Raw genomic sequence first — 71,333 nt, 5'->3', positions numbered from 1 at the left:
ATTAGAACATAAAAGTATCCCAGCAGAAAAATAAAATGCAGTGTCTTCACTTTTCTGTACCCTCTATTTCCAGCAATAGAGATTCCTTGATTCCATGCAGTTCCTTAATGATCTCTCCAGTTGATAATCTACTCGATGGCATTTCCTGGAGCAAGAAAGTCCTAATCTAAGTAATGAAATCAGGCAATCGATCTTTTGCTTGCTTGAAAAATCATAGGTTGTCTCAGGATCATGCTGATCAATGCCCAGACACAGCTTGTTGTCAACAATGTCCATCATTTTACCATCTAAACCCAGCCTTATAGACTCAACGCCGACAATGGGGCTGTCTAAGAAGACAGTGAGTGCCAGCATCACTTTGCTTTTTAGCCCTAAGAAGCCCGAGGAATCAAAGATTCCAATTCCAAAGGAAGTGATCGATCATTTCATAAAGTGTGCACAACCTTAGCCACCCAAGAAACCTATATCGGACTTCCGAAGAACTATTACAAAAACAAGGATCTGCAGACTCAGTCTAAGGAGTTGTAACTTGCAGAGAAAGCGGACGAGACAGCTGCATTCTGTAAGTCAACCAGTCTAAACAGCCTTGACGATCTGGATAATCTTGAGGAGGCCGAATTGGTTGATGGAATCCACTCAACCTCATCTGTGGGCAGGTGCGACAAGATCAACATCAAACAACGGCAGAGGCGCGCCGGGCCAAGAGCTCTTCCGGCGTTGTTGCAGTGCATCACCCACAGATATGACACTGGGTTGGCGGGTAGATCGAGTGCTTTCTCTAGGATTTTTCCCTTCCTTTTTTACATTTTTCTTCTCACACTGATTTTTTTATTAGTTTTGATCGATTGAAGACGACAAATGGGAACTTCTTCTTTCATGCTTTGATGTCTATTTTTATTTCAATTTGAAGAGATTGCAAGGGATAGTAAGTTTGGAATCCTCTAGAATTTAAATGAATGTTTGCACGGGAGACTACACAAGGTTCTCCACCTTCTCTCAATATAGACACGTGGCAGATTTAGGAGGGGTTCAAACCCAAATATTAGGGCGCCATGTGGCCCAATGGGATGCCAGGGATTGGACCTTGAAATTGGTATTAAAGATATGCAAATTTTAGATTTAGGAATGGCTTTGGACTTTGTTATTTTACACCTAGGAAGGTTTAGACTTATAATTGTTGACTTAGGCATTTACTCTTTTTTAACATTTCTATGTGTTGATATATATGTGAATGTGGATGTCGATGTCGATGTGGATGGGGTTGTGGGATGTAAATTTGGATATGGCTATAATGTGAATGAATTTGTGTGAATGTGAATGAATGTGATTCGAGGCAAATTCTGTTATCGTATGATTTGTATATAAAATTGGAAGGTCCTGCCCTTTTTTTTATTGTCAACATATAGGTGCCGGTTTTTACATATAAGCCGGCACCTATACTAATTGCCACGTGTCCAGTTCAGTTAAAAACCAGCACCTATATGCTACTTATAGGTGCCGGTTTTGGTAAAGAACCGGCACCAATATGGTCAGCCACGTGGCAAGTTATTTTAGAACCGGCACCTATAATTATACATATATAGGTGTCGGTTCTTGGGTGAAAACCGGCACCTATATCTAGGGGTGAAAATGGCACGGGTATTTCCTGACCACCCATCGGACCCAAGACTCGTGGGAGGAATATAAATGGGAGAAAAAAATGAGATACTCGATACTATCTGAGTTCGAATCCAAATTCGTTAGAAAATATAGGTTAGGATACGGGAAGACGTGTATCCGCCCTGTATGTCCCATGTTATAAAACATGTATGAAAATCTATTATAAATCAAGCTACAAACATGATAAAAGATAGATTAATCACTATTTTACGAGCTCACATGTAATATTGTATAATTTTTCTCTTTATGTATCTCTTTTAATACTTTAATTGCCTTATTATATTTAATATCCATGAATTAGAGATACAAGCAGATATCCATTCCTGAATCCAATTCAAAGGAAATAATATGGGATAGGATACATGATAAGTCCGTATCAGGCTCCGAATTTAAAGGAAAATATGGTTTAGGATATGGGAATGTCATGATTCAACCGTACCAGTCCATTTTCACCCCTGCTTATATCTCTTAACCGATGACCGAAATTATCGGCCCCACCTACTGAGTGTCAGTTATCTAAGGGGATTCCTAACCGGTACCAATGAGTTTTCTGTAGTAGTAATATTTGGTAATTTCCAGTAGTATCGAAGCAGAAGTCATACATAGCAAGCAAAAGTCGTTGAGCAACATGACACCAATTGTTCCACTTGCAACAACACGGTTTCATCGGTTCTATTTTCTCCTGCATGTACGAACACTCTTAATAAGTTTAATAAGTGTCCGTAGTTTCTATTAAAGCAAAGGCTGGATTTTAAGTTTGTGTGGAAATCACGAGACGAATATTTTGAGCCTAATTAGTACATGATTAGCCATAAGTGCTACAGTAACCCGTATGTGCTAATGATTAATTAATTAGGCTTGATAATTCGTCTCATGGTTTTCAGGCGAGTTATGAAATTAGTTTTTTCATTCATATAAAAAACCTCATTCATGTCCAAGTGATATTCCATCGAACATTCGATGTGACACCTAAAAGTTTTCTTTTTCGAACTAAACGCACCCTAATTTAAAGAACCGAGTTGTGAGGTCTATACTGATAGTCAAGTCAACGCCCAACTGCGACAATAGTATGTACGCCAACTTGGACGTGCCATTCAATTCGGTGCAATGCATACGACGGGGCGACGCCTTCGTTATCTTATCAGTCACACGCTAGCTAGGGTCATCTAATTAAACCAGCCGACGACTTGGGTCTTTCAAAAAAAAAAAAAAAACAAACAGCTGACCACATCCGATCGACTTTGACTATGGTCATAGGTTGCGTTATTTAAAATTGATGAATGTAATTACATACTAAGGCCCTCCAAAATCTAACTTTGAGCTCTAAACTCTAACTCCAGTGATAGCTAGCTCCTATTGGAGATGAAAACTTGTTGAAAAGTGTTTGGCTACGTTTTAGCTCTAGATCTGGAAAAAAAAAAGAAAAAAAAATAGCCGTCGGCCCCAGGCGCGCCACCAACCCGCCGGCCGCTTGCCGTCCCCAGGCGCGCCGCGCGTCGTCTCCGCGCGTGCTCGCGTCGATCCGTCGGCCGCACGACATCCCCAGGTGCGCCGCCCGCCGCCGCCGCTGCCCCCGCAGCTCGGTTGGGATCGGGAGGAAGATGGGGAGGAGAGAGAATAGGAGAGGAGTGAAGGGTAGTTGAGTGGTATTTTTGTGTAAATAGACTTAAAAGATTAAAGGGTAGTGGGTCTTTTGGGATGGAGTGAAGCAATGGAGCAGCAAAACTCCAGCTCCACCCCTGTAGTTCATTTTCTAGGGGTAGCTCTGCTAGATCTACTCCAAAAGACGGAGGATCTGTACCGTTTGGCAATTGGCACAGCTCTAGCTTGAAGTAAGTTAGAGTTGGGAGCTCGAAACGGGCAACGGCGGATACAGTGGTCCTGGGACCACCTGAAAAAAGGGCGATCGACTCACTATTAAAAAAAAATAGCGACTATTGAAAAGAAAAAAAAAGCGATATAATCCCCCTTCCCGACTCCCGACGCCCTAACGACGGCTCCCACAGGTCCCACACGTGAGTTGCGACGTGCGTGTATCGAATCGATCGACACGACTCTCTCTGTCTCTCTCCTCATCACCCTAGCCCGTAGCCCCGGGCCATAGCCCATAGCGAGGATGCCGCGACGCGAGCAGCCGATCACAGAGGCAGAGCCACACCGCCGCCAGCCGCCCAGCCCATGCGCGACCCGGAGCCCGCGCCCCCACGCTCGCGCCGCCGCAAACGGGGCCTATATGTTATAAAACTAACAACTAGTTCAAACACAAGTTACCTAAGAAACGTTGATATCCAAAATTTTTGAAGAAATCATACTTTTGAAAACATGGCATAAATAATCCGCACAAAAATCTACATATGTAATCTAAAACGACAGTGCTTGATTATTTATATACTACTTCAAAAAAGATAGTGATGATGTTAGTAAATCTGTCTCCCCACCTACTATAATTGTAGTTTAGAAAATTATCCCTTAATTTCTTAATATTAAAAAATTCAAATCTAAATAGATAATGACATATAAAATCAAATCAAATTAAATTAAATTAAATATTCCTTATAACAAAAGATGGCTAACATATTTAATTAAAAGTATATTTTTGTTTATTTCTGGTAATATTATAATAATATTTTCTTTTATTCCAAGCAAAGTATGTAAGGTCATTCCTAATTAAGCTATAAAGAAAGAGTTGCTAAGGTCATTCGTAAGTATAAATTGAGCTAAGGAGGGTTGGCCGTGTACATACAGACCGCCGATGCTGTTGTCCACTATTAGTCTATTACTCCACAAGTAGTATCTATACGTGTGCCCCGATGAACATGAATCCCACCAGTAAGCCATTGCTCCTCCTCGGCAGCCTTCTCCTCCTAGCTGCCGGCACTTTGCCCCTGCAGGCAACGACCGCCTGCGTGCCACGGGAACGGGATGCCCTGTTGGCCTTCAAGCGAGGCATCACCAGCGACCCCTTAGGCCTCCTCATCTCATGGAAGGAAGACGATCATGACTGCTGCCGGTGGAGAGGCGTCACCTGTAGCAACCTCACCGGCCACGTCCTCAGGCTTCACCTCAATGGCGGATATGACCTTGACCGTTTCGAGTTGGTTGGTTTGGTTGGAGAGATAAGCCCTCAGCTGCTCCACTTGGACCATATTGAACACCTTGATCTCAGCATCAATTCCCTGGAAGGGCCAAGTGGTCAAATCCCCAAGTTCTTGGGCTCTATGAACAGCTTGAGATATCTGAATCTCTCGAGCATACCATTCACCGGTACGGTGCCTCCTCAACTCGGTAATCTTTCAAATTTGCGATATCTTGACCTTTCCGATATGGAGGGAGGTGTGCACTTAACAGATATATCATGGTTGCCGCGTCTAGGATCGTTAAAATTCCTCAATTTAACTTACATAGATCTTAGCGCTGCATCTGATTGGCCTTACGTCATGAACATGATCCCATCCTTAAGAGTCCTCAGTTTATCATTTTGCCGTCTCCAGAGGGCAAACCAATCACTCACACACTTCAACCTCACAAAACTTGAGAAGCTCGATCTGTCCATGAATTACTTTGACCACCCGTATGCATCTTGTTGGTTCTGGAACTTAACAATCCTCAAGTTCCTCGATCTTTCACAAAACCGTTTGTATGATCAGCTACCAATTGCACTAGGAGACATGACGTCCCTCAGAGTCCTTAGAATTTCAAATAACGATTTGGGCAGTATGGCACCAAACTTGCTGAGGAACCTATGTAATTTGGAAGTTCTAGACCTTGATGAGAGTCTTTCGGGAGGGAACATGACAGAGTTGTTTGGGAGTCTACCACAATGTTCATCGAGTAAGTTATCGGAATTGAAAATGTCATACAATAACATCAATGGATCTCTACCAGCAGGGTTGTTCCGACAGTTTCCCAACCTTGTCACTCTCGACATGTCTATCAACCTAATCACTGGATCTCTACCCGTTGAGATAGGTATGCTCGATAGTTTGACTTATTTGAACCTACGTGGCAATAACCTAGAAGGTGTCATCACAGAAGAACACTTTGTTAGCCTAAAGAGCTTAAAATACATAGATTTATCTGACAATCAATTATTGAAGATTGTGGTGGATCCTGGATGGTTAGCACCATTTACATTAGAAGAAGCACGTTTTGCATCTTGCCAGATGGGTCCTCGATTTCCCTCTTGGCTCCAGTGGTCAGTTAATATTTCGTACATTGATATTTCAAAAGCTGGTATAATCGATAAACTTCCAGACTGGTTTTGGACAACAGTTTCAAAAGTAAAAGACTTGGTCATGTCTAACAACCAAATCAGTGGTGTCTTTCCAGCAAATATGGAAACCATGGCTATGGAATATCTTGATATACGTTCAAACAAACTAAGTGGTCAAATACCTCTGTTGCCGAGAAACCTTTCAGCATTGGATATTCACAATAACTCCCTATCTGGACCGCTACCATCAGAATTTGGAGTTAATATATACATGCTAATTCTTTCCCACAACCATTTGTCAGGCCATATTCCAGGGTCTTTCTGCAAAATGCAATACCTGGACACCATAGACTTAGCAAACAATCTTTTTGAAGGAGACTTCCCTCAGCAATGTTTTAGCATGAAAGACATAAAAGTTCTTCTTTTAAGTAACAACAGATTCGCTGGCACATTCCCAGCTTTTCTAGAAGGCTGCACACAGCTACAAATCATAGATCTATCAAGGAACAATTTCTCCAGCAAATTACCGAAGTGGATAGGAGACAAGAAGGATTTAGTGTTGTTACGACTAAGCTATAATGCTTTTTCTGGGGTTATTCCAGACAATATCACAAATCTTCCGAATCTTCGCCAGTTGGACCTAGCAGCCAACAGTTTATCAGGTAACTTACCGCGGAGTTTCACAAAATTAGAGGGGATGAAGCGAGAGGACGGCTACTATGGTTCAGGTTCCGTACCTGAAGATGGCTATTCTAGTCTCTCTGTGGCCACAAAACGGCAAGAACTTTATTATGGTCCAGCACTTTTGGACATGGTGAGCATTGACTTGTCATCAAACTGCTTAATTGGTGGAATTCCCGAACAAATAGCTTCTCTTGCTGCTTTGAAAAATCTGAATTTGTCAAGGAATAACTTGAATGGAAAAATTCCATACAAGATTGGATCATTGCAGTCACTGGAATCACTCGACCTCTCAAGGAACAATCTTTCTGGAGAGATCCCATCTACCCTATCAAATTTATCGTATTTGAGCGATTTGGATCTGTCGTACAACAATCTATCAGGAACAATACCCTCCGGATCACAACTTGGCACCCTATACATGGAACATCCTGATATGTATAATGGCAACAATGGTCTATGTGGGCCTCCTCTTCGAAGGAACTGCTCGGGAGATATTGAACCAAGGCAACATGGCTATGGTGATGACAACAAAGCTGGACATGTACCTGAGCCAATGTTCTTTTATCTTGGCCTTGTGTCAGGATTCATTGCTGGCCTATGGGTGGTGTTTTGCATCATACTCTTCAAGAAGACATGGAGGATTGCATATTTCCGTATTTTTGACAAGGTTTACGACAAAATATATGTGTTAGCTGTTGTTACTTGGGCCAGTTTATTCCAAAAGATGACTGCACAATAAGCTAATTAGAAAGCTTGAGTAGAATGGTGTGCGTATTTGCCGCAGGCCGGTGTGGTGGAATGTTTTCTGCGCGTGATGCATGATTATTTAGCTTTGCGTGTTATTTATTAATAAGATTATGGCGTATTACTTTTTTCATCTATCTATTATATTATTAAGACAGCTCGAAAAGAAGACACCACGTTCACCGTGGAGGCTAGAAATTCCTACATTAATCGAAAAAAATATGAATTATTTACACCATTGGATTATAAGAGGCATAGATTTTAATGTGAGATTTAACACAAACTTGACATGTTAATTAAGAGATACGGAGTACCGTACACGTGTAGAATTAGAATCAATCTCTAGCTAGAACCTTTACATGCAAACGGACTCAAAAGAGTTTTGTCCGATTTCCTAAACCAATTTGAATTAGGCTATAATACACATATATAAATGAAGCAGCAGGCAACGAACCACTGTACAACCGTAATTTGGATGCGTTTTTGTTGATACGGAGATAGATGCTAGCAGCGGGTCAAGCCGTGCGGCTGCACAATGAGCCGGATTTGGGTGATGCACGTCAGCAACCAGAAAAGCATGATGGCATGTGCACGGATTTTTTATTTGATTCTGAAATAATAACACAATAAAAAATTGATAGAAGAGTTCATGTAGAACACAATTAAAGATGAATTAAAATCCGTAATAAAAAATAAAATAAATTTAGAAACTAGAAAAATCAAATATAAGAGTTCAAGTAAAAATACATTTTACGAACAACTGAAATTAGAAATAAAAAATAAGAAGTATTAGAAGAATAATTCATATAGACACAGTATGAGATTAATAGAAAAAAATAAATTTCACAATTAAAAAAAGAAAAAGAAGAGTACATCTAGTCTAGGAATATAATTTATAAATAACAAAAATTCGAAATTAAAGAAAAGATTGTTGAAAGAAAATATCATCTAGAACCCATCATGAGATAAATTAAAAATCGAAATAAAAATAAAATAAATTTTGAAAATATAAAATAATTATATAAGAGTGCAAGTATGAATAAAATTTATAAATAACAAAACATCGGAATGAAAAATATGATTTTTTTTAAAAAAAAAGGTCCATATAAAACGCAACAATGATAAATGATAATAAAGAGGGAAAAACAATAAGTTAATAAAGGAGTAGGGTGATGATGCATGATGAGACCTATAAAAACTATAAACAAAATCTCAAATAGAAATCCAATGACAATAAAGATGAGGGACGATTGGCTGGACTTTTAAAAAGTAAAAAAGTAAACCCCAGTGATAATTATGTTCGATTTTTAAAATCTCAATGATAATAAAGGGGATTTAGCGGGTGGGCCGTAGAGGATTACAGTGGTGGAGCTGATGACTGTTTGACCGAACTTCTAGAAAGTAAAGAAAAAGAACACCAATAATAATTTTGTTCGATTGTTAAAATCCCAATGGCAATAAAGATGAGAGGTAGCGGGCGGACCATAGAGGATCCAACTGGACAATAAACTCTTAAAGCTATAAGATCTAATTTGTAAAGGTTCTAATTCGAATAGAAACAATGGTAGATCAAGCAAGCAAATTAAGAATGATATGACAGAAGTAAGGGGTAGTAACTGGTGTGACTTTTAAAAACTATAAAATTAGAAACACGGAGATGATAAGGTTTGGTCTTTCAAAAGACAACGAGATAACCATTTAATAAATTTTAAGTAAAATCATATAAAATATATATATAGTGCTAGCCGCGCAATTGCGCGGGCCACCCAGCTAGTTACTAGAATGTATACTCGTTTTAATTTTTAATAACAGCATTTTAATGTTTCTTTTGTATTAGCTTGTTATTGATTCCTTTATAAATATGTATAATACAGCTTATCGCGGAACATTGTAAGTTTGTAACAATGTGGCACTTTGCTCTCTAGCTTAGTTGCAGAGGATATATATTCTAGGGGCAATTATGTTCTTGCCCTGCTTTGAATTGCAATTGTGATTTTATCATTGTTTTTTAGGTTTGTGAATTTACCCTCACTTTTTTTAATCGAAACTTCCGTTTGTCCTTATTTTAGAATTTAGATGGCTATTAGGTGGGACCAAAACTTAGCGAGTAAATGAAAAAAAAAATAAAATAAAACTGATCTACAAAATACGATAGGACCACTATACGTACCCTTGGACCAAATGTCCTTACGAGCCACCTCAACACCAGCCCGTTCCCATCCCGGCAGAATCAGTTGCGTCGTGGCGGCGAGCAGGCGGCGGCGCGGCGCAGATTGCGCAGGTTGCGAGCAGGCGGCGCGGATAGGTGGAGAACGGGGTGGCGGCGAGCAGGTGCATCGCAGATGGCGGGGGGAGGCGAATCAAGCAGCAGGCAGCAGCAGCCTACGCGGGCAGGGCGCGTGACGGCGCAGAGTGTGAGGCTGTGAGCAGGCGGCCGTGTGCGAGCATGCTGGGAACAGGGCCGCGAGCAGGCCTCTGCATCTCACCGCGTGCTGGTTAATTATCTTGTTTTCTTTGGGTCGATTTTGATTCGGTTTGGTTCGTCTATGCGTAGGATTACATCTCCACTGTATTCGACAACTTCATTGCCAATGTCTCTAGACGGCAGCTTGATTTTTCCTCTAATGTTTAGTCATCTGTGCCTAGAGAAACAGAACTTAGCAAAGATATATGCAAAACAAAGGGGCGAAATATGAAAGGATATACACGTCTTTTTATCTCATACTTTCTCTGTTTCAGATATTAAGACTTTTTAGCATTGGCCACATTCATACAGATGTTAATGAATTTAGACACACATATATGTTTGGATTCATTAACATATATATGAATGTGGACAATAGCAAAAAGTTTTATAACCGGAAATGGAGGTAGTAGTTAACACTGTTAAATCATTTTAACATAATAAGGGTAACACTGAGCGATCATTTCAAAGAAACAAAGGTAAAATACAAACCCTAAAAACGAGGGTAAAATCACAATTCCAGTTCAAAGTAGGGGCAAGAACACAATTGCCCATATATTCTATTATTAAAAGGGTTAATTTGATCCGTGCCATTAAAAAGTATCATTTCAACTAAATGTTGCTACTATTCGTCTATTCGCAACCATACCAAATACGTAAAAGATTTAGTTCGATGCCATGCCGTATGGCTCGGTTTGACTCATTTTCTTCGTAACGTGTTTTTGTATATGGTTGTAATTACCCTTGCATACTTGGCTGTAGGAGCTAGTGGGTTCGGTTCTCTCGATGCCGATGACCCCCTCCTGCCGGCGGCCTTTCTGCCGGTCCTCGCCGCCGCCTGCGACTCACACCGCTTCAACATCACCCTCCCTCCCTTCCCACTGCATGCAGCAGCCAGCGACAAGGGAGATGGCCACGGCTGTGTAGGGTAGACCTGCAGTAGCCGGCGTCAAGGGAGATGGCCACGGCTGTGTAGGGTAGACCTACAGTAGCCGGCGTCAAGGGAGACGGCCACGACGACATATCCATGTCCACAGTGGCGAGCAAGCTGGTGTCGAGGAAGATGGCGATTGGGGTCGGTCTTAGCGTCGCCGGCGGCCCACAGCAATTAATTGGAGACGGTGGACTGACCAACGCCGAAACTAGTGACCGCGAGACAGGGTTTTCAGTTTCGAAATTGGATTTTATGCTGGGGGTGACCAAAATTTTGGAAATTTCTGGCCAAAATTATTTGAAAATTTGACTGAATTAAATTCACAAAAAAATTGTAAAAAACCTAAAATTTCGGGCGAGATTTGAGCACACCGGTGGGGGACGAAATTACCGAAATTTCGGAAATTATGAACCGAAATTTCAAACCCTACCGCGAGATCAGTAACGAAAAATCCGAGATCAAAACGATGTTGCCACTAAACGCTCTTGATTTCTCAACGAAACCCAACAAAACGAGGAGTTTCTAAAACAGCGATTAAAATCTCTCCAGCAACCAAAGCGGACCCCATTTTGACCAGCGAAGCATGTCAATCAACATGGACCTCGTCGACGTACGAGTGCTCCGGCCGCCAAGTCCCCACAGTAGCCAGGTGCAGGCAAAGCCGAGCGGAGAGGAGAATGGATAACCTCGCCGACGAGTGCGCTACCACTGCCGCAAGAGGTGAACGGCAACTCCTCGTGGTGGGAGTTCAGTGGGGATTTGGAAGGGAATGACGTCTGGGACCCATGTGTCAACGATGTGGAAAGAAGACATGTAACAGGGGTATTTTGGGCAATACGAAATGCCATGGCCTGCACGTGGGTCCAATAGAGTCTAGGTGTAGAAAATGGCATATCTCATACTCCCTCCATCTCTAATTATACTTAGGGATTATGATTGGATGTAACACATGCTAATATAACGAATTTGGATAGACATGAAGTACAACGAATCTAAACAGGATGCCTTTCCAGATTCATCATATTACCATATATCACATCCAATCAAAATCCTTTGTATTTAGGGACGGAGGGAGGACACTGAAAGAATTACTTGGTTTCACATAGATGATAGTAGTGATACTTTTATAAATACTAGAAAAAATACCCGTGCTTGTAATAGGTGAAGTCTATTTTAATCTTATTATTGTTATATGGCTTAGTTAAGATGAAATTCACTATGGGAATTCGCCACGATATATATATTTTAGAAAATCATGAGGTGCAGTTAGGAGTACGATCGTCTCAAGTTAGCATGCGAGTTTTTTTAAACAGATTTCTTATGTGATTCCTTTTGTATTATTAAAAGTAAACGATATTAAAAACGACTCAAATACGGATATGTATTTCCAAAATCAAACTAACTAGCCGACTCATACACGGATGACGTACCAAAATACCGACAAAAACATCTTCAATTTTTATAATAGTAGAGATAGAGATATCAAATTTACAATGACATGGATCAAATTTATCCTTTCTAATATGCCATGTTTATAAAGGCATGGTTCAAATTAACCCTATTTTCATCATAAATAGGAGTTCTCAGGACCTTTTCTTTTACTATCGTATCGCTGAATTTTGGGACCAACTTGTCACTGACCATTTCTTGTCGTTTACTCCCTCCGTCTCATTAGTACCTATGAGTTTCTATGCTTAACTATGATCTTCCGTCTTATTTGAAAAATTTTTATGGTTAGCATTTTTCTATTATTAGACGATAAACATAAATATTACTTTATGCATGACTTTTATTTTTAATTTTATTAAAAAAAAGTAAATAAGACGGACGATCGAAGTTAGGCACCGAAAATTATGGCTATACTTAGATTGGGACGTAGGAGTATCATTTTTTTCCTGTCTGTCTCTCTCCACCGCTTTTCGTCGAGATTCCCCCGTGAGATGCCTCTGAAGCCGACGAGATTGCCGCCACCGGCGCCGGCGTCGGTGCAGTCCAGTGCGCGGAGAGGCAGGCCCACCGGCGGCGGATGAGGCGCAGGAGATGGCCGCCGAGTGGGATGGAGAGGGGAGCGCGGCGGCCTGAGGAGCTCGCTGCCGGAATTTCCAAGGGCGACGGGCAAAGAGGGAGGAATCTTAGGTGCGTTCATGAGACTGATCTAGAATCCCCAACATTTAACCTCAAAAATTATTATTATTATTTTTCTTTTGAAAAAAAAATTGTCTTGCGTACAGAGATTCTTGCGACTCAGAAATTAAGTTTAGACTTGTAGAAATTTTGGGGGAACACATATGATGTCGGGATTGAGTGGCGATAACACTGCTCATGTTGTTGTATTGTTGAACTTGATCTAGAGGTCGTATGCAAATTCAGGAGAAATCATATTAAATTTTGAGTTGAAACCAGTGACTACCTCGACTAGACTGAGACAGCTTTGTTGATGATTATAGTGATTTAATATGCAGAAAATTGGCAATGTAAATAGCAAGGACTACTCATGCTGCTCATCAGACTGCATTATTTTGTAGTCACTAATCTTATTTCGAACAAACTTTTTGTCGAGATGACCGAAGGAGATCATCCAAATATTATAAAGATAGAGGGGAAAAAAGGTTAGAAGAAGGTTTTTTATCGAAGCGCACCAAACGTTTTGTCGAGAAATGACGTGCACCAAAGCGCACGCCCCTTGACTACTTGTTGAATGAAAACAAAATTGCATGACTGACTGGAGAACACAAAATGATTATATATTTTGCAAGTGGTCTGCTTTGATTAAAAAGACAGGAAATTATTTGCCAAAAGCTGTCTGGTAGGAACTGGGCAGTTTCAGTACTACCGCATGCATCCATAGTTCCATACATTAGATCAACTGATTGCATTGACCCTCCAGTGGACTGGAAGTAGCAATGAAATGACCGGTCGCCGACATATTCCTGATGTGGACACAAGTAGCACATATATACATTCTATTCTCGCCGTGTTTAGTTTCTAAGTTTTTCTTCAAACTTCCAACTTTTTCATCACATGGAAACTTTCTTACACACACAAACTTTCAACTTTTCTGTCACATCGTTCCAATTTCAACCAAACTTCCAATTTTGGTATGAACTAAATACAGCCTCTTTGTTTGCTGGGGATCAGAAGAATAACTCAAAGTTTTTCTATATATAAAGAACCCTTCAATATATGCAAATGCATTCTTGCAGCCACTTGTCATCCTCAAGTCGATCAGCACAAGAGCAAGGTGGGAAGACAGGGTCGGCGGCGGCGGCTCATGTCGCAATTCAGGCCCACAGGAAATCTTCTAGAGAAAGGCAGCCCAACACAAAGTATTCTACTCACTTCGTTCCATTTTAAGCACAACTATAAGTTTTTTCGTGTCCAACTTTGATCGTTCGACTTATTTAATTTTTTTTTATAATTAATATATTTATTGTTATTAGATGAAAAAACATAAATAGTATTTATGCATGACATATGTTTTTAATTTTTTAAAAAAAAAATTTAAAGAAGACAGACGATCAAAGCTAGAAACGAAACAAGCGAGTGGAGTCAGCCAGTATCTATTGGCTAGCCCACTATCAGCAAGGGGGAGAGAGACCTAATGGTGTTGTGCTATATAAGGTGGGCAGGTGTCAGAGACAAGGGGCGGACTGATTTGTAATGAAACAACTATTCCTTCCTATAATTCCAATCTCTCCCTGCTTTCATTCCAACCTACTCTGTTCTATCTTCTTCTTCCTCAATTCTTACTCTGCTCTATCTCTTTCTCCCAAAATCCTCCCCAAATTCCTCACCGTTTGCGGTGCGATTCCTGTCGACACCACTGGCTTGATCATCATGGCAGGAGCAACAGCATTGCTCTGCTCCTCACTGCTGTTGCTGTCCTGTTTCTACGCCCAGGTTTCTCCAGGGAGCAGCAGCAGCAGCAGCAGAAGTACTGCCATGGCGGATGAGCCTGCGCTCCTCTCGTTCAAGTCCATGCTGCTGTCTGATGGCTTCCTGGCATCATGGAACGCTTCAAGCCACTACTGCAGCTGGCCGGGAGTTGTGTGCGGCGGCCGGCATCCCGAGAGGGTTGTGGCGTTGCAAATGAGCTCGTTCAACCTGTCTGGAAGGATCTCTCCGTCATTGGGCAACCTGTCCTTGCTCAGGGAGCTGGAACTTGGTGACAACCAGTTCACCGGGGACATACCTCCAGAGATCGGGCAACTCACCAGGCTTAGGATGCTGAACCTAAGCTCGAACTATCTCCAAGGAAGCATCCCGGCTTCCATTGGAGAATGTGCCGAGCTCATGTCGATTGATCTAGGCAACAACCAGCTCCAAGGTGAGATCCCAGCCGAGCTAGGTGCGTTGAAGAATCTTGTCAGGTTGGGCCTTCATGAAAATGCTTTGTCAGGAGAGATCCCTCGGTCTCTGGCAGATTTGCAATCGTTGGGCGCCCTTTGTTCAAGAACAGGCTGCACGGTGAGATACCGCCTGGTTTGGGCAATCTCACCAACCTCTATCATCTTCTTCTTGCACACAACATGCTATCAGGAGCCATCCCATCATCCCTTGGCATGCTCTCTGGATTGTCATGGCTTGAGCTAGGCTTCAACAATCTAACCGGGCTGATCCCCTCTTCCATCTGGAATGTTTCCTCTCTGACAGAGCTTAATCTCCAGCAAAACATGCTGCATGGGACGATGCCTCCTGATGTGTTCAACTCTCTTCCTCATCTGCAGCACCTGTACATTAACGACAACCAGTTTCATGGCAACATCCCTGTATCAATAGGTAACGTGTCCGCTTTGTCGCGGATACAGATTGGTTTCAACTCTTTCGGTGGAATCATTCCTCCGGAGGTTGGGAGGTTAAGAAACCTCACTTCGCTAGAAGCTGAGCACACATTCCTGGGAGCTAAAGATCCGAAAGGATGGGGATTCATATCTGCGTTAACGAATTGCTCCAACTTGCAAGCTTTGTTCCTGGGCAACAATAGGTTTGAAGGGGTACTTCCTGTTTCAATCTCAAACCTGTCAGTTTATCTTGAATACCTCTATCTTGATTTTAATGCAATATCTGGAAGCATGCCTGAAGACATTGGTAATCTTGTTAGCTTAGAAGCTCTTCTACTCCATAACAACTCTTTCACGGGAATTCTTCCGTCATCGTTGGGCAGGCTTAAAAATCTGCAAGTTTTATATATAGACAATAATAAAATAAGTGGATCAATCCCATTAGCCATAGGGAATCTTACAGAACTAAATTATTTCCGCCTTGATGTGAATGCCTTCACTGGTAGGATACCATGTGCTCTTGGAAACCTGACAAACCTAGTGGAATTAGGTCTTTCAAGCAATAATTTCACAGGTCCTATTCCTATTGAAATATTTAAGATTCACACGTTGTCGTTAACTTTGGATATATCCAATAACAACTTGGAAGGATCGATACCGCAAGAAATCGGGGGCTTGAAAAATCTTGTTCAATTCTATGCAGATTCCAACAAGTTATCAGGTGAAATCCCTAGCACCCTTGGTGAATGCCAACTTCTCCAGAATATATCTCTCCAAAATAATTTCTTAAGCGGTAGCGTTCCATCACTCCTGAGTCAATTGAAAGGTCTACAAATTCTTGATCTTTCCAATAACAACTTGTCAGGTCAAATACCCACATTCCTGTCAAACCTTACCATGCTCAGTTATCTCAACCTTTCATTCAATGACTTTAGTGGTGAAGTACTGACATTTGGTGTCTTTTCGAATCCTTCTGCGATTTCCATCCAAGGAAATGGCAAACTTTGTGGTGGCATACCAGATCTACATTTGCCTAGATGCGCTTCACAGTCACCACACAGAAGGCAAAAACTTCTGGTGATTCCTATTGTTGTTTCTCTTGTTGTAACATTACTACTCCTCTTATTGCTTTACAAGCTTCTTTCTTGGCGTAAGAAAATAAAAACAAACATCCCATCTACCACATCCATGGAAGGCCATCCCTTGATCTCTTACTCCCAGCTAGTAAGAGCAACAGATAATTTCTCAGCAACCAATTTGTTGGGATCAGGATCATTTGGGTCTGTGTACAAAGGAGAAATAAATAATCAAGCTGGTGAAAGTAAAGATATAGCTGTGAAAGTGCTAAAACTCCAAACCCCTGGCGCACTCAAAAGTTTCATAGCCGAATGCGAAGCACTGCGAAACCTACGGCATCGGAACCTTGTCAAAATAATTACAGCTTGCTCAAGCATTGATAACAGTGGCAATGACTTCAAAGCAATTGTGTTCGAGTTCATGCCTAATGGCAGTTTAGATGGTTGGCTACATCCTGACAATAATGATCATACAGAGCAAAGGTACTTGACTATCCTGGAAAGAGTAAGCATACTCCTTGATGTGGCTTATGCATTGGATTATCTTCATTGCCATGGCCCTGCCCCTGTGATACATTGTGATATTAAGTCAAGTAATGTTCTCTTGGATTCTGACATGGTGGCTCGTGTTGGGGACTTTGGACTTGCAAGGATTCTTGATGAGCAAAACTCAGTTTTCCAACCCTCGACGAACTCAATAGTATTTAGAGGGACGATTGGCTATGCTGCCCCAGGTTAGTCCGTTTCTTGTTCTTCAAATGAAGCCCACATCTATACAATAATATTATGGGCCATTTGCAGATGAAATTAGTTTTAGGGGAAGCATTGAATTTTTATTTTTACCTAATTGTATATCAGTACAACTTATGGTAAATCTATAGCTATACAAGTTATAAGAATTCTAATATTTCTGGGGAATGTTCAATGCAACAGAATATGGTGCTGGGAATACTGTGTCGACGCAAGGTGATATTTACAGCTACGGCATTCTTGTGTTGGAAACTGTAACTGGGAAGAGGCCCAGTGACAGCAAATTTACACAAGGATTGAGCCTCTGCGAGTCTGTAAGTCTGGGTTTACATGGTAAAGTGATGGACATTGTTGACAACAAGCTGTGTCTGGGCATTGATCAGCATGATCCTGAGACAACCGATGATTTTTCAAGCAAGCAAAAGATCGATTGCTTGATTTCATTACTTAAACTAGGACTTTCTTGCTCCCAGGAAATGCCATCGAGTAGATTATCAACTGGAGATATCATTAAGGAACTGCATGCAATCAAGGAATCTCTCTTGCTGGAAATAGAGGATACAGAAAAATGAAGACACTGCATTTCTTTTTTCTGCTGGGTTACTTTTATGTTCTAATAAATCTGTCATGCATATTCTTGAGCTCCCTCTTAAGTATCTGCAGCTGAATCCTGTAGTGGTCATTCCAACTATTTGTATCCTATGATAACTGGATCACTGATGTTCACTGCAGAAATATTTCTGTTATGTTTCTTTTGATGCAATTACTTTGGATCAAATCCAAATTGTTTACAGTGTGGCCGGTTGCAGTCATGCTTCTACAGTCTGCATGATACCTTTGATAATTTATACAAGAGTACTATGCAAAATGAATATTCCCTTGTTCATTTCTGGTTACAGTCTGCATAATACTCCCTCCGTTCAGGTTATAAGACGTTTTGGCTTTAATCAAAGTCAAACTGTTTTAAGTTTTACTAGGTTTGTAGAGAAAAGTAGTAATATTTTCAACCCAAGATAAATTTATTATTAAAATATATTCAATTATTAATTTGATGAAACTAATTTAGTATTATATATATTACTATATTTATCTATAAACTTAGTTAAACTTGAAACAGTTTAACTTTGACCAAAGCCAAAACGTCTTATAACCTGAAATGGAGGGAGTACCAAAGTACATAACAAAGTAATACATTGATTCGCATGATAATTTCGACGATTTTAGACTGGGTAAGTTATTGCTTACGGTTTTTTTTTGTTTTTTGAGAATACGCAAGGAGCGCATCTTTGTATTATGAGGAACAAAAGTTATTTATAGGGAAAATTGAAAAAAATAATAAGGGGCGGGATACAAGCGATAACCAAAAACACTAAGCTAGGCCTATTCTCGCACGAGTATTGTGCGACCTAGAGAAGACTAGGGGCTGGACATTCAACGCTGGAATTGCCGCGTTGGCCAAACGCCAGAGTTCCGCTTTAGCAACCATTGCCTTCGCAACCTCTAGCCACGTTCTATGCTCTCTTCGTGTTGATCGCAAATGACGCAACGGTCTAGGTGTGGGAGGCCACGGTTGTGGAGGAGGTCCACGGTCCAGCACCTATTGAGAGCAACCAACCATAAGAAGTAGCGGCATCGCGGGGCGCCATCAATTTCCAAATTGGCTTGGACTGAAACCAGACTCTTCCTAGGAACAATGCTCGATAGGCTGAACTGGAGGTGTATTCCCCCGAGCAGTCCCACCTCCAAGAGAGGGAGTCCGGATGATCCGGCAATAGCTCCATTGAGTTTACAGTGGTCTAGAGGTGGAGGTACTCGAGAATCGCTTGGATCCCTAGAGCTCCGTAGATGTCTCTGACCCATCTTCTATCTTGAAGTGCCTCAACGATCGTTTTGCGACGTTTGAAATGCTCGGGCCTCAGGGACACAGTTGTAGACGGCTGGTGCAAAGGAGCGAACAGAGTATCCCTCTAGCTAGTTGTCTTCCCAAAAGAACGCAGATTCACCATTGCCCAAGACACACACCGTGGACTCCACCACGAAGCTATGTTCCTTGGGTGAGATTGGGATGTTCAAACCTTGCCAAGGCTTATCCAAGCTTGTTCTCTGCAGCCAAGCCCAGTGAGATCTTAAAGCGATGCCCATTCGCTCTAAGTCGGGAACACCCAATCCACCGTACTTTTTAGGGGCACATACCCTGGCCCAAGCGACACAACAGCAACCACTATGGGCATTGGCCTTACCAAAGGAAACCTCACCAGACTTTATGAATTCCGGAATTTATGAATTCCCTTGATCACCCGTTTTGGAGCATTGATCGTGACCAAAAGGTAGATGGGAATGGAACTGAGCACCGAGTTAACCATTGTTACCCGACCGATCGGCGTCATTTGGTTAGATTTCTACTTTGGCAGCCAGTGAGCAATTTTTTTTTTCAAAAGAGTGGATCGACATGTTATATTTGCAGTGTTACGTTAAATCAAGAGAAAGCACGTCTAAAATACCAACGATCATGTACGGGAAAGTCTGAAAACTAAAGAAGGGCAAAACTGTCTTTTCTCCTGCCAGTTAACACTGTCAAGTGTAAAAACTAACGGAAGTGCTACATAGGGAAGGGAAATTTTAGAAGTGCCTAGATAGGGAACTTTTGAAGTTTGGGTGCTATAGAGGGAAGAGCAACTTTTTTTAATGCTAGATTGAGAATTTTCTCATTCATTAACATATATGTGTACCTAGATTCATTAACATATATATGAATATAGGCAATGCTAGAAAGTCTTATAAGCTAAAACGGAGGAGCAGTATTTATACCCACCAACCAATCTATATTGACCAGTTAGTTTATTGTGACTTGTAGTAGTACTTTTTATTATGGAGGTTATAACTTGTACTCCCTCCATCACATAATATAAAGGATTTTGACTTTTTGCTTGTATTGTTTGACCACTTGTCTTATTCAAAAAATTTTATGCAAATATAAAAAACGAAAAGTTGTGCTAAAAGTATTTTGGATAATAAATTAAATCAAAAAAAATAAATAATGATCCCAAAACTTTTTGAATAAGATGAGTGGACAAACAGTACAAGTAAAAAGTCAAAATCCTTTATATTTGGGGACGGAAGGAGTACTAATTAACTCTTGTTGCCCAAAACCATTTCATGACAGATTGGAGGCATCGTTGGTTAATTATAAGAGAAAAATATTACCCACTGACATGTGGGACCAATGTGTCAGTGGTCTTTTTGCTGTTTTTGTCGCACTGAAATGGCATGGAGGGTGAATACTTGACCCCTAGCCTACTCTGTTTCGTTTGCCTCAATTTGCAGAGTCTATTGGATGGTCTACCTCTGTTCCAAATTACATATAGTCCTCAATCAAAAATGTCTAATTTTTTATCGTTAATTTTAAATATCCGTGTAATTTAACTTGTGAATTATATATTATGAAAGTATTTGTTTTGATGAATCTAAAAATAAAATCTTATGATGTTAAACTAAATCAATGGTTAAAGATTGAAAATGTTTAACTTTAAATAAACCTAAAACAACTAATTTGAAGCGGATGGAGTATTATAAAGTTGAAAAACAGATTTAAAACAGTTTTCAATAATCATATATATATAAATGCTTTTGCTAAAATAGTGTCATTTAAAACAAGGTTTATATGTATCATACTTTTTTTTTACTTCACACCCTAGATAAATCTGGTATCAGAAATACTTTATAGTATCTTTATTACTATATCTTAATTTAGAGATGAAAAGTAAATGGTCAAAGTCACCTCAAATACTCTAGTCAAAACATCAATCGAAAAGGTAAAACATCAAATTATCACTATGTTCAATCTTGCATCTACAAGACTCTAAATCCATACCAAACAAAACTGAACTCTATAGCAGACAAGCTGACCTGCCGACATAAAATTCAACAAATAGCAGACAAACTGATCTGCCGACATAAGAAATTCAACAGCTTTGGTTTGGGACCATACTCAAACTGTTGCTGTTGCTCAGAAGAATCTCTGAAGGATGACTGAAACTTTGAAAATCATGTCATTAAAATCTGATAAGGTACTATATAGCTATTCCTTCATTCACTGATAGCAGCACCAACAAGCATGATCATGTGTTTGGTCATGAGGATTGTACCTACCTAGAACCCCCCATAAGGCCATAACAGAATCCTCATGAAAACAACGTTGCGCATTTTAGATGATGGAAGTACAATTCCCAACCTCTGCATTAACGAGAAACATCATCGCAAATTATGTTACAACAATACAACAGCTACTATACAACTTATCAAGGACTGGATCTGCTCTTGGTAACTATCACAAGGTGCCACCTGGGTTGTCGTTCGATTCCCGTGTATTTCGCAAACTATCAATTTTTTATAGATTAAAGCTGCTTTGTGTAGTGCATTCAAAATTCAATGGTTAACTCAGCAAACTGAATGGTCCTCTCATCATCCTGTGGTGCTAGGGGTTAAGCAGCAGAGCCACCTGTTTGTCCTCCTTTTCCTTGTTCGTTTAGAGTCTTTGTCCTTGTGGAAACCGTTCTGATGTAAGCCATTGGTGTCAAGGCTCTCTTCTCCGTGCACCCGTGTCGTGCTCCTCCTTGTCATGGACATTGTTTTTGTTACGGTAGAAGCTGTCGTGTATCGTTGCGAATCACAGTCAAGAGCATCTTTCTCCCTATGATTAACATTCTCATTGGACAAGGAATAAGTTTGCTGGGTCTCTCTGCATTAAGGAACATACCATGTAATAATTGTGCATCAACTTTAGTGCAAATGTACCATAGAAGAAATTAATATCATTTAACGCTGACCTTGAATCTCGAGGTGGCAACGTAGCAGGATGTTCATTTGGAATATTGTGCGAATTTTTAGAGTCAGTGGTACTGCCATCTAAAGTTACATCGTAACCGATAAACTTTTGGACCACACTGGCACTTGCAGCGTTGTTGCCTCGGATAATTTCAATAGCTTTGTCCAATATGCTCAAAGCCTGCTCTACCTCAGGACTAATGTAAGGCTTATTTTCAACATGTTGCTCTTGCTCAGCCGGATGGTTAGAAGGGCCTATTGCATGATGATCCAGCTTGAATAATGCCTTTTGTTCACTCTCCTCTTCAACTATCTCACTGTTCGAGGTGATATTAGTAACCGCGAGAAGATTCTGCAAAATGGGATTGTCAGGGGGGGCCTCTGTTGCCCTTTCCTCCACTGGAGTGACATTTGCCATGTCAATAGAACCCCGGTGCTCACGTATTCTAACATAGAGTGGTTCTCTCAAAGCTTTCTTGTAATCCTCATCACAATTTGCCACAGTACTGACTGCCTGCAAAGATAAGTCAATAGCGAGTGTTTAAATAGGGGATCTCTTGTGTCATAATTTGCTCACCCCACATAGCAGTACCACGAAATCTATGTAAAGACCATACTGCAATGGGAAAAGCGCTATGCATATTGATATCAAATCATCACAAAAGTATCGAGGTGTATGCCACTGACCTTCTGATACAGTTTGTGGCCGCTGCCAATTAGTTGCCTTGATATGAAGTTGATAAGCCATGGTGGAACGAAGTCTAGCTTAATATCCATATTAGCTATTGCCCTGAGTGGAGGATTTGGTTAAAAAATGGAGTATCAGCATATTTATTAAACTGAAACTTGTTGAGCAAAAAGAATCACAAATGAATAAATTTTAAAAACTACATACAATTATATCTTTCTTAAAGTTCAAACGTGATTTAATAACAATCTGTTCAAAAAAATGGAGTCAAGACATCATGTAAACTAGCATTCAAGACGCAAGAATGATGAAAATTATATATTGCTAAACAATTAAAATTAAGCAGGTAAAACAAATTCTACAGCTCAACTCACAAGTACAGGAATAACATGGCTTAATAATGAAAAATTAACTAGTAAAATAAAAATTATAGCATGTATCCAGAACATGCATATCAAGTCAGAAGTACGTCATAGAAAAATGAAAAAACTTAATGGAACTCTACCTTTTTCTAGGACAAAGTCATCCAGTCCTTTTACAGTCACTAAAAAATCACTTTGGTTGACAGAATCACTAATTTGATTCCAAGTTTCCAACAAAAGTGGGTACAATTTCAATAGCAAATGGAGCGATCTATAATGAACCTTCGTGCTTTATATTAAATAATTCAATGCACAATAGGATTGGATGTTTTACCTGAAAAAGCTTTTGTCCTTTGTAATCCTTTGCAAAACAAAGCCTCCGACTACATCTATCCGAACGGTGTCACCAGCTTCAGGAATTCCATCCCTACTAAATCCATGTGTCTCTATATTTATATTGTCCGTATCCGATATCTGCAACAACGCAATAAGCAGAAATAAATGAACTGGAGGCATGGACAATGAAGTCTGTGGATCAAGGTTCATAAAAAATAAATAGCCCAGAAAATTCAGCATACGCACAGTTTTCATGATTACAATGACAAGATCTTCTTTAAGATACTCTAATTCGAAGTAGTGAAGAAGAGCTTCTCTCTCCGAAACTGGCCATGGAACCTTCACCCTTTCTTCCAAATAGTGGATGCAGATGTTAGTCACAACATCCATCAAAGAGAAAATCCAACTAAAATTTGTAGAAAAATCATGGACTGTTAAGAAGATTTATCTTTAGCCAACCTGACCAAAGAAATTTCTTCACCAACCCGAACCTTCTTCAAACAGCCCGACTGAGCAACTTTAAAAGTTGGAAGGTTGTATTGTGGAAACCTGGAACACAAAAACCACATCAGCATATGAGAAAGAAAGTACCCATTTGTCTATCTTTTTGTTTCTTGGGTTCAGTGGGGCTGCCAAAACTTTAGTATACCGCTGGCAAACATGTTATGTTTCATAAAAAGTAGTGGAAAGTAAGCCATAGAATTATCCCAAATTTTTTTTGCAAACATTGTTGGCAACAATTAGTCCAATCTTTATGTATATGGCTGAAATGAACATTATGCTGTCTTTGTCAGCTTACTGCAGAAAGGGACTTTACATGAGCAATGGTGCAACATCAGGTAGTTGCTAAAGTAGGTACATGTGGGCCATATCGCAGAGTGACTGCTATAAGCAAAATAGGCAATATTTGAGTACACTTCTCAATTAAGAACAGTCACGTGTTAACTCAACAAGAAATTGAGTCATGCGAGTGCACTTCGTGAAGAACAAAAAACAGCAGTAAAGAAATTGAGTAAAAAAACACAAGAAACTGATAATCTGAATATCTGAAATGTTGTGTATAGATTATCCATTCTCTAAGTAGTAAAAAGCTGTACTGCCATGTTATAGATAAAAGTTTTTGTGTTGATTCCACATGCTAAAGTAAAAGCTGAGTCAAGCAGGTCCTGATGCTGCCTCCATGAACTTTTTTTTAGTAACAAATATAGTGTCCGACGATGCAAAATTTTAGGCGAACAACATCTGAAGTTGTCCTTAATGAATGTGCTCACCATTTTTTGTACAGAGACGATTCCCATGAAACACATGTACCTATGCAAAAAACAGTGTGCTTAAGTGACTGTGTATATTGTGAGATCATAGCATTTTACTCACTACTAGTTAGATTTCATACAAACATCAATTGGTCCATCAGCAAAGCCTTCAGCAAGGAGGGTGTGAAATGGGGTCCCGTCTGGTCCCTCGCGATACATGACTCGTAATTGGTCCGTGTCTTGCTTCACCTACAGAACAGAGAGTAACTGCATATCATTGCACCAATATAGTACAATTTGCATGGGAATGTAACAGACAAATCAATCGCTCTCAAAAAGAAGGGAGAAGAAGACATGATAACAGCAAATTCTGGTGCAAATAATACAGTATAAATGAGGCAGAAATTGCAAGCATAAATGTAACCTTACGCTCTGGAGATTTATCATAGCATGGCATATGAATAAGTAATAAAACAATGAGTACATCACATTTTTGGTGCAAAGTAAAGATCCATGTCTTTGTGCTCTGATCACATACACGCAGAACATATTCTTTAAATGCGTTACTTCGGTTCAACATACCTTCCATTCCTTATGTGCTGCCTCATGAATCTTCGAAGATCGTTCATTCCCCGAAGTATTTAGCATTTCAAGAAAATTCGAGATCTCTTTAGACCTTGCTTCAGCAATCAGGTCAATATTGCCTAAAAATGATATAAAACCAAATCATAAGAAAAAACAATAACAGAGAGACCACACAAGCAGGCTGATTATGATCAACCCAAATAGATCTTTTAAAACAATAAACTGAAATAGTAGCAACCATTCAGGAACCAGTAGGATATTCACACATAGACAATGAAACAATAGAATCTAAACGACATCACATGAGAGAATATTTTCTCAACTGCATCCATAACAGCTCACGTGCAGCACAGATAAGGTAAAACTAAAGTACACACAAATCACAACATTAATTACATCAACAAGCTAACCTACTCGATCCAGAGAAGAACAAAAGAAACCAAATCAAGCCCCAAACCTTCACCGTTGCCGGCGGACAGCGACGACGCAAGAATCTGCCTCTTCACGAGGGATCTCAGCAACACCTCGTCGGCGAGGTCGGGCAGCGCCAGCGTCCTGTCCATCCGGTCCCGAAGCTCCCGGATTTCCCTCCGCTTCTCCATGGCCGCCACCATCAAGCTCCCCTCCTCACCAACCTATACCTTCATTCACCCAAAGCCATATAAAAGATGAGACCTTTTTCTCTCCAAGAGCAAAAAACCCCAAGATAGGAAACCACGCAATCAATCCCCCAACGATTATTCCTTTTTCTCCCCACAAAAAAAGCTCACATCTTTGCCTTGAATGCCAATAGGAGAGGGGGCAAAAAAAAAAAAACAAAGAAAGCAAGAAAGCTGGAGACTTTATGCTCATGGCTGCAAAGGAGGGAAAGCACACGCTCTCCACCACCTCCATAAAAGTTGCCGAATTTATCTCCAAGGAATCGATCTCCCTGAGATGCCAAGATTGCCTACTTGTACTTGATACTACTACTACTTCTTCCCAAAGCTTTTTCCACATAATAAGCCAATATATGGGAATTGGGAGGAGAATCCAACCCAAGCAGAAGCTAGAGATACTCGACTTACCGCTCTTGTCAATGGAGATTGCTCCGGCGATGCGCGGCGGCGGCGGCGGCGGCGAGGATCGGCGAGGAAGGAGGAGGAGGAGAAGGAGAAGTAGTAGGGAGAGAAGACGCAAATGAGGAGCTTTGGTTGGTAAATGGATGCTGGATGTGGGGCCCACCTGCCGGAGTTTTATTAGTGGCATTTCATTTCTCCGACCGAGTATTTTGACTAGTATATATATTTTCGTTTTTCAACCTGACTGATCGCAACTGATAACTGACTAATATATATTTTCGTTTCTCAACCTGACTGAGGGACTATTCACTTTGATGAAAAAAACCTTATATAGGTTTTCTTATATAGTTATTAAAATATTGACAGAATTTTTTATATAGTTACTAAAATTTAGCAACAAACTAAATGTAGCCATTTTTTTTTTTGACAACTTTACTAAAATTTGATAAGGTTAAAAATAGCATCAAAGTGAACTGCTAATAAATTCATCAATCAAAGCTACACTATCTGGTAGCTGTACCCAGAATTTGTGGTGCTCCACTTGACCTTTATGTACTTACCTTGACAATTTGTAGAAACTTCGGTAGGATGTATTCACTCCGTTTTTAATACATATCACTTTTAAAAATATATATCCGTATCATTCGTCTTAATTAAAACTATTTTTACTTGCGCACTTCATGCTAGAAGTAACTTTAATAATAAATCAAAACACAATAAAATAGATAATACTACCTCCCTCCATACCAAAATATAATAAAATATAATTTATATACTTTAAAATAAAATTAGTATTTCTTTTTAAGCTGAATGTTTAAACGTTTGTTCAAGAGTTAACGGTATTATCTATTTAAAGCAAAACCGGAGATAATACTCATTGACAATGCGTTACGGGCAACGGTAAAGTGCACAAATAGACAATGTATTAAAAATTCGAGAGGCAATTTCGTTGGCCAAACCGCCTAAGTTGGCTGGTCATACAGCATCGCGCACTAATTTGATTGTAATTGTCGTTAATTATCACATATCAGGAGATTTGTATGACACTCTAATTCCAAACATATTATTTTAGACCAGTGTAATGGAACTTAGGGAAACTGCTAAAGCGACCTTGTACCTACATGGTTAGAGGATACCTCTTTTATTAATACTACACCCTCCATTTTATAATAAGTGTAGTTTTAGCTCTTTTCATTTTTTCTAAAATAAGTTTATTTTAGTAATAAGTGTATCAAAATTTATGAAAGTAGAAAATATTTATATTAGGAGTAGATAAAGAGAAAATTAATTATATTGGAATTTGATAAATTAGAGGTATTTTATTTTTTTTACAGGTATGTGTAGGATGGGTAAAAAATAAATATAGATAAAAATAGTATATGATAGCGGCAACCAGCGGCGACTTACATTTAGAGATAAATGGAGAATTATATGACAGCCTATGTTTGGAATCTATAGGCTAAAAATCTCACTGGTAGACGTATCCAACAAATCTAGAGCCCTAACCAAATACTATTACCCCATCACAATCACAATGAAGGCACACATTGAGCTATAAATTAAAGGATTCCTAGATTAAATGCACCAGCTAGAGCTAGCAAGAAAACCGGCTGCAGCTCAGGAGGGGGACCAACCACCATCTACCAGCTGATCGACCATCATCTTCTGCTTGGCTGGTTCGAGCCACGCCACACCGCCGCCGCCGACGAAGTCGCTTTCACTCTCGCCTCCGCCGCCGGTGCCGGCCGGCCGGCCGGTGCGCCACGCCGCGGCATTTATTTCCTTCTGTCCGGGCGGGGCTGTTGAGAAGAAATGGGGGATTTGGGCGGCAAGCTAGCCGGCAATGCCATGGAACAGTAGATGTGGTTTTGGCTGTGTTTAGTTCCATGTAAAAATTAGAAGTTTGAAGAAATTAAAACGACGTGACGAAAAAGTTGAAAGTTTACGTGGGTGAAAAGTTCGATGTGACGGAAAAGTTGAAAGTTTGAAGAAAAAGTTGGAGGGCCTTTCTTTTATTTTTGTTTCTATTTTTTTATAAGAGATATGTAGATGTCCACGATACGGGTCCATTTACCTCTATGAACACACATGCACGTCTTATTGCTAGGAGCAACTTCGAAAGACTGGACCGACATATTTTTATTTTTATTTTTATTTTTACTTTTCGGTGGTTGCTAGACTGTTGTAAATAAGATGATTGGATGAGAGGGGGGGGTCAGCGAATTATGTTAGCCGTCATCCCTCCATTTCACAATAAAATAAAAGACGTTATAACTTTTTTTTTCTATGTTCAACTATCATGTTTATAAAAAAACCAATATCCATATCATCAAGTTAGTTAAATAAAAATTAAATATATATTTTGACATTATATTTTTTAAAGTATTATATATTTTTCTATAAAATTAGTCAAAATTAATGAAGTTTAACTTAAGAAAAATATCAAAACGTTTTATAATATAAAATTGGATGGAGGAGGAGTCTGTCCGCTCCATGCCTCCATGTCAAATTCGTGCGTTAGTGGGTAACCACAGCCTCTTCGAGAAAACCAGAAACGAAACAAACAACCCGCCGAACCAATATTAACCAAGAACAAAATAAACTGAATCACATCTACCAACAAAAAATCAGAAGAAAAATTGTAAAGAAGCATACTTACTAGGAAAAAAAACTAAAGCATAATAAAGCATAGAGGGGAATAAGAAATTCTGTTGTAACACACCGACAGCTAGCAATCTTCTCTGCAACGGGGATAAACAACCTTTTTTTTTTCTTGATGTGCACATCTAAATTTACAAAGCTCACCCCCTTGCTAAGAGTTATAAATCTTATCGATAACTAAATGTCCCTACGATAACATCTCCCACAAAAATCTACAAGACTAAAAATACAAACACTGAAAGAATTAAGAAAAAAGGAGCAGCCTAGCAATGTCAGTGGGCGTATGGACAGGCACAGCAGCCATCAATGAAAACAGACAGCGTAACTTTCATCACAGTTGAGCGTAACATCCATGAATGTCTCACTCTTTCTAGCATTTCATACAGGCTAATTGTTTTGCTGAATCAACAGATTTAGTTGGCAGATCTTGACCGATTTGTTATCTCCATAAAGGCCAATTTGGTGGCAGAATAGTCGCCAAGATATAACCGTCAAATTCTTGACTTATTTGGAACAGTGTGAAGAAAAGAAAGGAATCATTCAATCCATTTGCACCGCAGCAGAAACATATACTCCCTCTCTCTGTATTTTAATTGTATTTTAATGTATGACGCCGTTTGACTTTTCGACTAAAGTTTGACCATTCATTTTATTTAAAATTTTTGTGTAAATATAAAAATATTTATACCATGATTAAAGAACATTTGATGACGAATCAAATCATAATAAAATAATAAAATAAATGATAATTACATAAATTTTTTTGAATAAGACGAATGATCAAATGTTGGATAAAAAATCAACAGCATCATATATTAAAATATGGAGGTAGTACCTTTTGAGATGAAATCCATTGTACTTTCAAAATCTGATTTCAAGCCAAACAGATTCTATAGTACCACATGCACTGTATGTATGTATTTAGATAGCGAGAACCTTGACGAAATTTATTGAACCGACTGCGGTAGCAATAATTAAACAATTCCAAAATTGCATTGTCAAGCGTTAAACATTCCATGTTGCTTTCCAACGATTTCCAGGCTTTGATGGATACAATGAAATCTTGGTTTAATAGTGATTTTCACGGCTCAACCAACTAACCAACTGCTGCCGAATCTAATTCAAGCTGGTCAATTGGCTACTTCTCCGGTGGTGAGGTCAGCTGCCTTAAGTTGAACTTTGCGAGCTCTTTGTACCTCTCGACCACCCCAATCATGCATATAGTCTGTCAAAAAATCAAACAAGTCCATCAGAAACTGAACCGACTGGCTTAGCACAGCTTCAGCAGGTGACCAGATGCACAATTCACACAACTTAATGTGAGCTACAGTTCACACTTCAAATAAAAAAAATGTTGGCATAAGATTAGAAGATATGTATCATGTCAAATAGCAAACTAAAAAGGAGAGGTTACTGGCATGAACAGCAAACTAAAAGGGATAGGCTACTGGCATGAACCATGAGTATTGCTCCTAGTTTCACTAGGAGCTAGCTTTTGTGGTTGATACATCAAGAGCCATGGAAAGGTTGACATGACATTAAAGACAAACAAAGGAAGTTGAAGTCATGAACTTGAATAGGTTGGCATGACATTTATAACAACAATAAAAGAACGCCAGTTTGGATCATGATGAACAGTTCATGTGCTCATTCACAATATACCAATCAATATTCATGAACTTGGTTGAGTACAATTAATCAAAAATGGGGGAAAAGCAAAAACATCATAAACATATATTTTCTAAGTCCATTTTATTACCAATGATCCAATGTATTGGGTGCCATCAGAATGCCAAATGGAATCAACTGAAAATATGGCTCCAAATTTATAACCATGCTCATAGCCTTATGTGATCAGTTTATCATGTATATCTGCCACAATCTGATATACCCATGGATAAATTTGCAGTGTGGCTGCTGCCCAGATAGAGATCATGGAGCAGTATATGTTCATTCACTTCTGAACAATAAATGCCAACTAATCATTACGGCACATTTAACAGACAAGCTAAAAACTGCTCCACTGACCACATTCCCCTTTGTAGCAGGTTTTTGTATTGGTTAACTTAACCGAGGAGCAGTATGCAAAAGAACACATCATATATTTTACTAAATTAGTAAACAACACAGAGCATGAATTGCAAACTAGAGCATCCTCAGCTTGTTCAAGCAAGTGGTTAGGATAACAGTAAAGAAAGAAAAAGGACATCAATTAAAGGATGATATTTTCCCTGTGTACTGGGCATTGAAAATACTACAAGAGTATATTACTCATTAAATGCAATCAAGATAGGTATTTTTGTTCAAAATCTGTGGGGCCCAAATAAGGGTGCAAGTGGACAGGCCCATGAACCCACTTATAGTACAAATAAGCGGGTAACCCAGCGGTATTTGTACTATAAGTGGGTTCCCGGGCCTGCCCATTTGCACCCTTGGACCCAAAAAAGCTTTCACTACAACTACATGAAGTGTGACAGAGCAACTGATTCAAAAGCTTAATAAAATTGGTTCTTACAGCATTAACCTGATATGTTACAGAGTTTTAGCCATCCATGTAGTTTTCATTTGAATAAGCAACTGATTCAATGGATTTTCGGTGAAAATCATAGGATATAAGCATGGTTTTCTAACAGAACAGTTCATATGCATTACGGACAATAACGTCATAAGTGCATTCAGGATAAAATCATTTACCTTAGCTATCTGGACAATAATAGTCCTGTCTGGACTGCTGAGATCAACCTTGTGAGGTTGAGGTACAGATTTTGCTACCGCGTTGATAATTTTCATCCTATCAATACCTGTGTTCGACCTTGCTTCATATAACACAGCAAACTGCAAAGATTAAAAACCTCCAAGTAAAGAAATGTAATTTTGTATAGCAAAACAAAATAGAGGTAATTTGATTTATATTTTCTTATTACTACTATCAGCTATTGCAACATGGCCACAAGGTGTGGTGAATGTCAGATATACTTTATATTGGGTGAAGGGGAATAAATATCATAAAATATTGTTGGATCCCTTCTATGAAGGATAACTGGGAAATGATGATAAACTAATGACTCATCATTTACAAATTATTATCCAATCAACAAAAAGTAATACTGCTATTCGATTGACTTATTACAGCTGACATGATCATACAAATATATAAGTACATAGCCTTATTACCATGTGCTAAATTGTTCCATTTATTAAATGGAAAGGACACCTGGTGTTAACACTTAACACGCAATTATACATGATGACTGGTTTTACCTAAGATAGTTGAATTCACATTGAAGTAACAACATGACTGGTTTTACTTAAGATGGTTGAATTCACATTGAAGTAACAACAATTCCTCTCCAATGAAGTTTAGAAACGTCTTCTAATTGGACAACACGAAATATGAATAAAGCTACCATAGACAAAATGACCTGGCAACATGCCTATCTTCTCTTACAGTTTTATAATAGATCTAGTTTCCCTAAGAATCTAAGTCCCTAAAAGATTACATTGAAAACATCAACATAGAAATTAGGCCAGAGAGTTACCTTATATACCGAAGAAGATTCCTTTGGAAAGTACTTTTCAACAAGTGGACTAATTGCTTTTGTTATTTCCTCTTCTGATGCATAACATGTCACCTCAGTGGGCAAAAACCTCAGAATAAATCTAGCATGCATTAAAAAGGAAAGTCTGAAAACAAGAAAATAACTGCCTAGTATATCTATGCAAAGATTGCAACATAACCAAATCTGAACCTGGACATATGTTTACGAGATGAAGCAGCTGATGACATCATATTCTGTACGATCTCAACTGGACCAGGGTCTCCATCTCTTTTGTGCATTTGAATGAAGATGCAACCGTTGCAGCCTGAATCAAGGGTTGCGAAGAGCCTCTGTTTGACATAAAATCGTTTTCATCATATAAGTTAGTACATAAACCATTGTGGGAAAAAGGATATCTTGGAATTGATCATTTTATATTGTTTTCATGTATTAAGGGATTGTTTGGGAGGAACAATTGGCTTGCTAGGTAATAATCTCAATACAGCATCACCTCCAAATTCACACTAATTGTTGACCATAGTGAAATGTAATACATGTCACTCATCAAATTGGACTCCTAATAAAAAAATTTGTTACTAAAAATTGCTTTAATGTACTTAAACAGCTCCAGATAGGTTCACAATAATGTCATCACATGACCAAAATAAAACCAAGTATCAATGAATGAATAGCTAAATACATGTTTGACCTTTGAAGATGTTAGTTGTTGAAAACCCTTTATCTACTACAAGTGAACTTCTAAATTTAGTATCTGAGCAAGAATTTCAATTATTGATCAAGAGAGTAGTTAATCACAACATTCTAAGCTTTGCCAATATTTAAAACAAAAACAAACATTTCAGTGATAAGGGGAAAAAGGGTGTGCAGAAAGCAAGTAACTTCAAACAAACCTTTTTCCTATCCCCAAGCTCCTTCAAATCCTCATCAATCAAATCATCAATGGGTTTATCATTGGACCCTTTTGGTTTATCAGTGGACTCTGTTGGCTTATCAGTAGGCTCTTTTGGTTCTGTCTGTTCATATATCGGAGGATCTTCTACGCGCTGCTTCTTTAGTTTTGATTCATCAGCATTATCTGTTTGTTCCTCATTGTCCTTGCTGGGAACTACAGGGGTGTCAGACACCTCTTGCTGCTGCTCAGAAGGTGTGGTTTCACCTTTGTCTACGTTGTTTGTGTCATCAGTCACCTCCCCTGAATGATCTTCTTCCTCATCATCTGAAGAATCAGAATCCGCAAACGTAATTTTTTTGTTCAATGGTTTCTCAGGGACGCTTTTGGGCTTCCCGTCCGATCCTTTCCCATCCACCAGATCTTCATAGAACTGCAGATCCAACAATTTGACTATCACACATGAGGTTCTATCCAACATATATATTTTCTCAAAAAAAAAAAAGAGCATAAGCCCATGCAAGCTCTACAGCCAGAAAATCCCAAACATATGACTAGCAAACAAGCCAACATCCAGCGCGGCGACTATCAATTTCTCATTTCAGTTATTACTTAATGTGTTCAAAGGGTGCAGCATTAAGCGGTAAATTAAACAAGCATGTGAACTACATCATCACAACAGAGGAACCCAATGAACACAACACAACGCTAACATTTAACATCTCCAAATCCTGTCCCTGCTAATTGAATTTTCAAAACATCCAAGTCACCACAAGCTCCAGCACGCGATTTTTGAAACAATAGGACTAGCGAAACGCCGAATTGATGAGTTCTAGCTACCACCACGAGCAAACACTGAGCCGGCGAACCCGCGCCGGACCAGCAGCGTAGAGCACCATAGACGCAGATGGCGGAGGAAGGGGAAGTGAACCAGCAGCACAGCAGCTTACGGAGTCGAGCAGGGAGAGGGCCTCGCGGGTGGCCTGGCGCTCGCGGCCGCCGTCGCAGGTGAGGAAGAAGCCCTGCACCCCGGGGCGCAGCGGGTAGGCCCCCTTCCTCACCGGCTTCCCGTGGGGGAGGTACTTGCGCTTCCTCCCCTTGGCCACCACGCCGCCGCCGCCGCCGGGGTTCGGCTTGCCCTCGCCGGAGGCCATCTCGTGGGTTTCTCTAGGGTTTCCGGCGAGGTGGGGTTTTGGGGGAGGGGAGGACGCCGAGACAGAGGCCGATTGGATCAGATTGTGAATGAATTTAGGCCCATGTTTGGTAAGCACGAATTTCAATTTCAAAGGGATTGCTGCTACATCTTTTTGCCCTGACCAAAATTTGAATCTTAAAACTTAATTTTAGAGTTGATTTTTTATTTTTTTATCATAGTTTATTTTTCCTTTTAAACATGGTATTCAAGTCATGAAAAACATGTTTAACCATAAATTATCTTTTTATCGCTAATATACCATTTGACGTATAATTGGACGTATTATCAGTTATTGGCCAACCTATAAGCAGCCTGGAATCGTACAGTTTTCTTGTGAACTTCCGTTCCCGCTTGAGTTCCGTGCTAGAGGATTAGTAAACAAAAATTTATGAATTTAATTCAGGTCTGTAAACAAATTTTCTCATGTATTTCGTATTTGAGCTAGAGAAACGAAGTGCGGCCCTCACAACTTCCTATACGGATAGCTTTGCATGGGGGGATGTACAAAATAATTGCTTACAAAATGCAATTGGATTCAGTTAAATTTCAAAAACGTGCCATGGTGAAGCAGCAAAGTTTGGAGAATGGCGACACCAGGGCAGATGGGCAACCAGATATGAACAAATCATGTTGCAACCTGCACAAAATCTGCAGTTATGACCGAAGTTATCAACTAGCATAGCCAGATAGCATTCAATTGTACATGGAACGGATTCCACGGTTCCACAGAAGAATAGTATACTTCACACACACATAGAAAGAGAGACCGAAATCAGTTGACATCTAGCAAAGAGCAACCTAACTTTCATAATCTCTAGGAAAAACCAGTATGCAAGCTTGACATTTTGCTTTACTGGCCAGCAGGACCAACAAGAACACCCTGAGCAGACCCTTCCTTCTTGCTGCCTTCTTCCTCGTCAGCGTTGGTGTCCGCCTTCCGGATCCTGATCTTGTACTTCAGCTCAAACTCGGTGATCTCCTTCTTCTTTTTCTCTAGTGCTTCATGCATGCGAGCGATTACCTCTTCAAGGCCCTCCTTGTTGCGATGCACCGCAGGCAAGACTTCCTTGATGGTCCTTTCAACCAGGACTCCACCAACCATTCTGTAGCAACGCCTTGAGTGATCAAGTGGCTCGATTGCGCCAATCACAAGAGAGTGTTCACTGACTTCCATCTCTAACTCTGTAATCTTGGTGTAAAGTTGAGTCATTTCAGACCGCATGTTCCCGTAAGTGTTTGCAATTATTTGCTCATTGATGGCTTCTTTGCCGTCACCACCTGCTTTGCTTGCCATTTTCCTTAACAGAAGGATACCAACAAGACTAAAACCTGCAGAATGAAAAACTGCATATTTTTAGCATATCCGTCAACATATAAAAAAACATGCAAGAGTAATGATGTGGCATAAACAGTACAAACTTTTACACTAACTGCCAGTTATTATGATTTAATAACAATTAACGTTATTTTCTCTAATTCCACAATATTCTAAAATATTACGGAATCACGGGAACGCACGGCTCTCGGTGGATTAGTTCCTCGAGGGAAAGCAGGGTAGTAGCTACCATCCGTCAATTCAATCAAAGCAAATGCAATATGGATGCCATATAAATACGAGGGCAACACCCAACATGTGGCAAACAAAATACTGTAGCACACAATAGTATGACCAATAGTTAGGAAGCATATGCGGAATAGAGCTACTGTAACATTTCCAGAAACGGCAATAGAAACGTAAAGAATTTTATATGCCTTGCGTATACTACACTCTCCTAATAGAGGTTTAACGCTTTCTAAATAAAGAACAAACATGGATTACAAATCAAAGAAATAACCAACTATTAATTCAGAAAGAACCAACATGGCTTACAAATCAAAGAAACAACCAGCTACTAATTTGGAACAATTTAATCGGTCGGGATGACCGCCCAACTGAAGAAACCATGACTACACAAATCAAGATACCGGCCTTACGTCTTTTTGGTCAACATACAAGAAGGATGGAATTTATTGATAATGAAATGCCTTCAGGAACAGGTACGGACAGTGTTCGTACAAAGTTATCTGAGGTAGCCAATTTGGTCACTATGAGCTCTGGTAAAACAATGCACATCCAATCTATCCAGGTTTTTGGTAACTATAACGAATCAGTTACTGCCAGTTGCATGGACAGACTAAGTAATTCGCGTCCAGACACAATGGAGAATATAATTCACCAATACTACATTTATGAGCACAGTCAGATCCTGATTGGACTAAGCAAGTCCACAAAGATCAAACCAATATCACCAATCACATGGTTAATGTGGCCAGCTTGTGCAGTTCATCTAAATTCCTGCACTGGAACATGAATTTTCGCTCGAGATAATGCAATAACTTCAAATGAAACAGTCACAGTTCCGTCAGTAACAGGGAAAAAAAAAACAATCTCACGAGTTGCAAAATCGCCCCTAAAATCCGCCCTACTACTCCCCACCTTCTTGCGAGAGCAAATGCGGAGGCTGCAAATCCTTGATCGCAGCCATATTTCTCCCCTAAACTTCTCCAGATCAAGAACCATCAAAGCTAGGGGCTCAGGTAAAAAGGTTTTGGACTAACCAGCAGCGCGGGTCGCTCAACGAATCTGCGGCCGTCCGGATACGAGTCCCACCGCTGCCCGGCCCCGGACGGAATCGACGCTTTCTCAGGGGGAGGACGGCAGCGGCGGCTTGGGATGGCGCTCCGGCGAGTGAAGCGGTGGAGGCGGCGGCGGCGGCGGCGTGGGTGGGAGTGGGACGGCGAGGTGAAAACCTAGGTGTGACTTTTACGTAGTGGTCCCTGTGAATAGAAGTATTCACGTGAATAATGGGCTAATGGCGCGGCCCATGACTGTGATTGGGCTTTCAATGGACGGATTAGTAAATGGGCCGTTTCTAAAAGCTTTGGTAATTGGAAGGAATCAGATATTCAGATAACCCATAAGTGTAATAACGGTAATTGGATACTGATTTTAAATGTGTTTGTGCATAATTCGCATAACTAACCCTGTGGAAATTTTGCATCATAATTCGGTGACAAAACTGGAAACAGATGAATTTTCCCAAAAATATTGGCAGTAAAAAGAAAACAAGGTAAATGGGGGTGGAATCCGGAAAAAGAATTATCAGCAAAGAAAATGCTTGCCAAATCTAGTGAACATCGGTACAAGTACGCGCGAACAGGTGAATATAATGTGCCCCCATTAACATGCCAAAGAAAAAAAAAACAAGCGATGGTTGTTGTTAACTTGTTAGGTAGGAATACCAGGTCTCATGCCTGTGGGTGACAGATGCTAGGTGGGTACATGCTCTAATACATGAGAGTACCACATCTATATTCAAAAACACATGCTCTACTATCGTACCTCACCGTCGCGCACATTGCACAACAGCTATGCCCATGAATGTTGAAGGAGTTGCCCTACTGTAGCCACATGAGTCCCCGACCACCCCCGTTGACACCTCGAACACGGCCTCATTGGAGCCCAGGTCGAAGCCACCCAACTATGCCATGGGGTGCTCGATGATGATTGCACTGTGTTCATGATAGTGTGGGGGTAGCGAGCAGCAGTCTAGGAAGGCGAACTGCACAACATTCTCATTTCGCATGGGCAAGCAACAAATACGAATGCCCAATAGTTCATGGTGAAGGGGTCGACACGACGAAAGTTCTAGGCAGAGGTGATCGAAGACAAAGGAAAATCCAAGCGACCAGTTTGTCATCGGCTCTGGCAGAGCGATCGGTGAACAGGCGAGACGGGTGAGATATGCCCAACTAATGGATCATGCATGGACATCGGCATGCTCCTCGCCCGCGTCTATCACTGCCACCATGTTAAGCTCCTCGTCTTTGGAGCAGCCAAAACGACAGTGATGACACAAAGGCAACATGCTCATCTACGAGTACATGGAAAAAAAATATCTTCTACGGTTGGCTGCATGGCAACTTTGCCACCAGCTGCAAAGGCGACGATGATAAGCATAAGAAGTGTGTGTTAAACTAGGATGCATAGATCATGGTAGCGAATCCCTCACACGAGGGAACATACCATGCGGGGATGCAGGTAGGGGCCGGTGACGTTCCCTAGCATTCCAAAAGAAAAATTGCTAGCCTCAATAAAATTACGTTGAAAGCATATCACGTATATGTAATATTTGTGGTCACTATGGATCTGAATCTGAATATATAGGTGAAGTCATACAACCACTACTTCGCTAATACTCAATTTAGCGCATAACACCCATGTTGTGTACATAATTTGGGCTTTATCAATTTTTATGGGCTAGTCGTTCCAACGAAGCGCAAACGGTCAATGGCCAATACACCTATTAGGGCTTGGATCTTATGGTTTATCATTTGGAAGCCCAAGTAGGCCCGACAGAAAATGGACATCTATATATTCCGTCAACAATGCCCTCTTCTATTCTCCCTCTCCTTTCCACCCGCCGCCCCCTCTCTCATGTTTCTCCTAATCAAATCTACCTATAGCTATAAGGTCCCCTTCGTCTATGTCGGCATCCATCACCACAAGTTGCCGCTCATCTTCACCAAGATATTGGCACTCACCATCATCGAGAAGTTGTTGCTCGTCATGACGAAGATGACACCTCTCATCCTTGCCAAGAAGTCGTTGTCTCGTCACCATCTAATCTTTTACCACATGCTCTATGGTATGCCCCTCTCACTTAAAAATAACTTGTTGTCTTAACCTTATTTGTGTTGCGTTATCAATAAAAAATTAGGCTATGGGAAATAGGGAAGTTGATCCGAAAAAAAAGGGGTTAGGGCAGGCTTTTGAGTAGCTTTGTTGCTCGGTTCTTGCATTCTCGATGTCGGAGTTGTAGTCTCATCGGAGATTAGCGGTGTTGCAATTCCTACTCATGAGTAAGGATTAGTTGAGATTAGATTAAAAAATAGAAAAAAGGGATTTGTTGGGATTAGATAAAAAAAGAAAAAAAAATAATGCAGACACAGAGTTGCAAATGAGCTATAGTGTTGATATGTTTGTTGCCAAAATAAATCATAAGTTGCCTAAACTAGCCTCCATTACCTGCAATTCTAAAATCTTCCTCTTACAAGAAAAGAAGTTGAGAAAAGAAACAAACCAAATACAACTTACACATTTCACTTTTACCATTTTACCAAATATTGACAATGCCATTTGACAACACCAAAATTCCTTAGAGCCACAAAAAAAAAATCCGTACAGCTGAATTAGGCATCAAAATTAAGCAACCACATAATGACCTTGTAATGGCAATTTTTGAAATCAACGGCAAGAAAATCATCTTAAACCAAAAGGTTGTCCTAGCTGTCAACACACTCAAAAATGCATCAATGCGAATTCAAAATCCAAACATCCCAATTCCCCCCATCCTAGCCTTCTCCAAGTTTCCAAGTTTTATCGATTCCAACGGTACAAAACCGAGACACAATTGGCAACTGGTAAAACAATTTCCCAAAATTCACATCATCGCCTATACTTTACAAGTCCACTATCGTACACGTAGGTTGCCTCTTCGGCCACCCGCGCGCACACCTTTCCATTCCCGCCACCCCGAACACACGAAGGTAGGTTCGCCACCTCCACTGACAGATGGGCCCCACAGTTAACGCGCCGCTAACCTGACCCCACCTGTCAGCGCGCCACACAACCCACCCCGCACGTGAACCCCGCCCTACTCCCCCCCTCCACTTACTTCGCGTCACGTCCCCCCACTACGCACGCGTGCGCACACGCGCAAACATACCCACCTCACCTCACCTCACCTCACCTACAGGTGGGGCCCACGTAGTCCCGGGCCCATACGTCAGTGAAGTGGCAGTGTGGGCTGGGTAAACGAACGCGTGCAAAAGAGAGCGAGCGGGGTCGGGTCACCGCCCCGGTGAGCCCCCGCCTATAAAATCCGCGTGGAGAGAGGCAGCGAGAAAATCTGACCGTTGCAATCGCGGCTTCTCCTCCTCCTCCGCCGCCGCTAAACCCTCACCTCACCGGCCACCGCCGCCGCCGGCGAGCGAGAAGGCGTCGACCCACCAAGACAAGTAGTAGTAGCAGCTAGCTAGCAAGCCATGGTGAGCACCCGTGGGGCGGCGGCGGCGGCCGCGCCGGGTCGGAGGGGGCGGCCGCCGAAGGCTGCGAAGGAGGCGGCGAGGAGCCCCGTGTTGTCGTCGCCGGTGGCGGCGGCGGAGGCGGCGGAGGCGGCGGAGGGGTACGAGAGGGAGAGGGCGGAGAGGATCCGGGAGAACATGGAGCGGATGCAGAAGCTGGGGATACTCGACCTCGCCACCCGCTTCAACCAGTCCGCGGGCGGCCTCGCCGGGAGCGGGAGCGGGAGAGGCCGCGGGCGGAGGAAGGCGCCCGTGACGCCGGGGTCCGTCGGCGTGGGGATGATGATCAAGCCCGCCTCGCCATCGCCTGCTCGTCGGTCTCTCAGGTTTGGGGGCTGGGCGATTTAACTCTATTGGGGGGAAGTTTCCATTTGGGGGGGGGGGGGGGGGGGGGGTTATGCAGAAACTGTTGGTGTTGGAGCGGTTGATTTGTGGTGATGGATCGAGAAATTTCTATGCTTGTTGCCGGGAAATCTGTTATTATCTTTTATGCAGTTCTGTTCTTTCTTTTTCTTTTCTTTTTTTATTTTTGCAACAATCGGTGCTTGAGCGGACTGCGGTTGATTGATGTAGCGGGGAAAAAAAGAACTATTCTTTCATGCAGTTCAATTCTTTTGGATATGCGTATCTTTGGTTCAATAATCCGTTACATTTCGATTACGATAGTTTGGAAAATTATTATACGGTATGCTATGATTAGGCTCATTTACAGTTCTTGTTCATCAGTTCATCAATCATGCGATTTTGTTAGTATTATTTTCTATCCCCTTCTGCTACTTGCTTACATGTGTTAACTTCATTACGGCTCATTTCAGTACTAAATGCTCAAATCTTTGATTACCGTGCTGTTCTTATCTTGCACGCACCTCTCTTGGTACCTGAATATGAATCGTTGTAGTTGGAAAAAAAAGGCAACTCTCTAAACATAATCCCATTACTGAATCCTGTGATTAACACAATGTTCAATCATCGAATGCTACATATGGTTGATAGTTGCAACGGATGCTTTTCCTCTAAGGATTCTACTAAAACCCGCAGTTACAATTTTTACATTCTTGAAAGTTGAAAGTGTATGGCTGTCTTATGTTTTACTGGCACCTAGTTTATTTGCCACAAATTAAAATTGCAGTGTGTTAATTTCTTTCTTGTATTAACAAGAAGCTATATATTGATTTAAGTTTCTGTTGGTTCATATGCATTCCTTCAATCTTGGTCTTTACTCTGGTTTGTATAGGAATGGCTTAACAGAAATCGTCTTGTTCTGTATACATTTTTAATGTAGACTGAAGAACGTAGAGCCTGTTAGCTACTGTGAAATTCGGACTAAAAAGGACAAGGACAACGATGAAGGTGGAAACTCTGTTGTAATTGAGGCTGGATCAAAGGAAGAAATTTACACGGAAGAGGATGAGAAGCTTTTAGGTCCTTGTGTGGAACCCTGGACTCTCTTTGTGGATGGTTATGGGAAAGATGGTAAGCGCATCTATGATCAAGTGAGGGGCCAAACCTGTCATCAGTGCCGGTAAGTTTTCCTGGAAGAATCATATGGCAATGTTGTATAGCTGTACTTTTGCTACAAGTTCCTTTGCTTAGATGTAATAGTATTGACTGTTACTATAAGGTTAAGAAACACAATGTACACAAATATACATTGGTTCCCCTTCTATAACATTATCACTAATAGGATCTGTATGGAAAACAGTGTACATTCTTAGTAATGACAAAATGAGAAAAATGAACCAAGTTAGCTTAACCGCCAATTTAAATTACTTCTACATAAGAATCTGTTAAATGCTCATCATGATACAGGCAGAAAACTCTTGGCCATCATACCAGCTGCTGTAAATGCCAGATTGTCCAGGGGCAGTTCTGTGGGGATTGTTTGTACATGAGGTGGGGCCCTTTTCTTTTCTCATACTTTCTCAATCGACCAATGATTTTCCTGAAAAAAATGGACACTATTGCATATGATAGCTGTAGCGAACATGCATCTTTTCTTAGTGCTATTATTTTTTTAATCGATTGTTCCATACATCCTTCTTTGCCATCTTCGTCTATTATATTATGTTTGCATCTCTTATCCTTTAACTTGAAAGGTTTGAGCCAGGGTTCAAGTTACAGGAACAAAACTACTCGTTAGTTTTTGCATCTGCAGATGTTTTCTAACTTCAAGTTTTTGCAAATCAAAACATAATTCTTAATATCCATGTCCTAATTTGTGAATCAAAACAGGGTTTCCTAGTATTCAAGTTTTAAAATTTGACTTCTGAATTTATTGCAAGCATGGAGGGTTTTATGAATTGGTAATCACCTACCTGTTAGTGATTTTTTTTGAACTGCCTACCTGTTAGTTTTTGCTTGCATTAAAATATCAAAGTTGAAATGATCAGCAATAGATATTGGAAAGTAGTAAATTCCCACACACTTTTAGTTACTGGAAGATTACAAATAGACTGTACATAAACTACTAGTACCTAAACCGATTGAGCTCTCCATTTTGGACTGACTTTATAATTAATGCAGGTATGGTGAGAATGTGCTCGAAGCTAAGAAGAATCCTGATTGGATATGTCCAGTTTGTCGTGGCATTTGCAATTGCAGTATATGCAGAACTAAGAAAGGATGGTTTCCAACTGGTGCTGCGTACAGGAAGGTACTGATATGATCTATTTACATTTGGAAGCACAAAATGCCAATTTCATGTGTTCAGTTTTTTTTGTTTGTGGTACTTGTCCTACTGTCAAAGTAGGACAAGAAACTAAATAATGGATGATATGTAAGATGGTGCTTACATGGATGATATGTAAGATGGTGCGATGAGATGGTGCTTACTCTATTTCACAAACAATGTAGTCATCTATCCAACAGTTCTGAGCGAGCAAAGCATTTTCCCTTCATGCAGGTTGTCAGCCTTGGGTACAAGTCTGTGGCTCACTATCTCATCGCAACACAGCGTGCATCCCCAGCAGGCTCAGCTGATTCAAACAAGGTGGCAGCTACCAAGCCAGAAGCCTTGCCCCAATCTGAAAACGCTCCAGCTGCTAAGGAGGATCAGGAGGATGCAGAAATGAGCGGCAAAGCTATCCAGAAGGTAGAAGCTGACCACCAAGTGAATAACCCCCCTGATGACAGTGACAATGATGATAGCAGGAGTGAGTCTGTGGTGACTTCTGACTCTCAGGATTGTCAAGTTAATCTGGACATTGGGTGTGCCACTCCATCTAAGCCGACGGGTCCAAAGAAGAGGAAGTGGATCGAACGGAGCCCTGACTGTGTTGCGAGCAGACTGAGGTCCCGTTCCAACAAATCATGAACAGCCTGATCTTATGGGCATGACGGTTTCTCTTCGTGCTGGTGCCCAGTGTTTTCGGTGGTCATTACCTTTTGCGACGACGGACAGGATTACTGGCCTGTGTGTTTAAAGTTTCATGTCCGTGAAGTTTCTAGTGCATTTTGTGTTCATAGCTGCATTGCAGCATTTGATTGTAGTGCTAGTGCCCAACTCTTTTGCTTCAAACAATGTGACTATATGACTATGTCAAGTGTGGACTCCCTATGATTATGCTTAGTGCTCCAATGAACTGAAATATTAATAGGCTATCATCGCAGCTAATGCTTTAAATTGTGTACTGCTCTGCTTTTTAAATGTAAGCAGTCTAATGGATCACAGTAGGCTACACCGTATGTATTAATGGTCTCATTTGTTCACGCTTGTATTGAGATCCGAGTAATTTGCTATGCTGTTGCATTACAATAATTAAGCAACACTTATAGTTTACAGAGGAAACAACATATAGACTCACAAAAAAGAACAATATAAAGGACAACAGCAAATGCTAGCACAAGCCCAAGACTATAGGTAGTAGATGGAAATCTAACTTTTCTCTGCAGTTAACATAGCATACAAGTAGTTCAACGACAATGCCGACATACAAACTGTAGTATTAATCTTCCATGGGGGTATCAAGGGTATATATAACATGACGCTTTCTCTTTGTCGCCTTGCCTCTGAAAATGTGAACTGTCAAGGCAAGACGCCTGATATATTATTGTCTGCCAGATTCAACTGAATAAGTTTTGCAAGATCGGTGATGCTGGTTGGGATATGCCCGGAGAACGAATTGTTGTTTAGGATTAGAATTTGTACTTCTGGGAAGTCTCCAATCCAACTTGGCAGTCTACCATGGAACTTATTGTGTGATAGATCCAGGTACTTTAGTTGCTTGCAACCTTTCAAAAAGGACGGGACCTTGCCGGATAAGCTATTGTTATTTATAAGAAGGTATTGTACTTATGTCATCTCAACGCACTGAGGAAATTCTCCCTCCAAATGATTGTTGGCTAAATTCAAGTATTGCATGTACTGCAACTCGCAAATAATAGAACCAGGAATAGGAACTTTTATGCTGTTGGAGGGTAGATACATACTCCCTCTGTCCTATAAAAAACCAACCTAGTACTGGATATGACACATCCTAGTACTACAAATCTGGATATACTTCTGTCCAAATTCGTTGTACTAGAATGTATCACATTCAGTCCTAGGTTCGTTTTTTTTGGGACGGAGGGAGTATAACCTAGTTTTGGAGCTCCAAAGGGTTTTTGATGCGACAAGCCCTGATAGCATGTTATTTTGGATGTCCGACTCCATGAGGTATGGTGGCATGATCGGTATTACACATGTTATTTGGTTTGAACCTAAAAAGAGGTGTATTTTTTGAATTTTTATGGAGTTTTGATGAGGCATTGGCATCATGCATTAAAAGCTAAGGGGGAGTGTTAGAAAGCCAGCTGGCCCATGAAGGCCCGGCCCAGGTTACCTACTAATGGGCCATAACTAAATATGGAAAGTTGCAGAGACTATGCCTATAAATAGAGGAAATGAGGTGATGTATTTCATATTTGAGCAATGGATGAATGAATGAGAGAATGTCCTATCTCTACATCTTGTGTCTTCACTTTATTACAATTACGCAATTCCTCTTAAATTACTCTGTAGCAGGAGGGTTTGCATAATATCTTTAAAAAAGTGACCGTGGAAGGATCAATTGATAAAAGTATTCAAAGGGAATTAAGAGAAGTCGAGGTTAATTTATCAATTTGGCAAGCGAACAAGGATCGGTGCTTTTCATCTTTTTTTTTTAAAAAATAAATAGGAGTTTTTTTTCCTAAATCAACCTAGAAAAGATCGACTCATGCAAATTAGAAATATTGCATGCTAACATTAACCGTTAAACCACCATCAAAGTGTGAAAGAAATGTGACGATGTAACTTCTTTATAGCAACAAGTACAGTTTTTTTAGATGAACGACGGCAAGAGCTCTGCCGGAATTTCATTAGAGGAGAGAAAAACAGTTCAGAGAATAAGGGGCACACAGAGGGAAGACGAAAGGGAAAACAGAAAATAAACATAGGGGACCCAAGAAAGAAAGGAAAAATTACGGGGGTTGGAAAGCGGTGTGTCTGAGATCAAGCTCCTCCTTTACAATTCTCGCGACTCGATCTTCTTGGGATAAAATGTTTTGGAAAATTCTTCTGTTTCTCTCCAACCAAACGTTCCACAAGTACACTAAAGTGGGCCGTGATTATATTGAGGTTATAATTAGAATCAAGTATAAGTGATTTATCACTTAAATACTCACTTTAATTAATTAGTTTCTGAACATGTTAAATCATGCAAAGTTGTTTCTTATAAAAAAATAACCAGCGTGTTCAGCCACATGGCTGGACAACTAAAATTTCAATTTGAATTTAGTGAGTTTCAAAGAAGGCTGGGCCTCCTATGTTAGTGGGATAAAAGGTTGTACTTACAAGTCTGTCAGTATAGTTTGTGGTTATGTCTCTATGCGTATGCATATCACATATAGTCATATAGTCTTAATTTAGCTTCCATGCAGAGAAGTGAAAACAGAAGGTTGTACATGCATTACAATAATTAATTAAGTAACACTTATTAGTTTACAGAGCAAACAACATATATAGACATATACTCACAAAAAAAGAACAATATAAAGGACAACCGCAAATGCTAGCACAAGCCCAAGACCATAGGTAGTAGTAATCTAACTTTTCTCTGCAATTAACTAGCAGACAGGTAATTCAATGATAATGCTGGCCGATAAACTGTATTAAATAATATTTCATGGGGTATCTAGGGTACATATAGCATGATGCTTTCCCTTCGTTGTCTCTCAAAATGTGAACTGTCAAGGCAAGATGCCTGATATATTATTGTTTGCCAGATTCAACTGAGTAAGTTTTACAAGATTGGTGATGTTGGTTGGGATATACCCAGAGAACGAATTGTTGTTTACGAGTAGAATTTGTATTGCTGGGAGGTCTCCAATCCAACTTGACAGTCTTCCATGGAATTTATTCTGTGATAGATCCAGGTGCTGTAAATTTGTCAGATTGGTGATGCTGGTTGGGATATGCCCAGACAACAAATTGTTGTTCAGAATTATACGTTCTACATTTGGGAGGTCTCCAATCCAACTTGGCAGTCTTCCATGGAACTTATTCTGTGATAGATCCAGGTACTTTAGCCGCTTGCAACCTTTCAAAAAAGATGGAACCTTGCCGGATAAGCTATTGTTATTGAGATGAAATAATTCTAAATTTTTGAACCCAATGCACCGAGGAAATTCTCCCTCCAAATGATTGTTGGCTAAATTCAAGTAATCCAAGTTCAGCAACTCGCAAATAGAACCTGAAATAGGACCTGTGATGTTGTTGGAGGATAGATCCATAAAACCTAGTTGTGGAGCTCCAAAGGTTTTTGATGCCACAGACCCTGATAGCATGTTATTTTGGATCTCCAACCAGATGAGGTTAGGCGGTAGGATTGGTATTACACCGGTTATTTGATTTGAACCTAAAAGGAGGTGTTCCAGTGACATGGTTTCCATATTTGTTGGCAAGCTACCACTGATTTTGTTGGAGGACATGACTAATTCTGTTGCCCTAGAAAATATTGTCCAAAACCAATGTGGAAGTTGATCATTTATACCTGTGTTACAAATATCAAGTACTTTAATATCCACCATCCATTGAAGCCACGAAGGAAACATTGGACCTAGCTGACAAGATCCAAATCTCGCCACCTCTAGTCTAAATGGCGGTAACCATTCATCACCAAGCACAATCTTCAAGTAGGGATTATAATACAAGTCTATGCTTTTTAAACTCTTTAAACCAGCTAAGTGTTCCTTTGTGATTTCACCTGTCAGGTTATTAAGGCTTAGGTTGATCTTAGCCAGACTAGTCAGCATGCTAATCTCATATGGAACAGATCCAGTCAGTTGGTTATCAGAGAGATCAAGAGTGTCCAAACTAGTAAATTTGCCCACCCCAGTTGGCAGAGTTCCAGTGATATTGTTGTTCCACAAATATAGTTTCCGTATTCTTTTGGTTAAGCAATGCATCAAACTATCGAGAAGCTCTGTTATGTTGCAGGACCTTAGGCCTCCAAGGTCTAATATTTCTAAATTGCATAGGTTCCGTAGCAAGTTTGGCATTATAATACTGTGACCATTACTCCAGAATTTGAAGACCTGGAGGGCCTTCATATCTCCTAGTGAATCTGGAAACTGACCGGACAAAGTGTTCATTGTAAGATCAAGGTACGTAAGACTTGTCAAATTCCAAAACCAACAAAATGCCAAAGGTTGGTTAAAATTATTGTAGGAGAGGTCGAGCTTCTCGAGTCTTGTGAGGTTTAACTGTGAGAATGATTGGCTTGCACTTGTAAGAGAGCAACCAGAAAGATCGAGTACTATTAGATATGAATTCATGTTCACCACATGAGGCCAGTCAGATACTCTGCTGAGGTTTACATTTGATAAGCCTAGGTACCTTAGGGCTGGTAGATTGGTGAGCCACTGTATATCTGTTGAGTACATACCTATTCCATGGGAAAGGTCGAGATATTGCAGCTTTGTAATATTACCGAGTTGAGGCGGCACCATACCAGTTAATGGCATACCGGAGAAGTTAATATATATCAGGTTCCTGAGAGAGCTGACGAACCGCGGGAATTGGCCGGCTGGACCCACGAGATTGTTATTGCTGAGGTCAAGGTGCTCTAGGTGCTCGAGAGAGATCAGAGAAGTACTTATGTGCCCCACCAAAGCTGTTGCTTCATCGTATCGCGGGAAGTTATTCCGAAGGTGGAGCTCAAGGACATGGCCGGTGAGGTTGCTGCACCGGACGCCCCTCCACTGGCAGCAGTCATGGCTACCTCGCTTCCACGAGGTGAGACGACCTGTGGGATCACCGGTGATGCCTCGCTTGAAGGCCAGCAAGGCCTCCCTCTCCCGTGGCGTGCAGCTGGCTGGCCACTGCGGCACCGGTGAATTGGTTGCAAGGGACAAGGTGGCGGCTACTCCAACGAGGAGGAAGAGAAGGAACTTCTGTGTAGGATCCATGGTGGATACTGGGTAGGCTAGCTTGGATCATGAAAGTCACAATATATATAGAGGTAAAAATGATTATTCTTGAAAAAAAACTGTTGGCTCAAGTTTTTGTTTAGGTATGTAGGCCCTGTTTAGATCTCAACCAAAATTTTTTCACCCTGTCACATGGAATGTTTGAACACATGTATAAAGTATTAAATATAGCCTAAAAATAATTAATTTGCGAGATGAATCTTTTAAGCCTAATTGCTCCATGATTTGATAATATGGTGCTACGTACAGTAAACATTTGCTAATGACGGATTAATTAGGTTTAATAAATTTGTCTCGCGGTTTACTGACGGAATCTATAATTAGTTTTTGTTTTAGTACACGAACACCTCAGCGACACCATATATAATATCCGATGTGACACGTTAAAACTTTACACCCCTGAATCTAAACACCCCCTAAGTAGGTCAACTTTAATAATAATACATACACAGTCGTCGTATACGTACAGAATAAAGCTGGAGGCACAAATGCTTTTTTTTTTTTACCCAACGCACTATAGCTCAACTTTAGTAAGTTTCAAAAACAGCTGACACTGTCTGTGTCATGGCTAGCGGATTAGTCTCGCTCTCGTCTAATAGCCTTTTTGCGGTCTGTATGTACTTAGATAAACTATCTAAATGCTACAAACAATTATGTATAGTATTTAAAAACAAGGACTGTCAATCTGTCATCTAACAAAAACCCTAGGTCAACCATCCATCAAAGGGTACGTATTTCATAAACCTACGCGCGTATTATGGTACAAGTTACGCAAAGCCACAAGTGACGCATAAATCCCGAGTATCATGATTTTATAGTTTGAAAAACAAAAATGTTAATCAAATTTAATTTTTTATTGTAGAAAAATAAAAAAAGCATACCTTAGAGGCTAAAACTTATGTGATGGATCGAATAAACCATAAATTTGAGATTTGATTTTTGATTTCAGAAGTATCATGAATCAAAGAACAAATGATTAATAGCATGATTTTGTGAAACTATACCTGCATGTGGTTATCTATCACATGCTAAAATTTCTATGATTTTTTGCAACAAAAACTATAATACCTAGGGTTTTACATGAAATTTGATTGCTCAATCACTACTACAGAAACCGTTTTCGCAAACGGGCCGGAGCGATTTTCACTTGCAGTTGCGCCAACTGCATGCGCCAAATCGTCTGCAAAAATGCAAATCTTTGCATGCGGCCAGGGCACCCGCATGCGAAAATCGGATTTTCGCATGCGGGCGCTTAAGCCGACCGCATGCAAAGAGAAAAAATCGCGAAAAAAATTTCCAAAAATAAAAAAACAAAAAAAAACCTAGCGCCGCCGCCCGCGCGAGCTCGTCGCAGCCACTGCTTCCGCTCTCGTCGTCGCCGTCGCCATCGCCAGCCGCTCGAGACCGCCGCCGCCACCGCCCGAGACCGTTGCTGCCACCGCCGCCCCCAGATCCACCGCCGAGCGCCGAGCTCCACCGTAGGGTGGCAGATCCAGCCCTCCCGAGGACGGCGCCGCCGGATCCGCTCCAATCAGATCCGCCGCCACCGTTCGTCGCCAGCTGCCTGAGACCGCCGCCGCCGCCGTCGCCCGAGACCGCCGCTGCCACCGCCGACCCCAGATCCACCGCCGAGCGCCGAGCTCCTCCCTAGGGCGGCGGATCCGGCCCTCCCAAGGACGGCGCCGCCGGATCCGCCGCCGCAGGCCATCACCGTGCCCACCGTCCGCCGTCGAGTGCTGAGCTCCTCCCTAGGGTGACGGATTGGCCCTCCCGAGGACGGCGCCACCGGATCCTTTGCCCTCGCTGCCCGCCGATGCCATCGCCGTGCACCCATGCCCGCTGTCGATGAGAAGAGAGGAGAGAAGAAAGAGAGAGGAGAGGAGAGGAGAGAAAGAGAGAGGGAGAGAGAGGAGATAAAGAGAGAGAGAGAAATTAAATGGGGTGGTTGAAAAATTTTGAAATGGTGAGGAGGGAAAGAGAGAGAGGAGGAGTGAAAAAATGCCGGCAGTTTTACATGCGGACCACGTAACCGTCCGCATGCGAAAATAATTATTAAAAATATTAATTTGGTACTAAATAAACTTCGAGTCGAATTTTCAGATGCTAAATGAACTCATGTGAAAAAGTTGTCAAAAGCAAAGTTGTAGAACTCATTGAGATCTACCATTTTTCTGTTGGTCATTTCGCGATCCGAGTTTGATTGAACTATATAAAATTTAAAATTTAAAATATAGGAAATTCAAATAATTTTTCGGGTAGTACATGATTTGAAATGAAAAAAATTGCCAACAACAAAGTTGTATAACTCATCAAGATCTACAACTTTTGTTTTGGTCATTTTTCTATATGACTTTGTTTCGACAGTTTGAATTTGAATTTCAAATGATGACAATTTCAAACAACATTTTCAAATACTAAATGATTTCAAATGGAAAATTCTTCAATAACAAAGTTGTATAACTCATCAAAATCGATAACTTTTATTTTGGTCATTTCTTCATCCGACAAAGTGATTTGTAAGATTGTTCACAAAATGTACATATCTCTTATATTGTTTTATAAACTATAAGAGAGATATATAAATTTCTAAGATATGTGATTTTTCCATACGGGCGTCTTAAGGAGCCGCTGCGAAAATGCCGCTTGATTTTGCAGACGCCACTAGTTATGGTCTGTTTGCAAAAATGAAGGGGTCTCGTACAGAAAAATCACTTTTGTAGTAGTGAATAATTAATTCAATATATGTGGTTCTGTATTGTAAAAAAAAAAAGGAAATATCAACAACTACACTTGGTTGGATCAATTTTACAAGATAATTGTTAAATCCCCGTGTGTTGTTGTAGAAAATTTGTTAAGTTAAATGCTAAACATGAAATGCAAGATGGACGTGCTTTTTTGTGGTTTTGTATGGTCGATTTGCATCTTAGTAGAACCATCCAAAAAATCAGTCCATAAATATTTGCCGTTTAGGATAAGATTGGGTTAATTCACTACAAAAAAAAGATTTTTCATGGTGTTGCCCTATAATTTTCGCTGGCGGTTATAGACAAAAACCGTCACGAAAAATGTAACGAGAGGTGAGGGGTTACGGACCGCCAGCGAAAATCGGTTTTCGCTGGCAGCCACGCTAAGAGGCCCGTCACAAAAAAACAGCTCTATTTTATGGTGGCGGCGCTAAGAGGCCTGTCATAAAAAAATCGAGTTTTCGCTGGCGTCCGATTTTCGCTGGCGGCATGTAACAACACCGTCAGCGAAATAAAATTTAACGCTATAAAATGACCGCCCCCACACCAGCCTTGTCCTTATCCTATCTCTCCTCCTCCTTTCTCCACTCCCTCTCTCCCTCCAACCCTCTCTTCCTCCAATCCTCTAGCGCCGGGCGACGGAGGACTACGCAGCGAAGGTGGCGACGAGTTCGGGCGCGGGCGGCGGCGCTTGGGCGCGGGCGGGGAGGCCGGATCCACCACCGCCAGGCCTCGGGGAGGACGGATCCGCCGTCACCAGGCCGCGGGGAGGCCGGATCCGCCACCGCCGGACCACGGGAAGGGCGGCACTGACCTCGATGCCGTCGACTATGCTCCCGGCTCCCTCCTCTCCGACCATGACGCCGTCCTGACCATGCTCCCAGCTCCCTCCTCTTCGATTTGAATTTTTTTTTGCATGTTGTTCCAGATGATGCACATGTTTTGATATGTGTAAATGATGTTTGATCTGTGTAAATGATGATTTTGTATTTCATGTTTGAATTTGGAAATGAGCATCGAATCTAGATCTCTAGATGTGGATTTGAATTTTGAAAATGAATCAATGGGCTTTTCTCCAAATCATCTACGCTTGCGGCTGGGCAGCTGCATGGGTATTTTTTTTTTTGGCCCAAAATAGATTTTCACTGGCGGCCGATTTAACACAGCCGCTAGCGATAATTTATTTTCCCTGGCGGCCGTCTTAATCCAACCGCCAGCGAAAATGGATCTTTGCTAGCAGCTGGCATAAGATCTTGATCTTCACTGGCCTTTGGTTTGTGGCGGCACCAAATTCTGCCAGCGAAAATCTAAAATGGCCGCCATGAAAGATGGTTCTTGTAGTAGTGATTTGTTTTGTCAAACTTAGATCTATTTTATACGAAAATAAGTATATGAAATATACTACATGTATGATATTGTGATAATACTTTTAAGACAAATTGATCTATGCAAACAATTCGTTATTTAAAAATTTATAGTCAAGGTTTCAAATTATTTTTTAGAAACATAATACAAATGCAGACGCTTGGCTTCGTTGTTTCTACTATAGAGAGTGGATAAAGTTTTAGATATTCATGGCACATTTTCCAAACTGTTAAACAATGCGTTTCATGCGAAAACTTTCTATATAAAAGTTGTTCTAAAATATCAGATCAATCCATTTTCAAGTTTGTATCAATTAAAACTCAATTAATCACACGTTATTACCACCTCATTTTGCATGAAACACTTCAAACACCACCTTACTCATCTCTATGACTACACACATCCTATTCATATATATGAGCATCTCTAGAAAACTGTCAACATATGTTGAGATCAACAAAATCATCATTTGCCATAACTCCCTGTTATTGACCCACATATATGTATACATGTCTCTTGACTCTTGTTGACTCACTCACAGGTCTCTTCACTCACTTGGCACCAATAGTTACTCACCCACAGCTGTGCTTTTCTATAGTAAAATAACCTTATTGTATTTAGGCACTGCGCCTGATGGCAGTGGTTTTGCTTTGTTGACACTTTACATACGCACAAAGTGCTAGACTTGACTAGGGTTGGTATACCTTGATAAATCCATGGCTATGAGCCCCATAGCATAAGCAGATATATTATTATTTTTTAAATAGACACGATACTCATATAAACACGCACACACATACATGTACCTTACCATACCCTTATAAACACTTTGGAAGATATACTACTCCCTCCGTATTTTAATGTATGACGCCGTTGACTTTTTGACAAACGTTTGACCTTTCATCTTATTTAAAAAAATTATGTAATTGTATTTTATTTTATTATGATTTGATTTATCATCAAATGTTCTTTAAGCATGACATAAGTATTTTTATATTTGTATAAAAATTTTGAATAAGACGAGTGGTCAAACGTTGATTAAAAAGTTAACGACGTCGTACATTAAAAAGGAGGAGGGAGTATTAATTAGGCCGTTATATCTTGAGTGCATGCTTGATGCTTTCCTAGCTGAGCGCAGCTTTCCATAGAAAGCTGTGTTTTGGTTGCCTGCCAAACAAGATGATTTTTATAAGGTGTAATTCTGTCTAGGAAGATTTTAACCAAAAGTTAGTCCAACTAGAAAATCGGCATGCACGGTACTTGTACATATAGCGTTAAATGAGTATTTAACCTTAATTTTAAGCTTTAGAAGTCTGAAGACCGAAATAATTATGTAGCTCATTGGGTCAATACAGGGATTCATTTGAAATGCCCATAACATTTGGGCCGGATCACGATTGTCTGGGACGTGCATGCCCCCACCTATATGGTTGGGCCAAAGCGGGATTGCATGACGCGTGCGGCCCATCCAATCGGACTGAACAACGGGTCTACTTGACAGGGCTCCAGCTCCTAGATTCATATTTCCTAGAGCTAAAATCCAACCAAACAATCTGACTTCACAAAAATATGGAGCGGATCAGACCGGATCGCTCTAGAAAATTGAACTGGTGATGTGGAGCGGCATTCTTATCGATCCACAACTCCAGCTCCGATTCAATTTCAGAAGTACCCAACATTTCACACGGAACAGGGATTAGCTCCTTGAGGACTGCACTATGATATATACAGCCATAGTACAACGGGTATTTTCTCTATTGTTCTGCTCTTTATTATTTTTCTTTCTAAAGGAAGCTTAATGATCTAATGAATCACAATATATAAGGTATCGCCGTAATTAATTCTTAGATTCATATGCACCTAAGCATGCATACTTAACATTTGTGACATTGACCGGAACAGGCCCACAGAAAATATTGTAACTTACGATTTTTTTTTAAAAAATACTAGTCCCGATCACGTCTCCGTCCACAGTGGCAATTGGGCGAAGAAATTGTTTCATGATCTGCGAACGTGCCCGCAAATATGTTGTTAATTACTTCATCTATTTCACAATATAAAATATTTTAGGTTTTTAATTGGTTCATAAATGAATCGAGATATATGCTAGCTTTATATATATAGAAATTCATATGGATGTTAGTAATCTAAATGAGAAGTGAAGAGATCAAAATGTCTTATAGAATGGAAAAGAAGGATGTCACAGAGGGAGTGCTTAAAAAGAAGAGCATATAGCCTAGTGGTTACAATGACCTAAGTAACACACTAAGATCCTGAGTTCAAATCTGCATAGGAGCAAATTTCAGATTGAGTTATTTGTAGTTTCTTCACAAGAAAGTAATTCTAATTAAAAATAACCTGGTTAAAAGAAAATGGGAGGGGGGGAGGGGGCAAACATTGTTTTTTTTGTTATGCACAAGAGACAATCCAACATCTTTTCTTTGAGTGTCATGTCGCTCAGTTTGTTTGGAGATGTGTGTTTTTTACTTTTAATATCCCCCTACCCCGTAACGCCAAAAACATTTTTGGTAATTGGCTTAGAGGGGTATCTAGGTCCATTAAGAAGATGATTCTAATTGGAGCTAGTGTTGTATGTTGGTCAATTTGGCGTTGTCATAATGATAAAGTTTTTAATGGTAAACAATTATCTAACCCTATGCAGGTTATCTTCATGTCTTCCTACTGGCTCCACTTTTGATCTACGATGCTACTATAGGAGGAGCAGGAAACTATGTGCAATGGTGCTATACTCTTGGAATCGGTAGCCAAGGGTCTCTTATTCCACTATGGGTGGCGTAGTTCCATTAGAATTGTTAGCTAAAAAAATTTTTTATGTGGTTTAACGCTAGTCAATAATAAAGGAAAGTTGGGTATTTGTCTCATCACCTTATTTCTCATTTTGATTTACTTTTACCTTTATCTTTTTATTACTATTAAACTTATGGCTATGTGTCTTATGACAGAAGCCGGAGATGTAATCCATTTCTATTATTTAAAAAAAGTTATTTGAGGGTTAAGTTCCCTACTTCATAGGCTAATATAAGTTTCTAATTTAAAAAAGACTGTATATATCCCGTTGGATCGATGTAAAGGCCGTCCTGTAGAAGATACTTACCCTTCTAAAAAAACAAGAATTGTGATATGGAGTGTTTCCCATCCCCAACCATCAGCACCGTGAAAGGAGGCGATCCCTTCCGCGCCGTCGATGAGTGTCCACGACTGCGTGGCTGCAAGGATAGCAGCGGCAGGTGTCCTGACAAGGTGAAAAAATTGGCCAGCCGGCATTGAGCAAGCATGGTTTCCAGGGAGTTGGGTTGCGGGGGCTGCTGCTTATGGATCGGCAGAGCTAGCACACGGCAGAGGCGGAGGCGGCGGCGCTAGCCCACGACGCCGATCGATCGAGGTGCGCGGGATCCTTGGCAACAACGGTATATTTCTGTAAATATTTTCTAAACTAGTTTGGTACCCGTGCGTTGCAACGGGTTTAATAAAGTATATCGTTTATATATTGCATAAAAAGGTGAAATGATATTCTTTATATATATTGAACAATATAACAATGTAGGTGTTGGAACAAAATCCAACATGCATGGCTAGAGCATCCCCCAAGCTTAGCCCTGTGAGGACAACAAGAGTGAATGAAGAGAGAAAGAGAATCGATGGAATGTGGGAGAGATCCCTCTCTCTTGCCCTTGCAGGACTCCTTTTATTTATATGTAACGAGAAATTACATCTTTGCCCTTGATTGGCTACATATATACAACATCCTCCTAGAGGTATTTTAATCCTTTTATACATTACTTTATACAACACCTTAAGTATGGGGTTATTCCTCAATATTATCCCCTCATCTGCTGACTCCGAGGTTCGGGGGAGCAAGATAATTTCCAGCCCCTGCTTCTTAGGGTGTTGATCTATGCCTGCATTTTACATCGGATACCCTCACGCTCAGCAAAGACCACACTGAAAAGGCGGCGCCATGTTGAGCTCTTGAGATGTGGAGTCCGGTCCACCCCATCTAGTGGTGAAAGCCGCGGTGCTCGACGGAGGTACCACCGTCCGAAATGAAGGTCAGTCCACCCCCTCTAGCGGTGAAAGCCGCGGTGCTCGACGAAGGCAGCGCCGTCCGGAGTGTGCGAACGCGAGTGCTGGGGGTGCCGCGCGAAGCCGCGCGTGGCCGGTGGAGCTTGGCTTTTAAGGCCGGCGTGGCCGGCGGAGCTGTCCGGGGCCAGCGGAAGGACTGTGGAGTCCGCCGGGCGCGAGCCTCTGTGTCGTGGCGTGGTCCGGCGGAAGGGGCCGAGCCGGAGGCAAAACGGGCCACACGGGGCCAGCGCCGGGCGTGAGTCGGCGGAGGGTGTCGCCCGCGGAGTCTTGGCCGCATGCGCGGGGGCAGCTTCACGTAGCGAGGCCGGCGTAGGCCGCTTAGCGATTACGCATGACACGGAACCGCTTCCGCAGCCATTGAGTCGTGCTGTCTTTCTTGTCTCCTTTTCTCCTTCTTCTTCTTCTTTTTTTTTCCTCATGAACAGTGCCATGCACATGCATGCAGCATGCGCCCGTGCATGCCACTTACACTCGCAGGATGGGAATCAAATGCATGTGCATGCAACCGAACCACACGGGGCCGGAAACCGCTTCGGCCGCTGTCGACGCGGAGATGGCAACTCGCAACAAAGGCGACCGCGGGGGCCGCGGAGGCAGCGGAGCCGGGGGAGCCGCGACCGAGTCGGCGGAGGCGCGCGGGATCACGCGGAGGCGACGGAGCCTCGCGGGTCCACGGGAGTCGGTGGAGACGCGCGGGTTCACGGGAGTCGGCGGAGACGCGCGGGTGCGCGGGGCCGACGGAGGTGGTGGACGCGGCGCAGGCTTGCGCGGCCATTGGCGGCGACGGAGCCGTGCGTGGGCCGGCTGAGACGCGACGGAGCCACGCGCGATGCAGGGGAGGGAAGAAAAGTGAATCGCGTGCGATGGGATCTCAGCACCGTCCGATGTCCCGATCAAACGGATAATATCACGCGTGTCTGTCAGGGTTGGAGTCACCGCCACCACTATAGAATTTTAAAGTAGTAGAGATGAGCATATTTATACAAAACCAATGAAAAAAAGGTATGTCAGGGTTATGGATACCACATACCTAATAGTAGTTGACTAAATCTCGGCAGGATCCACCACATACCATGTTTTATACGGAAACTGACCTCGAGGGAGTTCCGGATAAGGAAAGACAACCAGAGTTCTATATGGGAACGACAAGGACTACTCGGATTGTATCCATATTGGTTTCCCTAATTCTACTTGGATAAGGGGACACCTATGGGTATAAATACAAGCCCCCCTAGGAGGACAGGGGGACACCGACCATGGGACACCCATGACAATCAACACACACTCACCATGAAGAGACAATCAACACCCGACAGGATCAACACCCAACACAATCAACATAGAAGCCTACATACGCCAAGACACGTCGCCGGATATCGACTTCAGGGATAAGCACGGCTAGTACCCTACGGTGTCTCCGGATACTGTCAGGAGAAACGAAAGCGCTATCTCTGATCTCGCTGGGCACGGATTCGAGGAGGAAGGCTACTCTGTTGTCGACTACGAGTCAGATCGTCAGACCGCCATGTCGACAACAGTTATATAGGCTACCCCAAACATTGTACTGATGTGATTATCATGAATAAGAGTAATACCGGCTTCGGCCAACAGGATGTAGGGTTATTACTTGACAACTCAGGGGCCCGAACCTGTATAAAAATCCCTGTCTCCATCTCTTTTACCTCAGTCTCGCGTATATCCTAGCACCAACGATCCCCATACTGTCCAAATACCGTAGTCGTGACATCAAACGTCGACAGTGGCGCGCCAGGTAGGGGGATTTTGGTGCTTCAGGATTTCGACGAGATGGGTTCAAGAGATGGACTCTCCGACAACAAGCTACCCAACGACTTCGGCTGTGGGGAGATCCAACCTGTCAAAGTACATCTTCCGACTAGATCGGAACCATCATCGTTATCGACAACTTGGTCTATCGAGATCATCCAAGCCTCAAGCTCCGCGGCGTACCAAAAGATGTCAGATCGCCTGATATCGAACGAGTACGCAGCAAGGTAATTGGTAGATTGGTTTTTTAAATTGATCTACTAAGTTCGTAGATACATCCGGCATGTATCTACAAAGGTACGCAATATTTTATCTGCAATTTATCGTACCTATTCAGATCATACAGTATTGTCAGATCTATAATTTATTATGTTTACCTAGAGCATGTTCTTTATACAATATCTGTTGCACGAGTGTCCCCGATGTTAAATCGACTACGGTTAACGCTGGGGGCTCGCCCTATTTCCTTCCGTATAAATCATGCTCGTTTACGGTTTACATAATGCCTGATAATTACATCTGCTCGTTATATCCTGATAATACTAGAAGATCCACGCAGTTTTTGAGTACATACTCGATATTATCTGCTTTGTCTTTCCTTCTAGAAAATAATTTTCAGGAATAATTGAGCACTCGAGTAGGTTATGGTCGAGTACACTCCATTATCGAGAACATTCTCGACAAGTGCGGAGTTATCGCACCCAACCTACCAACAAAGACCGACGACCTATCTCATAGCACCGGCCATGGCTGGACTACTCGAGAAAAGGTTGTTAACGGATAATTCCTCGCGAACGTCGTCGCCTTGATCACCCGACATGATTGCGAACGGACATCCGGATATGCTATAAGTTGGGTACGTGAGTCATGCTGGCCACATGAGATACACTTGCAATAAACCAACTCTAGCACTTCCATTGGTGTTCGAGAGATAATTCTGCTCGCTCACTGGTTCTCGCACCAGTACGTAGCAATCTCTCGCACCGCAACTTCCATTGGTGTTCGAGAGATAATTCTGCTCGCTCACTGGTTCTCGCACCAGTACGTAGCAATCTCTCGCACCGCAACTGCCATTGGTGTTCGAGGGATAATTCTGCTCGCTCACTGGTTTTCGCACTAGTACGTAGCAATCTCTCGCACCGCAACTGCCATTGGTGTTCGAGAGATAATTCGGCTCGCTCACTGGTTCTCGCACCAGTACATAGCAATCTCTCGCACCGCAACTGCCATTGGTGTTCGAGGGATAATTCCGCTCGCTCACTGGTTCTCACACCAGTACGTAGCAATCTCTTGCACCGCAACTGCCATTGGTGTTCGAGGGATAATTCCGCTCGCTCACTGGTTCTCGCACCAGTACGTAGCAATCTCTCGCACCGCAACTTCCATTGGTATTCGAGAGATAATTCTGCTCGCTCACTGGTTCTCGCACCGGTACGTAGCAATCTCTCGCACCTTAACTTCAGATGGTCGAGGTACAACTACGGTAGCGTAGCGGTCCTCGCACCATGACTTCAGATGGTTGAGGAACAGCTACGACTGGTCTTCGACCGGCAGCGAAGCGGTCCTCGTACCACAACTCCAAATGATCGAAAGACGCGTACTCACCGGTTCTCAACCAGTTGATCGTAGTGATCTCTCGTACATTTGCTTCTAGTGGTTGAGTTACGACTACTGCCTGGTCCTCGACCAGCGATGTAGCGTTTCTCCCACTACTTCCACTTTAAGTGGTCGAGTTACGACTACTGCCTGGTCCTCGACCCGCGATATAGCGTTTCTCCGGCTACGTCCACTTTCAGTGGTCGAGTTACGACTACTGCCTGGTCCTCGACCCGCGATGTAGCGTTTCTCCGGCTACTTCCACTTTCAGTGGTCGAGTTACGACTACGGCCTGGTTCTCGACCAGCGATGTAGCGTCTCTCCGGCTATTTCCACTTTCAATGGTCGAGTTACGACTACTGCCTGGTTCTCGACCAGCGATGTAGCGTTTCTCCGGCTACTTCCACTTTAAGTGGTCGAGTTACGACTACCGCCTGGTTCTCGACCAGCGATGTAGCGTCTCTCCGGCTCCTTCCACTTTAAGTGGTCGAGTTACGACTACTGCCTGGTTCTCGACCAGTGGTGTAGCATTTTTCCCACTATTTCCACTTTAAGTGGTCGAGTTACGACTACTGCCTTGTCCTCGACCAGTGGTGTAGTGTTTCTCCCACTATTTCCACTTCAAGTGGTCGAGTTACGACTACTGCCTGGTCCCCAACCAGCGGTGTAGCGACTCTCCTACTACCTCTATTTCAACAAAGTTGATAGCAGGTACACAATATCGCCAAGTGTTTTACCCAGAGATCCCTTACCACGACGACACCTAGCGTTGAAACCTATCCTACTGTCCCTTTACGCCGTCTTGACAAGGCCTCCGAGGAACCTGAGGGAACTTCGGCTGGGGACGCCCAGAGCCGATAAGGCCTTGTCGGATCCTTCAGAGACGAAAGACCATGTAAGATTTGGTCGTGTAAGAGTTCTCGCCGTGCGTATTAACCAAGCCGTGTAATCAGAAACTGAGCTTTCCAACTTCACAGCTGGGGGCTAGGATCAGTGCTTATTCAACCAAGGCAGGTCAAGGGTCCAAGAGCCTTATCCTCTGAGAACGATTCTCCGACGACAAGGCTGGGGGCTAGGGAGAGTGTATGACTCTACAAACTGACTGATCGAAGTCGGTAAGAGAGAAGATGCTCATACACAAAACATTGGTCAGTAAATTTAATTCATTTTCAATTTACCATACATATTATAACATGTCACCCTTTGAGCATTCACTCGGGGGCTCTTTCTATTTGATATTCTTTTCTGAGTATTGAGTTTAGGAAAATTCTATTCGACATTGACGAAGGCTCCATGTCTCTATGGTTCTACACCAAGATCGACTAAGGCGAGTACGACAAATGTCGACAAGGCTCCGTCGCAGACTCTATGCCTTCTCGATCTTTCGAGAACGGTTGCTGGATCTCGACAAGGAATACGGAATGAAGAAATGGTGTACCCGCCGAGATAAAATTTTTTGACTTCAATCCAAATTCTCGATTACAGAAAGACGGGAGACTTAGTCGTATGCTCTGTACTTTCTCGGTCGACATCAGAGGTTGACTTAGACAAACCCTTTCGGTGCCCGCACGAGGCTGATAAAGGAAGTCTAACGTTATCTCTAAACTCACCGAGAACGGTCACGTGAGCTCGATAACAGTTCCTCCAAAGTCTGCGGTTGAAAATATGAACTCGTTCATTTGCATCGAAGTCGGGGGCTACTGTCAGGGTTATGGATACCACATACCTAATAGTAGTTGACTAAATCTCGGTAGGATCCACCACATACCATGTCTTATACGAAAACTGACCTCGAGGGAGTTCCGGATAAGGAAAGACAACCAGAGTTCTACATGGGAACGACAAGGACTACTCGGATTGTATCCATATTAGTTTCCCTAATTTACTTGGACAAGGGGACACCTATGGGTATAAATACAAGCCCCCCTAGGAGGACAGGGGGACACCGACCATGGGACACCCATGACAATCAACACACACTCACCATGAAGAGACAATCAACACCCGACAGGATCAACACCCAACACAATCAACATAGAAGCCTACATACGCCAAGACACGCCGCCGGATATCGACTTCAGGGATAAGCACGGCTAGTACCCTACGGTGTCTCCGGATACTGTCAGGAGAAACGAAAGCGCTATCTCTGATCTCGCTGGGCACAGATTCGAGGAGGAAGGCTACTCTGTTGTCGACTACGAGTCAGATCATCAGACCGCCATGTCGACAACAGTTATATAGGCTACCCCAAACATTGTACTGATGTGATTATCATGAATAAGAGCAATACCGGCTTCGGCCAACAGGATATAGGGTTATTACCTGACAACTCAGGGGCCCGAACCTGTATAAAAATCCCTGTCTCCATCTCTTTTACCTCAGTCTCGCGTATATCCTAGCACCAACGATCCCCATACTGTCCAAATACCGTAGTCGTGACATCAAATGTCGACAAGGTATATTTGAAAAAAATTTTTGAAGTTGGTCTTCACGTTGTTGCCAAGGATCCCGCGCACCTCGATCTCGGCGTCGTGGGCTAGCGCCGCCGCCTCCGCCACCGCCGTCGTGCTGCACATGGAGGATGCACATTTAGTGGTGATCTTCGTGAGACTGGCCGCGGTACACTATGCTAGAACAAAATAGCTGTGACGGGCTCAATCCCTCATCTGTGACGGGTAGACCCCTCGTCACAGATCAGTGGTTGGTAATAACGTAACTCATCTGTGACGTGTGGAGGTCCATCATGTGGAAAAATATAATATATGTTGTATTTTGATGTTTTCTGATATATTACACCGACCCTCTCATGGGGTATATATATGAGTACATAAGAGATATAGACTTAGAATACACTGCAAGTAAGAGTAGATTTATCTCTAGGGTTCTATCTCTAGGACTCTATCTTATCTCTATATTTGTATTTGACTCTTATCTCTAACTAACATCTATACTTCTAACATTCCCCGTCAGTCATAACGGGAGTGAAGCGAACGATTGCGATTGGATTTAAAATCTTCTATTTCTTCATCTTTTTCTACTCACCATCATCGATTGCATATCTAATGGATAGTCCTCCACTTGGTGCTTGCATCCACTTCTGTGTCGTCCCGTGACTCTCCTCTATTCCCTTCCGCAGTCATAGCGGGAGTGTCATGGACGATAGCGATAACACTGACGCTTTGACTGGAGTTGTCATCAATGATTTTTGTTGTAGACGTTAGTCGATGTAACCGATCATGCAGTAGCCGTGATTGTAGGTGTAGCCACACATAGTCAAAGGCGAAAAAAAAATTTACGCCATGGTGTGAAGACGAAAATGTAATTATTAGCATCTTGCATCTTATAGATGTCAGAGGAATGCTATTGAGGACGTCTTACATATGTCAAAGGATGTCGTTGGCGATGAGGCCACCAATTTGGTTGGTCCTTCTGTGCCGTGTGGCAGTCATCACAATGGTGATGCAGTGTTGATGTAGTCGTTGTCATTGTAGATGATGTGATCGATGCCATCGGTGTCGCGGTCGTTGCCGTCGTAGAGGACGCGGTCGATGTCGTCGATGAAGCGTCTTGCAGATTAATCTGTCAGAGGACGCGAGTTGTCCATCTATGTGGACAAGTTGGCGGCGGCAAGTTGATGAAGACTACTGGTGATGTAGGATCAGCGAAGACGGTTGTGTTGTTGACAAGGTTCCTGATCTGATCGGGAGGATTGGTAGGTTCTATGTGGCTAATGAAGGAATTGATCTAATCTAATCCTAGTAAAATCTAATCTATGGATTATTTGTGGCATCTAAAGATGTGGCACCCTAGTGAGATTATAGGATTAATCTCATCTCCCCAAGGTGACGCGGGGATCGACCGACATTAGTCTCTAAGGCTCTGATACCATGCGTAAAAATTTAATATGTTGTATTATGATGTTTTCTGATCTATTACATCGACTCTCTCATGGGGTATATATAGGAGTACATAGGTGATAGAGACTTAGAGTATAATAAAAGTAAGAGTAGATTTATCTCCAGGATTCTATCTCTAGGACTCTATCTTATCTCTAGGATATATTTTATCTCTATATTTGTATATGACTCTTATTTCTAACTAACATCTATATTTCTAACAAAAAAAAGAGGAGAGTTAAGGGACGACACAGAAGGGGACACAGGCACCAGGTGGAGAACCATCCGTCAGAGATGCAATCGATGATGGTGAGTCGAAAAAGATGAAGAAATAGAAGATTTTAAATCCAGTCACAATCATTCGCTTCGCTCCCATTATGACTGAGGGGGAATGTTAGAAGTATAAACTCATAGGTTGGATTGAGTATATATATATTCTTTTAAAATTAATCCAATGGTTAAAAATAATGGGTCCACTGATTTAATTGAAAACCAATGGCGGGATGTTTTTCTTTTTTCTTAAAATTTCTAGGATTTTTTCTAATTTATTAGAGCGCCACGTGGCGACTTAGGAGCGTTTGTAGTAAGCCATGTGGTGTCTTGAGAGTATTTTTAGAAGGTTTAATGAACTTTTAGTATATAATAGATTGGACTATGTATGTACATGTATAAATATAAAATGGTAGTTTTTTTAGTTATGGTTGTTATTTTTTTAATTGTATGGTAATCATAGTCCAGGTTTGCTACATGCCTTGACTGCACATTCCTGGCGTATTTATATGATAGTTGTACTTCCTGCTAAATGCATATTTCTTACCATAGTAAAATATGTTATTCTAGCACCTTATTCATGAACTGATTGGCATTCTATTACAAGATTAACTGCAGAGGTTCTAAAACTGTGCTAAATGGATCGGTGAGGGAGGGGTGTACCATGGAATGATATCATGCAAAATACAAGGCTATCAAGTCAACGAGAAAATCAATCCCAGTACAACACCTATCCTTTCAGGCTTAATTAGTTCATATAGAAATTAAACATATAATTCTGGATAATGTTATTGATGGTGTATATTTTTCATTCTTCAGTACTGAGTGAACATCCTTTAATTTTGTTGTTTCCAGTACAAGCTCTATCCGATCAGCGGCTTAACAAGGTACCTCATCATATAATCTATAATTACTATTACTACAATAAAGTTTTTAGGAAGTTAATTATATTGGAGTAGTTTTCTTTCTACTCAAATATTTCTATGCTCATGTTGAAAATTTGAAATTTCTCAATTATTACTACAGCAACGCGCGGGGTATTATCTAGCTAAATTTTGACAAATTTTGAGTAGCACACAAATTTTGACAATTTGACCCTTTGCAAAAACTAATTTTATAAGTGAACCGCCGTCAAAACTTATTTAAAAACTGACCCTTTTGTTCAGCACCAAATCGTATGGTGCTGAATTTAGACACCTCAGTGCCAAATAGCATGGCGCTGAATGTATGTTGGTACACTGACTCAGCCTCCCATCCACGGTGGCATGGCATTCAGCCCCCCTTCTTCCCTCTCCTCCTCCTTCATGTTCTCTTCTTGCTTCTTCTCTTCCTGGCAATCTCCAGTTTTCTTCCCCTTAGCCGAAAGCCTCACAGAGCTAGCTCTTGTGAGGAGAGCAGTGCGCACGGGAGGTGCAGGGATGGAAATTTCACCCCCCTCCTCTGGCAAGCAAATATTTCGAGCAAAATTTTTGGATTTTTTTCAAATATTTGTGAATTTGGTTATAATTTATTCAAATTCAATAAAAATGTTTTATTTTTTTAAAAAAAACTATAATAAAAGATACCTATGGAAAGGTACTTAAAAGTATGGGCCATGTGCTAACTAGAAAAGGTTAGATATATAATTTGGTTTCTAATATTTCCTTAGAAGAGGAAGAACAACTCTAGTAAACGAGAAATTATTCCAACTGCGCTGGCAGCCGAACTGCAGAGGTCGGAGAGACGATACCATCTTTAGTCTCAAAGTGCATTGAGGTACCGTGAGATACTTTTCGTTTGACCAGAGCAAATCTCTTCAGTGGCTCAACATCTTGTTCTTTCTCCTTTCACACCACCACCAGACAAAAGGTGTACATGTATTAACAGCTAACTTACAATAGAAACTAACAACGGACATCAACGAATAAGGAAGACAATAGCAAATATTATACCAAGCTTGAGCTCCATTGCAGAAGGTTACTGACAGACCTCTAACTTTATTATATAGTTGCTTTGATGCAAGTATTTTCAGGAGGCCGAAACCAGATAAGCAGTTTGATCCTCATCATTGAACATGGCACGGCATTCTCATCAACGCTGCTGTACCTCTGAATACGACTACTTTCCTTGAGGCACCTAACATATACATAGAGTAATTCTTGCTATGTTCAGTGAAAGAACATTACCAAGAAAAAGTATTGTTCCTCAGTTGTAGAGAAACTAATTCTTGGAAGTCTCCAATCCAACTCGGTAATCTTCCATAAAACCTATTCCATGATAGGTCTATATAACGTAGCTGTGTGCAGCCTTGCAGTAAAGATGGGAATGTGCCAGATAAGTTATTATTACTTAGTAGAAGCTTCTGAAGATTTCTCATCCCAATGCATCGAGGAAGTTTCCCGTTCAAAAGATTGTTGGATAAATCCAAGGTGCTCAAATATTTCAACCTGCAAATCGAACTTGGAATCTGGCCTTGGATGCTGTTTGAGGATAGATTCATAGTATCTAGTCTTGGCGCTCCGAAGTTTGATGCGACAAGCCCTGATAGTATGTTATTTGAGATGTCCAAATAGGTGAGGTTTGTCGGCAACGTTGGTACTTCACCGGTTATTCTGTTTGAATTTAGATAGAGTTCTTCCAGAGACATGATTTTCATATTTTTTGGCAGGTTACCGCTGATTTTGTTATTAGACATGTCCAAATATATGGCCTTTGAAAATGCTGTAGAGACCCAATCTGGAAACTCGTCTATTATATTAGCGCTTGAAATATCAATCATATCAATGTCGGATGACCACCGGAGCCAGGCAGGAAATAGAGGACCCATTTGACAAGATGCAAAATACGCAGTTTCAAGCCTAAATGGTGGTAACCATTCAGGGTCTATAACAATCTTGAGTTTGTTGTAAGATAAATCAATGTATGTTAAGCTCATTAGACCACCGAAGTGTTCATCTGTGATGGTTCCTGTTAATTTATTTTCACTTAGGTCAAGGTGAGTCAAACTAGCTAGTTTACCAATCTCAGGAGGCACGTGCCCTGTGAGCTGGTTGAAAGAGAAACCAATATTGGCTATGCTGGTAAATTGGCCCATACTCTGAGCTGGTAAAGTTCCCGTAATATTGTTGTTGGACAAATATAATTTCCGCAATTTGTTTGGTGAGCAATGACTCAAACTCTCTAGCAGCTCTGTCATGTTACCAGACAAGAGGCCCAATTGAAGGTTCAGACTTTCTAAGTTGCAAAGGTTCCTTAGCAGAATTGGTTCCAAAATACCCGCATTATTGTTTCTTGAAAAATCCAAGACCTGGAGGGACGTCATGTTGGTTATTGCATTTGGAAATCGACCATATAAACCGGTTGATTCAAGGTCGAGATAGATGAGGGTTTTCAAGATCCAAAACCAGCAAGATGACAAAGGGTGGTTAAAATCGTTGCCAGAGAGATGGAGCTTCTCAAGTCTGGTGAGGTTTACGTGTTTGAGCGAGTGGTCTACACGTGTAAGTGAGCAACCAGAGAGAGAAAGCACCGTTAGTGATGGGATCTTGTTTACTACATGAGCCCAATCAGATACCGCGTTAAGATTTAGTGATGACAAGTAAAGGTACTTCAACCATTGTAGACGTGTTAGCCATGATATATCTGCTGATTGCATACCTGTTCCCGAAAGGTCAAGAAATTCCAGCTTTGAAAGGTTACCAAGCTGAGATGGCACCATACCAGTGAATCCCAAACCAGAGAGATCAAGATATTGTAGGCTGCGAAGGGAGGCCACGAACACCGGGAAACGGCCATCCGGCCCCGTGAGGTTGTTGTTGCTGAGGTCAAGGTGCTCTAGATGCTCCAGAGAAAGCAAAGAAGACGTTATCCGGCCGACCAAAGCTACCGCGTTGAACTCCGAAGGGCTATAATCTACATAAACAACACCGGTGAGGTTACTCTGGAGGTGGAGCTCGAGGACATGACCGATGAGGTTGTCGCTGCACCTAACGCCCCTCCACCGGCAGCAGTCATGGTCGTCTTCCTTCCACGAGGCGAGGCGCCCTGCGGGGTCGCCAGTGATGCCTCGCTTGAAGGCCAGCAGGGCTTCCCTCTCTCGTGGCACGCAGTTGACGGCGGCTGGAGCCGGTGCATGGTTTGCCATGGCATTGGTGAGCAATGCTCCGATCATGAGGAAGAACAGCAGTGATGACTTGGGATGCATGGTGGGAGCGTGTGAATGGCTCCAAGATGCAAGTGGAACTGTGGAAGCAAGCGGATATGCAGCCATGCAGCTCTTGTTAAGTACTCCCTATGTCCCCGGCAAAAAAAAAAAAAGTACTCCCTATGTCATAAAAAACAAACCTAAAACCAGATATGACATATACCAGCAGCTATTCAAATTTATTATATTAAGATATGTCATATTCAATTTTAGTAAGACCAATACTTTTTTTCCCTTTTAGAAACACAGTAGGAACACATGTGCCTACAAACACACGTACGTACACCCTACCATTATGAGCACATCTGAAACATTGGACCATTATATCTTAAGATTAATAAAATTATCAGCGACCATTATATCTTAAGATTAATAAATTCATCAGACATCTTGCTGTCCAATTTAGAACTTAAATCCTCGGGTGGACTGGTTCTTGTGTGACTGAGTCATCGTCCGTCGGTTTAATTATCAGTTGGCCCTACTGCACCGTGACTGATACGATCGACGGCTTTGCATTGGCCGATCGAGATGAGATGCCCATTATTTGGCAAGTACAAGTTGGATCGTTGACTTGACTTAGTTGACTTGCTGCTGTTGAGTGTACTGTAATTTGGATGGGATAACTTATTCAGTTCCAAAGGGCCTCGATCGGTCGATCTCGGTCATGCACAAGTTGCAAGCATCACGCAGGAGAGCATACACTCCAGGTCTCAAGCTGCTAATTTTAACTTTTAAGGCAGCTGGGGATTACAGCGGTCCGGTGGCGTGGGCATGTTACGGATGCAGGTCCTTTACAGTAACGGAAGAGGACACTGTTTGCACAGTGATCCGAGTCTCGCGCTACAGTGATTTCTATTAGCACACTAGAGACAGTATTCTAACAGTAATCCATACTGTTGGGTACTTTTTACTGTAGTGAGGTATTATAGCAAGATGGTTTGTACCATTCGATGAAGATCCAACAGATTAAACCATGCGCCAATGAAAGGTACTGTAGCATCTCTGCATTTTCAGAGGACCTCAACTCCTATGTTTCCTATTTTTAAGAGTGGTTATGCTTTTACCACTTCTTTTTAGGCCATTTTTAGTGGAAGTTTCATTCTCATTAAATAGGGTGTCGTATCAATATTTTCATAGTGTGGTAAAAAATTAATGAAGTATGAAATAAAATAATGTCTACACGGTTTGTATCTTGCATGTACTACCTATAAAACAACAAAAATAAAACCGTATTATAGTACTCTCACCGTCCACAAGAGTTAGATATATTTCATATTTTATTTAGTTTTTCCAAAAAAGTTATTCCTATCTGTAGTCTGTATGAATTTAAAACTTAAATGGAGAGGTAAATTAAATGTTTGATGATTAAAACCCGAGGAGTAATCTTAATACTCATTGGTTGCATGCGTCTATATCTTTGTTACATGTAAGATAAGTTAATGTCTACATGATCTTGGTCACAAAAGTTATATGTCTAACTTCTGTGAAAGAAGGGAGTATGAGCTATTTTAATCATCAATTAAATGTCTTGTTACTTATGTGACACCATTGAAAACGTAAAAGTGACACCTCCCACTGGGAATGGCATCATGTTTTCAAACGAAAGCAAGCTTAGGTCTATCTCCGGTCTGTTAAATCATCCTAAGGGTTATCTTACTTTTCTAAACTAGTTATATTTTTCCCTTACTTTTCTACACTAGTTATATTTTCCCTTCTTTTGATACCAAGCGTTTTGACATAAACTTTGCCTCAATTTTAACCTGAATGTCCACTTATTTCAAATATGTTTGAGTATTGACAAGTTGTTACAAAATTTGTCAAATATAGAAGAGTTTGATAGAATTTCAACAATCATTTCATAACTTGCAGGAGTATTCAAGCAGAAGTAGTCATGCATAGCAAGCAAAAGTCGCTGAGCAACATGACACCAATTGTTCCACTTGCAACGACAGTTTCATCGGTTCTATTTTCTCCTGCATGTACAAACACTCTTAATAAGTGGCCGTATAGTTTTTATTAAGATCGATGCTCCAGTCCTCTTTATTGGTAGTATTATACTACCCCTATTATTAGGGATAAGTTAGTAATTTATTAATA

General features: G+C 41.4%; 7 protein-coding genes and 1 pseudogene across 7 annotated transcripts; 3 read left to right on the top strand and 5 right to left on the bottom strand.

Moving 5' to 3' along the window:
* Positions 1-5,847: 5,847 nt before the first annotated feature.
* Positions 5,848-7,370, top strand: LOC127755435 (receptor-like protein EIX2). Its single transcript, XM_052281113.1, has one exon. It carries the CDS (start codon positions 5,955-5,957, stop codon positions 7,293-7,295), a length of 1,341 nt encoding a protein of 446 aa, XP_052137073.1. The 5' UTR covers positions 5,848-5,954; the 3' UTR covers positions 7,296-7,370.
* A 5,228-nt stretch (positions 7,371-12,598) lies between these two features.
* Positions 12,599-18,220, top strand: LOC127753978 (receptor kinase-like protein Xa21; annotated as a pseudogene).
* A 3,137-nt stretch (positions 18,221-21,357) lies between these two features.
* On the bottom strand, positions 21,358-26,563 carry LOC127754971 (uncharacterized). Its single transcript, XM_052280582.1, has 11 exons — positions 26,421-26,563; positions 25,811-25,994; positions 25,351-25,472; positions 24,909-25,017; positions 24,787-24,826; positions 23,975-24,064; positions 23,762-23,861; positions 23,514-23,653; positions 22,817-22,919; positions 22,132-22,643; positions 21,358-22,043 (listed from the first exon to the last, which is right to left on the bottom strand). Exons 2-11 carry the CDS (start codon positions 25,965-25,967, stop codon positions 21,767-21,769), a joined length of 1,650 nt encoding a protein of 549 aa, XP_052136542.1. The 5' UTR covers positions 25,968-25,994; positions 26,421-26,563; the 3' UTR covers positions 21,358-21,766.
* Positions 26,564-29,873: 3,310 nt separating this feature from the next.
* On the bottom strand, positions 29,874-34,767 carry LOC127753643 (uncharacterized). Its single transcript, XM_052279057.1, has 6 exons — positions 34,475-34,767; positions 33,526-33,957; positions 32,825-32,964; positions 32,615-32,735; positions 31,770-31,910; positions 29,874-30,300 (listed from the first exon to the last, which is right to left on the bottom strand). The coding sequence occupies exons 1-6, from the start codon at positions 34,676-34,678 to the stop codon at positions 30,214-30,216; spliced, it is 1,125 nt and encodes a 374-aa protein (XP_052135017.1). The 5' UTR covers positions 34,679-34,767; the 3' UTR covers positions 29,874-30,213.
* A 582-nt stretch (positions 34,768-35,349) lies between these two features.
* Positions 35,350-37,518, bottom strand: LOC127754000 (prefoldin subunit 2-like). Its single transcript, XM_052279454.1, has 2 exons — positions 37,318-37,518; positions 35,350-36,048 (listed from the first exon to the last, which is right to left on the bottom strand). The coding sequence occupies exon 2, from the start codon at positions 36,011-36,013 to the stop codon at positions 35,570-35,572; it is 444 nt and encodes a 147-aa protein (XP_052135414.1). The 5' UTR covers positions 36,014-36,048; positions 37,318-37,518; the 3' UTR covers positions 35,350-35,569.
* Positions 37,519-40,682: 3,164 nt separating this feature from the next.
* Positions 40,683-44,467, top strand: LOC127755542 (uncharacterized). The gene is made up of 5 exons (XM_052281217.1): positions 40,683-41,171; positions 42,128-42,367; positions 42,655-42,738; positions 43,369-43,498; positions 43,748-44,467. Exons 1-5 carry the CDS (start codon positions 40,807-40,809, stop codon positions 44,156-44,158), a joined length of 1,230 nt encoding a protein of 409 aa, XP_052137177.1. The 5' UTR covers positions 40,683-40,806; the 3' UTR covers positions 44,159-44,467.
* A 2,585-nt stretch (positions 44,468-47,052) lies between these two features.
* Positions 47,053-49,272, bottom strand: LOC127755788 (receptor-like protein EIX1). The gene has a single exon (XM_052281435.1). The coding sequence runs from the start codon at positions 49,270-49,272 to the stop codon at positions 47,053-47,055; it is 2,220 nt and encodes a 739-aa protein (XP_052137395.1).
* Positions 49,273-66,685: 17,413 nt separating this feature from the next.
* On the bottom strand, positions 66,686-69,373 carry LOC127755163 (receptor-like protein EIX2). The gene has a single exon (XM_052280807.1). It carries the CDS (start codon positions 69,300-69,302, stop codon positions 67,215-67,217), a length of 2,088 nt encoding a protein of 695 aa, XP_052136767.1. The 5' UTR covers positions 69,303-69,373; the 3' UTR covers positions 66,686-67,214.
* Positions 69,374-71,333: the final 1,960 nt, after the last annotated feature.

Source organism: Oryza glaberrima, chromosome 11 (assembly GCF_000147395.1).
Source record: "Oryza glaberrima chromosome 11, OglaRS2, whole genome shotgun sequence".
Lineage (NCBI taxonomy): Eukaryota > Viridiplantae > Streptophyta > Magnoliopsida > Poales > Poaceae > Oryza > Oryza glaberrima.
The sequence above is the reverse complement of the archived record's forward strand: the minus strand, read 5'-3'. Positions and strand labels throughout refer to the sequence as shown.

Excerpts from the sequence above, each read along its gene's own strand:
- LOC127755435 (XM_052281113.1), top strand. The coding sequence starts at position 5,955 with ATGTCTAACAACCAAATCAGTGGTGTCTTTCCAGCAAATATGGAAACC.
- LOC127754971 (XM_052280582.1), bottom strand. The coding sequence starts at position 25,967 with ATGGTGGCGGCCATGGAGAAGCGGAGGGAAATCCGGGAGCTTCGGGAC. Across the intron at positions 25,473-25,810 it reads GTCCGCCGGCAACGGTGAAG|GCAATATTGACCTGATTGCT; the intron begins GTTTGGGGCTTG and ends TATCATTTTTAG. Across the intron at positions 22,644-22,816 it reads GCCACAAACTGTATCAGAAG|GCAGTCAGTACTGTGGCAAA; the intron begins GTCAGTGGCATA and ends TTATCTTTGCAG.
- LOC127753643 (XM_052279057.1), bottom strand. The coding sequence starts at position 34,678 with ATGGCCTCCGGCGAGGGCAAGCCGAACCCCGGCGGCGGCGGCGGCGTG. Across the intron at positions 32,965-33,525 it reads AGCTTGGGGATAGGAAAAAG|AGGCTCTTCGCAACCCTTGA; the intron begins GTTTGTTTGAAG and ends TATGTCAAACAG. Across the intron at positions 31,911-32,614 it reads AATCTTCTTCGGTATATAAG|TTTGCTGTGTTATATGAAGC; the intron begins GTAACTCTCTGG and ends TAATCTTTGCAG.
- LOC127754000 (XM_052279454.1), bottom strand. The coding sequence starts at position 36,013 with ATGGCAAGCAAAGCAGGTGGTGACGGCAAAGAAGCCATCAATGAGCAA.
- LOC127755542 (XM_052281217.1), top strand. The coding sequence starts at position 40,807 with ATGGTGAGCACCCGTGGGGCGGCGGCGGCGGCCGCGCCGGGTCGGAGG. Across the intron at positions 42,739-43,368 it reads GGGGATTGTTTGTACATGAG|GTATGGTGAGAATGTGCTCG; the intron begins GTGGGGCCCTTT and ends TAATTAATGCAG. Across the intron at positions 43,499-43,747 it reads CTGGTGCTGCGTACAGGAAG|GTTGTCAGCCTTGGGTACAA; the intron begins GTACTGATATGA and ends CCCTTCATGCAG.
- LOC127755788 (XM_052281435.1), bottom strand. The coding sequence starts at position 49,272 with ATGGATCCTACACAGAAGTTCCTTCTCTTCCTCCTCGTTGGAGTAGCC.
- LOC127755163 (XM_052280807.1), bottom strand. The coding sequence starts at position 69,302 with ATGGCTGCATATCCGCTTGCTTCCACAGTTCCACTTGCATCTTGGAGC.